The sequence below is a fragment of the Mytilus trossulus genome, chromosome 14, assembly GCF_036588685.1.
Source record: "Mytilus trossulus isolate FHL-02 chromosome 14, PNRI_Mtr1.1.1.hap1, whole genome shotgun sequence".
NCBI lineage: Eukaryota > Metazoa > Mollusca > Bivalvia > Mytilida > Mytilidae > Mytilus > Mytilus trossulus.
The window spans coordinates 20,261,007-20,321,954 of NC_086386.1; the positions used below are offsets into that span (position 1 = coordinate 20,261,007).

General features: G+C 32.6%; 1 protein-coding gene across 1 annotated transcript; it reads left to right on the forward strand.

Annotated features, from left to right (window-relative positions):
- Positions 1-23,176: 23,176 nt before the first annotated feature.
- LOC134697559 (uncharacterized) lies at positions 23,177-60,478 on the forward strand. The gene is made up of 30 exons (XM_063559840.1): positions 23,177-23,275; positions 25,276-25,515; positions 25,881-26,098; positions 26,581-26,686; positions 27,603-27,719; positions 28,151-28,286; positions 34,878-35,058; positions 35,817-36,093; positions 36,621-36,807; positions 37,673-37,893; positions 38,825-39,054; positions 39,319-39,472; positions 40,009-40,193; positions 40,316-40,453; positions 40,842-41,016; positions 42,788-42,932; positions 43,368-43,478; positions 43,732-43,842; positions 44,153-44,206; positions 49,594-49,715; positions 50,322-50,464; positions 51,538-51,685; positions 52,588-52,791; positions 53,656-53,877; positions 54,716-55,498; positions 55,974-56,186; positions 57,119-57,214; positions 58,210-58,535; positions 59,250-59,448; positions 59,968-60,478. Exons 2-30 carry the CDS (start codon positions 25,332-25,334, stop codon positions 60,246-60,248), a joined length of 5,667 nt encoding a protein of 1,888 aa, XP_063415910.1. The 5' UTR covers positions 23,177-23,275; positions 25,276-25,331; the 3' UTR covers positions 60,249-60,478.
- The last annotated feature ends 470 nt before the right edge of the window (positions 60,479-60,948 follow it).

Below are 60,948 nucleotides of genomic sequence, written 5' to 3' on the forward strand. Positions count from 1 at the left end.
CTTTTAATCTTTCCGATCTTGTTCCTTCTAATCTATTTTTAATTTCTTTTCTTTCATCAACCATTTTCCATGTATTGTTGGTTATCCATGGTTTACTGATCTTTTTACTGCTCCCCAATACCTGTTTAGCTGCCTCAGTGTATATCTCTACTGCACCTTCATATTTCAACACTGGATCTTCGATGTTACCTTCTTCTAGTACTTGGAATCTGTTTCTCACTTCAATATTGTACTTTTTCCTTACATCCATACTTTTTAGCTTGTTTAGGTCATATCTCTCTCTTTTGCATTTGTTCTTGTCACCTTTATTTCTTGCCAGTTTGAGTCTGATCTTAGACCTTACTAAGTAGTGGTCAGTATACACATCTGCTCCTCTCATTACTCTTGTATCCAATATTGATGTCCTCATGTCCCCTCGTACCATTATATGATCTATTTGGTTTGTTGTTTTGCCATCAGGGGATTTCCATGTTACTTTATGTATTTCCTTATGTGGAAAAATGGAGCCTGTTATGATGAGGCCGTTGATTTGGCAGAAATTACATAGTAATTCACCATTTTCATTAATTGTCCCACATCCATGTTTTCCTAACACCTCTTGCATATGGCTATTGTCTTTGCCTACTTTTGCGTTCAGGTCACCCATAACTATAAGCATATCATTCTTATTGCAGGATGAAACATTGTCTTGTAGTTGTTGGTAAAATTCTTCTTTCTCTTCCTCTTTTGCATCATTTGTTGGAGCATATGCTTGAATTACTGTCAGTTTCTTATACTTTGAATAGAATCTTGCCTTTATCATTCTCTTGTTGATTGGTGTCCATTCCATCAATGATTTCTTAGCTCTTTCATTCATCATTATGGCTACTCCCTTGACTTGATGTTCATCATCACCAACATAGATCACCGTGTCTCCACTTTGAAGCTTGGTTTCACCTGATCCTTTCCATCTACTCTCACTGATACCTAGTATGTCCATACCATAATTTTTCATTTCCTTCGCTACTTGTGCTGCTTTTGATATGTCTGCCATTGTTCTAACATTCCAACATCCTATATACATATTTTGTTTTGGCGCTACTATGGAACCGATCGGCTTTTGGGCTTCCTTTCGGCTTTCCCCCAAATGTGTCATGTTTGGTTCCTCAGCAGTACACCAATCTTGGGTTTCTTCAGCGTTTCTGGTTTCTGTAACAAGTTCTTTTTTACAGAGTTGGGTAGTTAGCCCAACGTCCAACCTCCACTCTGGTGGGCCGGGTTTTCTCTCTGGGTAGTCCTTCCCGTAGATGATTGCATTACCATGCTAACGAATTGCATCTGTCCGGATTTCTTTCTGGGTTGTCTCCCATAGCCTTTGACTTTCCACAGTCACCCACAAGGCAGTGGGGCTATTTTCCCATAGCTGGGAGTTTGGTTTGCAGGCACCAGGGCGTGTCCACTCACCGGTGGGCCTAGCATGCCGTGCATCTAGGGGCCAAACCTCCTCCGAGACCTTGTGGTTTTGCCTGGGGCCGTGAGGTGCCCAGTTTCCATCTATCACCTCGTGGAGGATCCCATATCTGGGCCACATAGGTCTTACTGCATGAGAGGCTGTAACTGGCAGGAAAGACTTACGCACTCGGCTCTCCTTTTCACAGCAAGCTGCTAGCCAGTGATGAATGCTGAAAGCGAGAGTGACAAGCACAGACACAACAACACACATACAGGTGCGCATCACACAGTCATTTGACAGACTGATTAACCACCTAGTATAATATTTTTTGAACCAAACATAAAACATTTTGACCGCTGATCATAAAGTTGTTTGAACTGAACATATTTATTTTACTGAACATAATGATCAGTCTACAGAACATATTTATTTCACTCAACATGATGATAACAGTACTGATAATAAAGTGCTGCGCTTTAGCGCATGATACACCCGTTGCTCTTTAAACATGTTTTTGAAAATGTTAGTTATTGTCCCAAAATTGGAAAATCCCCCCTTTTTTAAGCATAAAAATTCATAACACGGAAATGTAAAATCTTAAATTTATAAAAATTGAAATGGAGCTTTCATCAATAGATATTATAAAAATTGAAAGGGAGCTTACATCAATGGATATAAACAATTCACCAAAGTTTCATGGACATTGGTGAAAGCGTTTTTGAGTTATTGTCCGAAGTGTGGACGACGGACCCCCTTTTTTTATGAATAAAGCCCCATAAATCCAAAACTTAAAATCTGAAATTAAAAAAAAAACGAAAGGGAGCTTACGTCAATAGATATAAACAATTCACTTAAGTTTCATGGAAATTGGTGAAAGCGTTTTTGAGTTATTGTCAGAAGTATGGACGACGGACGGACAGACGGACGGACAACGGTATACCATAATACGTCCCGTCTTAAGACGACGGGCGTATAATAAGTGTGTTTGACCACTGAATATTTTGGTTTCTGTAATCAACATAATGAGAAATCTACATAATATAATAATATGTTGACAGAAGATATTTTCAAAAGTACTGAATATAAAGACAAAAGTACATTGATTAAAGTGCTGAATATAATACCAGATCTGCACAATATAATGATTATTCTACTGATCATTATGATGTTATTGCTCAACATAATTGTTATACTACTGAACAATGTCAACATTATAAAAAGGGAACTCATAATCGATTAAAAAAACGCAGAAAATAATTAAATGTTCACAGCATATACTATATATGAACAACGGAAGACAGCTATCACAAATAGATTCCGGGTGTATCTGTGACTGGAAAATGTGTTGGTCTGGAACCACACACACACAATAAATAGTACGGACTCTGACTCTGTGACTAGCTCTTGTAACAAAAGACGACTCTAGTTAGCGCGAAGTATAATTTAATAAGTTCGGCATGGAATACAATTGTACAGAGTTGGGACTGCTCAGTGTAAAACTAAATCCTATCTGCCACATCAAAATAACAACATAGTTTATTTAACAAACCAAAACTTCTTGTACTTGACAGAGACAAAAACAAAATGTATACAATAGATATAAAAAAAGAAGATGTGGTATGATTGCCAAACAGACAACTCTCCACAAGAGACCAAAATGACAGAAATTACCAACAATAGGTCATCGAACGGCCGTCAACAATGAGCAAAGTCCATACCGCATAGTCAGCTATAAAACTTAAAAGGCCCCGAAATAACAATGTAAAACGAGAAAACTAACGGCTTATTCATGTACAAAAAATGAACAAAAAACAAATTGAACACATAAACAAACAACCACTGAATAAGTATACAAGACAAAAAGAAAAGGACAGTACAAAATATGTTAAGAATCTAATCTTAAATAAAAATGAAAATAATCCTCGTACAAAATAAATATTTAAATATACTGACCGACTTTAAAAACACAACACTAGGTTATTTTTGTGTTATTTTTGAATGAATGTGTCACCGTCAAAAGCGATGACTGCCTGTTAAAAACGCAAAAATGATTGTCAGAAAGGTCAACAAATTCTGTCTGACATGTTTGGGTTCTGTTTTACACCTTCTGATTTTTGCATTTGTTCAACCCATTAATTGGTTTTGGCAATTTTGCGGTTGAAACTTGAGGGCTTTAAAGGTTTTCCTTCAGTCGATTTTTTGGCAATTCAGTTGATGGGAAACATTAATAGCATGAATCTGTACTCAATGGCACTCGGCAATTCGATTAGCAGTTGACGTTGCGGCCGTAAACATGTCTGGCAAATGACGTTGCATAATCAAATTCTGTTGACGTTTCATTGTCACTACACGTTAATCTGTTCGTTGATGGCCGGCAACAAATCGTGTCTACTTGTATCGTTATCGGAAGGACAGTAAGAGGAGTTTCTGAAGTAATACAGTATGGTTGCAGCACGTTTATGTTTTCATGTTTGCAGAATTCTTAATGGCTAATTCAGTTTTTTATTTCTCAGTCTTGGCAAAATGGAAATGCAACATTTTTAAACTGATTTAAGTGAAGCAAAGGATTGAAAGAACTATTTCACAAAGCAAGCAAAACTGAAACAAACTTTCATGGGTCCACAATTTCGCGTTAAGAAATTCGTGCGACTTCAAAAATTCGGTATGTTCAATAACCACAGGTAAGTCAGATTTTGATTTTTTGTAAGTAGAAAGAAGCATGATAAGCATGAAAAGTAGTTTTAAGATATTCAAACAAGATTTGGTGAAAAAAATCAACTAAATGGGTGTTGCGTTTCTAAAGTCGTTCAGCATATAAAAAAGGTGACTAGATGCTCTGCAAGGGTAATTAGCATATTTCGAATTTTACATAATAATATGTTTTTGACCAGCGATTTAAGAAAAATAATAAATACATATTTGAACAATAGAACAAAGAATTTTTCATCATAGGATCGGGATATTGTAACTTGATAAAGGAATTCGAATGTGAAATGGTGGTAGCTAACCACGGATCCAAGAAAAGACGCGTATTATATGTCAATAAACACGATATTAAAATAAGAAGATGTGGTATAATTTCCATTCTAACATGACGTCCTTCAAACGCTTTGAGTACACACCCGTGGTCAAATATGAATATATTGCATTGGCTGTTCCGATCGTACTCCCACGTCATATGTTTTTTTATGAATGAAGTACCCGACGTCATAGAATGATGACGTTATAATTTAAACATTTTACGGGAAAATACACGCTTTTGATACCGAAAATCATCACAACAAGGAAACGTAAACAAATGATGCTAAAATGTGGTATAAGCCAATTTTTTTATATACATAGAAGACATATAAGAAAATTATCATTAAAATTCATCCAAATCTATCTAAATAAGTTTTTTTCAAAAGTTCTTGCTTGTCACTTATTCTGTTTGTTCCGTTCTTTTACGCCAATCTAAAAGTGTGTTAATTTATGGGAACGGCAAATAATGGACTCCACATAGAGCGCTTCGATCAAAAACAATTGCCGTATTTGTCCTATTAGAATCGAAATAATTCATGGGGGCTTGAATATATCTAGATTTTACCACGGGTTGTCCCTTTATGCCGATATTTTACCCCTCGCTATCGCTCAGGGGTAAAATATTTTGCATAAAGGGCCAACCCGTGGTAAAATCACGATATATTCAAGCCCCCATGAATTATTTCTTAAATGAGATTTCTGTTTACTACAAGCTATAACTACTGGAAGAAAAAGCTCCAGTAAAATTAAATTTTATCAAGGATTGGAGATGCCTTGTTATCTGAAAGACAGAGAAAACAACATGATTTTTTTTTATATCGGGAACTTTTCAATATTCCAAACTATAGAATCCGACAAATTAACGAAAAAGTTTTTTTTTAGTTAGAAAATTTTATCAAACCATATTTATATCTTCAATATAAAAATAAGGAGATGTGATAGGATTTTCAAAGTTAAAAAAATAAATGGATTTAAGCAATTATAGTCGGTGACCCGCCAAACTAACCAAACTAACCAATATGGCCTTCATGGCTAAACATAGAACATAGGGCTTAAATGTATATTTTGGCTTATCACTCTGAAACCAAAGCATTAAGAGCAAATCTGACATGGGGTAAAATTGTTAACTAGGTCAAGATCTATCTGCCCTGAAATTTTCAGATGAATCGGACAATGGGTTGTTGGGTTACTGTCCCTGAATTGGTAATTTTAAGGAAATTTTGTCCGTTTTCTGTTATTATCTTGAAAATTATTATAGACATTATATATAATGTTCACCAAAGTAAGATCTACAAAAAAATCAACATGATAGAAATAGTAAGTTGATCCCTTAAGGAGATATTGCACTTAATAGTCATTTTTTTTTTACCAATTTTTCGTAAATTTTTTACAAAAATCTTCTCCTCTGAAACTACTGGACCAAGTTCAACCAAACTGAGCCAAAATCATTATTTAAGTATATTTTTATATATCTGCTCTAAAATTTTCATATGAATTGTACAACTGGTTGGTTGGTTGCTGTCCCCCAAATGGTAATTTTTAAAGAAATTTAGCCGTTTTTGGTTATTATCTTGAATGCTATCATATATAGAGATAAACTGCAAATAGCATTAATGTTCAGCAAATTAAGATCTACATATAAGTCAAAACAATTTTGTCATGAATCCATCGTTTTCCTTTGTTTAATACACACATAAACCAAGGTGCGCAACACAGGCTCTTAAGAGCCTCTAGTTATCCTTCATTGAACTGTTGATGTCGTCCCTTAGGCCGTTAGTTTATTTCGTCTTAATTGTTTCACATTTTTTTTTGTCGTGGCCTTTTATAACTGATATACAGTATGGGTATTTGTCATTTTTTGTCAAAGGCCGCAAGGTTGGTTATAATTGATAATACTACTTCATTGATCTCCAGTTGATAGTTGCCAAATTGGCAGTCATGCCACATCTCCTTAGTACTTGTTATGATATTGTATACATTTTTCGTACATGACTTTAAATTTCGCGTCCTGTCTAAACTATATATGAAATATTAGTCGCTTGACGTTAAAAGCAAACAACTAACAATCAATCAATTTAAACTGGTGTTAAATAAGTAGAAAATCAATTATTGTTTTGGGGTTAAAAGGGGGAGGTGGCAGAAGGTCTTTGAATATAAATATGGTGGCCTGGTAAGAGCTGGAATCAATAGGCATGCTTAGCGACAAGTTAAGACTTTAAAAATAATAAAAAAAAATCCGCAAAAAATCGTGCTGCCCCATTCCCATCCTTAGAATAACAAAAGGTCGTACCCTTACTGTTATTGTCCTTGTGTTTTATTATTTATCCAGCTATTTGTCCATATATAGTGTCCTTCTAAGGAGGCAACTGTTTAATATTCTGGGGGGGGGGGGCTTGATAATCACAAAAATAAATGGTTTGTTCTGTGGTAGTTTCAAAATACATGACCTGACTTACACTGCATTGAAAACAAACTCTGCAGGTCTATTCGAAAGTATAAGATGGCAACAGATTCTCCATAAAATTCATTTTTTCCCAAAAAAAGTCGTGAAACACTTCCGAAAAGTTCATATAATAAAATTATTAATATTATTTAAAATACACTTGAAATGTCTGAAAAAGGGTTTCATTTAACTTGAGCTATATTGATGTATGTGAAGTTAGCAGCCGGTTCGTTATTCGATATTCGATATTCAATATCCAACCGGCTGCTAGCAGTCGGTTGGATATTCAAAAATTTGTTGAAAATCTTGAAAAAAAAGAAGTACTTGATAACATTGAAAACATGATTTTCATAGTTATAATGACTGATAAGATACGCAGGAAATCGTAAAATGACCTCTCCAAGCTGTTGTACGTTCTCGTTGTCCTCGAATATAAACCCTTTTCTATGTTGCATATTTGTCTTTATATAATATAGATTGTTGTCAATAAAACAACTTCAAAGATTTACTTTTATACATGATATTTCTTTAAACAAAAAGAAAAACCACTAACTCTAGAAAACATTATGAATTATAAATAGAAATATTTATGGAATGCCCAAAAAAGAAATATATAGACAAGTGAAAACCTATCTGAGACCGCTTAAATGAGTGTGAGACCCCCCCCCCCTGGTCATTCAATGTCCATAAAATTTAATCAAATTGTTGACTCTGTATATATAAAGGTTGTATTAGTTGTATTAGAAGGATTTCCCAGAATATTGTTATATTCGATATCTATGGAGGGCTTATATTGTCACTTTTCAGTTAAAAGTTATCAAAATTTTAGGACAAAGGGCACAGGGCAATGGTGATAGCCCCCGGATCTTTCAATCTGCCTAATATAAAGCAGACATCTAGTCAATAGGTGGATACAAACGTGACTAAAAAGAATTTGGGTACACTTCCTGTCTTTCATGTTTACGGAGCGCCCAAAGTGCCAGTTGGATATTCAAAATATACAGTGAAAACCTACCTGAGACTGCTTAAATGAGTGTGAGACCCCCCCTGGTCATTCAATGTCCATAAAATTTAATCAAATTGTTGACTCTGTATATATAAAGGTTGTATTAGAAGGATTTCCCAGAATATTGTTATATTCGATATCTATGGAGGGCTTTTATTGTCACTTTTCAGTTAAAAATTATCAAAATTTTAGGACAAAGGGCACCTCATTTAAGCGGTCTCGGGTAGGTTTTCGCTATATATTTTGAATATCCAACTGGCACTTTGGGCGCTCCGTAAACATAGAAGACAGGAAGTGTACCCAAATTCCTTTTAGTCACGTTTGTATCTACCTATTGACTAAATGTCTGTCAAATGTTAGAAAGATTGAGAGATCAGGGGGCTCTCACCATTACCCTGTGCCCTTTGTCCTAAAATTTTGACATTTTTCGACTGAAAAGTGACAATCTTAGCCCTCTGTAGATATGGAAGATGACGTTATTCTGGTAAATCCATCTGATACAACCTTTATATATACAGAGTCAATGATTTGGTTGAATTTTATGGACATTGAAAGACCCGGGGGGTCACAACCTCATTTAAGCGGTCTCGGGTAGGTTTTCGCTATATATTTTGAATATCCAACTGGCACTTTGGGCGCTCTGTAAACATAGAAGACAGGAAGTGTACCCAAATTCCTTTTAGTCACGTTTGTATCTACCTATTGACTAAATGTTTGTCAAATATTAGAAAGATTGAGAGATCAGGGGGCTCTCACCATTACCCTGTGCCCTTTGTCCTAAAATTTTGACATTTTTCGACTGAAAAGTGACAATCTTAGCCCTCCGTAGATATGGAAGATGACGTTATTCTGGTAAATCCATCTGATACAACCTTTATATATACAGAGTCAATGATTTGGTTGAATTTTATGGACATTGAAAGACCCGGGGGGTCACAACCTCATTTAAGCGGTCTCGGGTAGGTTTTCGCTATATATTTTGAATATCCAACTGGCACTTTGGGCGCTCTGTAAACATAGAAGACAGGAAGTGTACCCAAATTCCTTTTAGTCACGTTTGTATCTACCTATTGACTAAATGTTTGTCAAATATTAGAAAGATTGAGAGATCAGGGGGCTCTCACCATTACCCTGTGCCCTTTGTCCTAAAATTTTGACATTTTTCGACTGAAAAGTGACAATCTTAGCCCTCCGTAGATATGGAAGATGACGTTATTCTGGTAAATCCATCTGATACAACCTTTATATATACAGAGTCAATGATTTGGTTGAATTTTATGGACATTGAAAGACCCGGGGGGTCACAACCTCATTTAAGCGGTCTCGGGTAGGTTTTCGCTATATATTTTGAATATCCAACTGGCACTTTGGGCGCTCTGTAAACATAGAAGACAGGAAGTGTACCCAAATTCCTTTTAGTCACGTTTGTATCTACCTATTGACTAAATGTTTGTCAAATATTAGAAAGATTGAGAGATCAGGGGGCTCTCACCATTACCCTGTGCCCTTTGTCCTAAAATTTTGACATTTTTCGACTGAAAAGTGACAATCTTAGCCCTCCGTAGATATGGAAGATGACGTTATTCTGGTAAATCCATCTGATACAACCTTTATATATACAGAGTCAATGATTTGGTTGAATTTTATGGACATTGAAAGACCCGGGGGGTCACAACCTCATTTAAGCGGTCTCGGGTAGGTTTTCGCTATATATTTTGAATATCCAACTGGCACTTTGGGCGCTCTGTAAACATAGAAGACAGGAAGTGTACCCAAATTCCTTTTAGTCACGTTTGTATCTACCTATTGACTAAATGTTTGTCAAATATTAGAAAGATTGAGAGATCAGGGGGCTCTCACCATTACCCTGTGCCCTTTGTCCTAAAATTTTGACATTTTTCGACTGAAAAGTGACAATCTTAGCCCTCCGTAGATATGGAAGATGACGTTATTCTGGTAAATCCATCTGATACAACCTTTATATATACAGAGTCAATGATTTGGTTGAATTTTATGGACATTGAAAGACCCGGGGGGTCACAACCTCATTTAAGCGGTCTCGGGTAGGTTTTCGCTATATATTTTGAATATCCAACTGGCACTTTGGGCGCTCTGAAAACATAGAAGACAGGAAGTGTACCCAAATTCCTTTTAGTCACGTTTGTATCTACCTATTGACTAAATGTTTGTCAAATATTAGAAAGATTGAGAGATCAGGGGGCTCTCACCATTACCCTGTGCCCTTTGTCCTAAAATTTTGACATTTTTCGACTGAAAAGTGACAATCTTAGCCCTCCGTAGATATGGAAGATGACGTTATTCTGGTAAATCCATCTGATACAACCTTTATATATACAGAGTCAATGATTTGGTTGAATTTTATGGACATTGAAAGACCCGGGGGGTCACAACCTCATTTAAGCGGTCTCGGGTAGGTTTTCGCTATATATTTTGAATATCCAACTGGCACTTTGGGCGCTCTGTAAACATAGAAGACAGGAAGTGTACCCAAATTCCTTTTAGTCACGTTTGTATCTACCTATTGACTAAATGTTTGTCAAATATTAGAAAGATTGAGAGATCAGGGGGCTCTCACCATTACCCTGTGCCCTTTGTCCTAAAATTTTGACATTTTTCGAATGATTTGTTTTTGTTTTTTTGGCTTTCCATATATATTTCTATTTATAGTTATAAATATTTCTAGAGTTATGGGGTTTTCTTTTTCTCTTAAGAAATATTATACACAAAAGTACATCTTTGAAGTCGTTTTATTGACAAAACTCTATATTACATATAGACAAATATGTAACATGAAAAAGGGTTTATATTCGACAACGAGAAATTACGACGAGAAATTACGACAGCTTGAAAAGGTCATTTAACGATTTCCTACGTATTTTATCAGTCTTTTTAAATATGAAAATCATGCTTTTTATGTTATCAAGTATTTAATTTTCTTACAATTTTTTTCACTAAATTTTGAATATCAAACCGGCTGCTAGCAGCCGATTGGATATTGAATATCGAATAACGAATAACGAACCGGCTGCTAACTTCACATACATGCGATATTGGGTCAGATACACATACCTCACTTTTATTACAGTGCAGTAACTACATTGAGGAAAATTTAATGCTTACGTTATAATTTTATATATACTCAAAGTTGGAATAAAAAAAAGAAGTATCAATTTAGATATTTCTCATCAGACTCGTTATTTTTCCTTAAATCTTTTATTTATAAAAATAATTTATTTATTTCAAAGTCTAATTTTCTGTCAACCAATGTATTCGCTGATACTGTTTTTCTCTTTATAGTCTATTTTGCTGCAATATACTTGATACATAATTTTCTAAAGTTGTTATTTTACAATTTTTTATGCCTCAATTATGGGCATTATGTTTTCTGGTCTGTGTGTGCACTCCTCCATCTGTCTGTCCCACTTCAGGTAAACGTTTGTGGTCGAGGTAGTTTTTAATGAAGTTGAAGTCCAATCAACTTGAAACTTAGTAAACATGTTCCTTTTGTCTTTGTCTGAGTTGTCATTATAGATGGTCCTAGCTGTCTTTTTTAGACGGTCCGAGTTTTCCCAGGACGGACATGTTCTGCAACCAACTAAAATGCCCCAAGTTTGAACACGTTATTTGATTTCGTGATCACCATATTAACCAAATGAAATGTGAACTACTTTGATATATTTCGTAACTTTTTACCTTAAAAAATCCTGGTCCTTAGTAGATTTGGAAGTTGTCGTCAGCAAAAGATTAAAACACCGTTCATTGCAGTCTTCCGTTGTCGTTGATTTCTATATTTTATGAATGTCAATTTCATCATGCAATATTTTCTCCGCAATCAGGGGTTTCATTAAGGGATACAAACAATATATAACAGTTACGATTTAAAAATCAATTTTAATTTAGGTTACAGTAAGAAAAAAACAATATTAGGTCAATGTCATAAAGATATAAACTTTAGTATTCTGAATAAAACTGGGGAAAGGAAGGTCGCAGTAAAATCTTGCCCTATCCCAGTTTCGCAGTCTCATACATATTTTTTGTATGAGGCTAAGAAACTGGGGAAGGACGAGGTTCTACCGAGCCCTTCCCCAGTTTTGCGCCAAGCACACAAAAAGTTTATATTTTTCTGACATTGACCTAATATTGCTTTTATACTGCAACATACATTAATAAATTGATAGCTATTCAAATCGTAACACAAACGAAAGACTTATTTTCATCCCTTCATGGACCCCTGATTGTGGAGAAAGTGTGCCATGATGAAATTGACATCGTACACAATAGAGCTTTGTTACAATATTTTATATAAAATAAACACAACTAGTTGCAGTATAAAAACATTTTATATTTTCTGACATTGACCTTATATTGTATGTGTAGAAGTACTTAAAGTGACAAAAAGTTTAAGTACTGAAAATTATTTAAATTTTCAGTACTGAAAAATGACTGAAATTTTCAGTACTGAAAAATGGCTGAAATTTTCAGTACTGAAAAATGGCTGAAATTTTCAGTACTGATAAATGACTGAAATTTTCAGTACTGTAAACAACTTTTTCTCAACATTACTGAAAATGATATAAAAATTTATGTACTGAATAGTGATGTTTCCTGAAAGTACTGTTTATATAGCGGCATTTAATGTACTGTTTAGTGATGTTTCCTAAACGTACTGTTTATATAGCGGCATTTAATGTACTGTTTAGTGATGTTTCCTAAAAGTACTGTTTATATAGCGGCATTTAATGTACTGTTTAGTGATGTTTCCTAAAAGTACTGTTTATATAGCGGCATTTAATGTACTGTTTAGTAATGTTTCCTAAAAGTACTGTTTATATAGCAGCATTTAATGTACTGATTAGTAATGTTTCCTAAAAGTACTGTTTTTATAGCGGCATTTATTGTACATGTAAACGCTAGTCAAATTGTTGGTAGTGTATACGCCAGAGGTGCGTTTCGTCTACAAAAGACTCATCAGTGACGCTCGAATTTAAAAAAGTTTAAAAGGCCAAATAAAGTTCAATATCTTATCGGAAATATGACATAGTCACAATTTTGAAAAAAAAGAACAGCGACAAAAAATCCAATAAGATTTGATAAGTTGTAAAACAAATAGCAGCAATATGTGAACAATAAAATATATTAAATACTTAGAAATATTAAGGCTATAAAATCATTTAAGTTTGAGTCTAGTATCATTGTGTTTCAACATCCCTGATTGTCATGGTTATTGAAATATTATATGAATTATAAATAAATAATGCTTGTCTGGACACCATTATTCATATTTAATAATTATTTATGTTCTACATGCTTTGAAGTTTCCGCTGTGACTCAATTTAAAATAAGTAAATTTTATAGACTTTAGGTCCTTGTTTTATGGATACAACACCGCCAGAGTTTGTTGGTGGCAGCAGTGTATTCACAGTAGAATTGTCTGGGGATTACCTTATAACTTCATGGCCTCACGACGCTGTCTCTGACAGTGAAGAATTCTTTGACCTTGACTACAAGTTTGCTGTTGGTGAGTCTTAACAAACCATACAACATATCAAAAATTGAAAATATATAAAACTGCCTTTACCTATGAAGTTTTTGACTAATGAATGTATAATTTGTAATTCTATTTGTTTTATTGCGTTATTTTTTATGGTTATTTATTTTGAAAAACAGTTATAGATGCGCTGTAGATTTTTGACAAAAAAGCAGACAAGGCTAGAATTAATTTTAGTGTCACACCACGCATATTTCAGCAACATATTGTCACAACCCAATAACAACATATCTACTTTTTTCTTCGTTTAAAGTTTATCGATATAAAAATGAATATTTACTTTATGACATTTAGTACATATTTTAGAGATGTTGAGTCAAAACTTAACGGCAAGTTTCTGCAAATAAAGGCAACAATAGTATACCGCTGTTCGGAATTCATCAATCGATTGAAAAAAAAACAGATCCGGGTTACAAACTAAAACTGAAAAACACATCAAGTATAAGAGGAGATCGACGACACACAGAAACACAACACTATAATGCAATACACATCGAAACAAACTATAATATGACAATGGCCATTTTCCTGACTTGGTATATGACTTGAAAGGAAAATGGTGGGTTGAACCTAATTGTGTGGCTATCCAAACCTCTCACTTTTATGGCAAAGTTTAATACAACACTAAAACGACAGCATTACATGACATGAATACACTAAAATAAATCCAGGACAGAGAATTATGCAAATAATAGCTCAAAGGTACCACGTTTATACGATACTACGCCAGACACGCGTTTCGTCTTCATAAGACTCATCATTGACGGTCAAATAAAAAAGTTCGGAATCCAAAACAAATGGAAAGTTTAAGAGCATTGATGAGCACAAGTTCCAAAAATGTGTGCCTAATACGGCTTATGTTATTTGCCTGGAATAAGAAAATCTTATTTTAGAATAATTCTTACTTTTGCAAACAATAAATTTATAAAAAGGACTATATAATAGATAAACATGTTAACACTGACTAACTACAGAATAAAATAAAAACAAATACATAAAACAACCTTTATCAGCACATCAAAAGGCACAGCCGAACAAAGGAGGGACGAAATATACCAAAGGGACAGTCAAACTAATAAATCTTAAATAAACTGAATACTGGGCGACGTTCGAGCCAGTTTCCTGTTTGATCTTTGTAAATTCATGCAACTGCAGTTTTGCTACTGGTCTGATGATGTCCTCGAGGACATAATGCCCACCAGCAGAGACATCGACTCAGTGGTTATAAAAGAGGGACGAAAGATACCAACCAAACAGACAGTCAAACTCATAAATCTAAAATAAACCGAATACTGGATCACGTCCGAGCCAGTGTCTTGTTTGATATTCGTAAATTCATGCAATTGTTGTTTTGCTACTAGTCGAATGATGTCCTCGGGGACAAAATGCCCACCAGCAGAGACACCGACCCAGTGGTTATAAAAGAGGGACAAAAGATATCGAAGGGACAGTCAAACTCATAAATCTAAAATAATCTGAATACTAATAATTCCTGTTTGATCTTCGTAAATTTATGCAATTGTAGTTTTGCTACTGGCCGGATGATGTCCTATATGTTAGACGAAGAGATCAACGCAGAAAAGTGACGTCCCATTTAAATTCTAAAAATTTCCAAAAATAGGATAATAGAAGTTTAAGATTATTTTTGTAATAAAGATTTACATATAACATGTATTGATAACAATGAAAATTACAATACGTATCAATATACAATTGTAATGGTAATTGGATAATTAATTGTATTATCGTGCTTTGTCGGAATATTTTCTAAATCATACTGTAAACTAAATACATCGTATAAATTAAGTTGATCCAAACTAAAATCTTATAAATGAACTGATTGGTTAATAGAATAGAAACAAATAAGAATAAAAATACAACTAAAAACTATAAGATATTTGACAAAATCCGATAAGAATAACAAATATAACATCAAAACCAAATACCTGAACTTTTGATAAAAATACCATTACACGTTATAAAGCAATGCGAATTCACATTCAGCGAAACAGTCACCATCGGGAATAAGTCACGTTCGGTACTAAAAAGATCAGACGACGTAATGGCAAACCACAATCTAAAACAGCTATTATAAATTTCACAATGAGAGGATAAATTTTTATGTAGGTGTAATTTTGTATGTCTAGCTTGCAGTTACTGATATGATTGTCAATAAGAAAGTTATTACTTGTACATCTAGTGACGTAGATGAACTCATTTTTATAAACCTTAGCTTTATGAAAAATTGCTTGAGAACTGTATACTAGTATACTGCCTAGCTCCCATAAATTCTAGAACATGTCATTGGTTGAAGCGATAGCGTGTAGATCGTGTATCTTTAATTTTGGTTAGAAGGTCAATAAGTGACGAAAATGCTGATTAACGATTAAAATTCACATTTGAAACTAACGAGTTGTTTTTGTTGGTATTTTGTTTTTATAAAACAATGAAAGAGGGGTCTTTGTATTAGAGGTCCCTAAATGCCAGATGTTAAGATAGTTGTTAAGATAACTTTGTTACACTGTGTATCAGTAACCTAATACAATGTATAGTTGCATAGAAAATTCAATATCAGGTTCCATCGTCATTGTCACAGGATTTAAGAATACATCCAGTTAATACCAGGATAAAGACAATACAACTCATGTTCCTTTGTTTTTGAAATTGCATAGAGACCCTTACATGTCTGTTGAAGGATTCGTGTGTTAATATTTGATTGACCTTAACCAGTCATTTCCTAGAATGCACAACTACTGAAGATGTAACAATGCAGCACATTTAACATAAATGAATATAAGTATTTTCAATAGAAAAGAATTCTACAATAATAACAGGTACAATAACTTTTAGGTCACAGCTCATTCGGTACAGACGTTCAAGGTTTCCAACAATTACAATCAGGAGATAGCTGTACTGTGACTTACCCACCTCATTGTACAGCAGTTAATATATCAGATATGGAATGGTTCCTGCATGGCCACCACACATACTATGTGTCAATCAAAATAACCAACAGTGCAGGACTGGTAACCATTCAGACATCTGATTCATATATTCATGATGTTCAATTACCAGCTAATGGAGTTATTATAGACATTGACCCAAAGGTTTGCTAGTCTTCATTTGATTTGTATTTATATCATAGATACAGTATATATCATGTCTAATAGAACAGAAAAAAGCATGTTTTATTTTTGTCTGTTCTTTTGAAAAATCTATAGTTTGTGAAAAAAAGAAAATCAGAAATTATTTAAGTTATAATTTCAAGTTAGATTAAAATGCAAGCTGTAAGGAAAAGTAAAATAACAAAAATAACGAACTCCGAATTAATTTCGAAAGGAAAAACCATAAAAAGAGTCAAATCAAAAGCTCAAAACACATCAAACGAATAAATAACAGCTTTCATATTTCTGACTTCGAAACAGGCGTTTTCTTGCTTGTAAGAAAGTCGCATACAATTCCATTATATTGACAAAGCAGTTTTCATTCCACTTGTTATGTCCCGCCTACGATATTAGAGGTGCTTTATGTTTTCTGGTCTGTGGCTACGTTCGTTTGTCCGTCTGTGCGTCCGTTCCGGTTAAAGTTTTTGGTCAAGTTAGTTTTTGATGAAGCTGAAGTCCAATCAAATTGAAACTTAGTACATATGTTCCCTATAGTATGATCTATCTAATTTTAATGCCAAATTAGATTATTACCCAATGTCATGGTTCATGGAACATGGAAAAGGATAGTGCAAGTGGGGCATCCGTGTACTTTGGACACATTCTTGTTTTTTCTTAGTTTTTAATCTATTAACAAGGTGAATGTAAATAAAACAATTCATATTGAAACCAGTATTAGAACACCTTGTTTAGTAATAGAAAACTTTCTCTTATTCTTACTGTCAATGACTCTGTTTAAATTATATGTTATTTTTGTTATATTGCAAGACAAAACGTCATTGTTTGCTTTCCTGATATTATTGTTTTGTTTCTTTCAGGATTATATTACTGATATTCCACTCACAGTAAGATTAAATTTTAGCATTAAGCATATCAAGTTATTATTTCACATGATAAGAAAAAAAGTCAACGAGTACCTTTATCAATAATTGCTTCAATTCTGGTTTATAAATGGTTAGTTTCGTAAAATAATTGATAGTAACATTTAGTGTTTTAGAAATAATACATTATAAGGTCTGTAAGATTATGAAATAGTCTAGTTTTAAATGTAATTCCCATCTGATTTTTTTAGGACATAGAAGATGTAGATTTTCATACATCTACCTCCAGTATAGCAGCACGATGGTCTGGGTTTGCACATCCACATCTAAATGTAACCTACAAGATAAGTATCGGTACAACAGCAGGAGGAAGTGATGTTTTGTCAATGAAAGATGTCGGTAAAAATTTGTCTCACCACGAACCAGGATTGTCATTGACACCATTTGAGGTAAGATATGTAATATACTTGGTAAAATTCATTTCTCTTTTAAATTGAAATATAGGTAATTTCAGATAGATTGCTGGTTTATAGATTTAAGATGTAAGAGCAGTTTAATAAGAACCATGATCTCTAAGAAAAAAACACCCAAACTATTAAATTTAGTAAAACTATATAGTAATATAATTAATGTTTAATTCTTTTTTATTTTATCATTTATTTCTGAAATTAACATTTTAAGGAATATTCGATCATAACCATTATAACTGCTGAAAACTACAAATATCACAGACATGTAAGATTAAGATTTAATTAAAGTTTGAAATGTATAATTTCTGTTTAAAAACAATAGTTTATAAAATTGAGAATGGAAATGGGGAATGTGTCAAAGAGACAACAACCCGACCAAAATAAAAAAACACACAACAGCAGAAGGTCACCAACAGGTCTTCAATGTAGCGAGAAATTCCTGCACCCGGAGGCGTCCTTCAGCTGGCCCCTAAACAAATATATACTAGTTCAGTGATAATGAACGCCATACTAATTTCCAAATTGTACACAAGAAACTAAAATTTAAATAATACAAGACTAACAAAGGCCAGAGGCTCCTGACTTGGGACAGGCGCAAAAATGCGGCGGGGTTAAACATGTTTGTGAGATCTCAACCCTCTCCCTATACCTCTAACCAGTGTAGAAAAGTAAAAGCATAACAATACGCACATTAAAATTCAGTTCAAGAGAAGTCCGAGTCTGATGTCAGAAGATGTAACCAAAGAAAATAAACAAAATGACAATAATACATAAATAACAACAGACTACTAGCAGTTAACTGACATGCCAGCTCCAGACTTCAATTAAACTGACTGAAAGATTATGATTTCATCATATGAACATCAGGCACAATCCTTCCCGTAAGGGGTTTAGTATCATACCATCATAACATATATGAGAAGAACATAACCCGTGTCATGCCAACAACTGTTTTTAGATTATTTAACTGTTATGTAGATTTTAATAAAAGGTTGGAGGCCGTACGGTGACCTATAGTTTTTAATGTTTGTGTCATTTTGGTCTTTTTTGGATAGTTGTCTAATTGGCAATCATACCACATCTTCTTTTAATGTTGGGTAACTTCTTTCACACGTTAAAATAGGTTATTTTTGATTGTTTATAAGCTTTTGTATTAACATATTTGTAGTATTTTATATTAATTAGTACATGCAATTTCTTTTTTTTCAGACATACTATTTTACTGTGACTGCTATAAGTTCAGCAGGTAACACAGCAGTGTCGTCTGATGGTGTTACCATAGTAACAGAAAATGATGCCTTGTCAGGAATTACAATTAATGATGGAAAACCCTGTAACATGACTGGTAAGTTTCAGTTTTGTTACAGTAAAAGGTCTGAAAAATAAACTTGAGTCAAAAAAATGTATACAGATTTTGGAATATGTGAGACAACTAATTCCAAAATTTTGTTCGCTCAATGGTTATATTCAATTATGGTATTTTTACATCATTTTAACATGTTAACGTCTTGAGTACTAGATTATTACTATTTGACTTAAGGACGTCATACAGTTTGAAAATGTAGTTGTGACTTTTTTTAACCAGCATATTGAAAAACAAATTATGCATATTCTATGGTGTTCTAATTGTTTACACTATTTCATTTTCTTTATAATATGTCAGAGTTGTTACTACTAGTATCAGTTTAACAATGAAACAGCCCTCGATTCTGTCTTTTCTTTATGAAAAGGGTTGTAATATGGTAATTGTCAGTCCTGTGATGTGGTATATTTGTTTGATAAAACAAACTCTAATAGAAATGATTGAGTGAGCATACTGATTAAAATGCTGGCAAACAATTTCATTTGCATTGAACTGTTACTATTGTAACCATGTGTTATTTCTGTTTCAGATTTAACGTTGGCCCATCATGAGGATGTAAGTTTAAATAAAACATAGCAACCATATATATATATATCCATCAATTTTTTTTTTATCTAATTACGTACATTTAGTCATAAAGAAATGCTGTAAATGTTGTGATTAATGGCAGACTTTTATTTGCACTATGCTAGATAGTTGTTCATTGTCATTCATTCACATCACCATATTTATATTATAAACAGTTAACTCAGCCCTATAAGGATAACTTAAGAAAATAAGTAGGTTATCAGAATCTTCATCAAATTCTGAACTGTTGATTTTAAATCTCAATTAAGGACAATATCTCATCCAAATTAGTTATGTTTCATTAGCGTTTAGAAATGAAACAGACAGAACATGCATTTTTCCTGTTCGAGAATGGATAAAAAACAAATGTCCTTTGTTTTAATTTCAATACATATTAATGTATTCTATTGAACAATGCAAGGATCACAACTTGAATAGCTAAATGTCTTGAAATCAGTATAAATAAATGTCAATATAATTCTGATGTAGGACAACAGAATATATTGTGCAGATGATGTTGATGTTCAGATGTCCACTAGCTCTCTTAAAGCTTACTGGTCTGTACCAGTAGGTATACAACCATACACCACAGATGCTTACATTGCTATAGAAAAACGAACTGGGGTAGGAAGTAAGTTGGAATTTACAAGGAGAATTAATTATCTCTTCAAAAGAGTTGCATATTCATAAAAAAAATCTAGAACTTAAGTTGCAAATATCTTTTTTTTTTAAAACTATTACATTTTAATGTTTGGTTTTAAATTAAAATGATCCATAAAAAAGTTACAATTAAAGGCTTCATCAGACCTTTGCTGTATTCCAAACACTAATTAAAATCTGAATTAACCAGACATTTTTTAAACACCACACAGAAATATATTTATTCCGTGGTTAGTGTGACACATATGAAATAAATCATGCTACGGTTTACTTCAGAAGTATAAAAAAGAACAGTTTTAGAAAACAGTGTCTGTTATTTTCTGATCAGTCAATGGTATTATTATTTTTCCCATGTCCCAAAACATCACTGAGCCTAAAATGTTTTTGATGTGTTTTCAGATATGTGGACCATTTTTCGAGATTTTGTCCATTATGCCACTGTTTTTGATGTTAGTATAGATGATCTAATATTAAATCCAGGAATTAAATACCGAATAGTACTGAAACTGTGTGCGAGAACCATTTGTTTCCAAACTGTTCACACTGATGGTGTAATGGTTATGGCAAATCCTCCAATAGCAGGAGACATTACCATAAAACATCTAAATACCACAGTAGGAAACGGAGTTGAGAAGGTCAGTACGTTACAGTTAAGATCAACGTTTACATTTGATGAGTTTAGTTTAAACATATTTATTTATAGTGGATTGGGACTTACAACTTATATCAATCCCTTTCCACTTTACGGGTGCGAGTGCTGCTTTGTAGTGGCATTAGCCTGCTCTTTTTGATGAGATTAGAAAAGAGTCACCTTTCAATAAGAGCTGTTTGAGATGAATGGTTAATAAAATGGAGTAAAACATAAGTCAAAACACCAAAAAATATTTTGACATAGATATAAGACAAACAAAATAGCTAACAGGTACATTAACAACGGAAATATGAAAAAAATATCGAAATATATAAAAAATAGTTTCATATACTTGTAAATTAGCAACAAAATTGACGCTGAACGTTCATAAGCAAGCATCGATTAATGAATTGAACTACGATATGGTTTTCCAATTCATGTCTAATGTTATGTGTTAAAGAGTGTGCACTTTTTGTATGTTTTACTGATTTCATACCAACAGTTCATTCATGTATTCAGTGTATTACTTAAACCAGTCTTGATGATTGTGTATAAGTTACCATTGTTTTTAGTTTCTGGATTTTTTTAAACTTGAGATTAACATATCTTAAATTGATTCCAGGAGAAGCTTTACTAGAAATATTCATACAATATCGAATATGAATAGGAATCAACCCTCTCAAAAAAGATTTTTGAAAACGTGATGTGTAGAAATTTCAGTTGTTATGATTTCATGAATTTTGGCAAATATGAATTCATTGAGTCTGTTGATGAAAGCAAGGTATTCGGCCAATATTATATTGATTTATTTTGGGCTTCTGAAGAATAAGATTGTAAGCAACTGTTTTAAAGAATACAAATGTATCTGAAAATTGTCATATTTGGTTTCTATATACAGCTGTTTTATACAACTGTTGAAATGTGTAAATAGTTTTTAAAATATTATTTTCAGTTATCGGTGTCTTTTACTCAATTTTATGACCCTGATATTGAGGATGAAACAGAAAAATATGCTGCTGTTGACAAGTATGAGTTTGCCATCACAGATAACTCTGTACTCGGTAAACCTTATATGACATGGACTAATCTGGTCACCTATACAACTACTGCAAATCAGGTAAAATTAATAGCAATGTCGTATTGTGACCTTTCACCTAATACATTTACATAATTAGGACTCTGTTGAAAAGTTACCTTATAGGCTAATATGCCTCATCTCTTTCATTTTATTTAGTATATGGCAAAAATGATGTAGATTTTGTGGTTTTCAGCTTTTTTTAAAGTTTATATTTATTCATAGATAAGGTATTAAGTCTTTTAAATACAGATGGAAAGGAGTAGATGTAGATATATATCAATGAGAATATACCTAAATGACGCCAATGACACAAACATAGATTTGTACTAAATTAGACATGATAAAATTAGGTATCAGGATTATGAGAACATGCCAAACAGTCTGATCCATTTTCACATCTAGCGTTCAACAACCTAAAAACTGTAGATTTGTACCTATAAGAACATGTATTAGACCGTTGGTTTTCCCGTTTGAATGGTTTTACACTAGTAATTTTGGGGCCCTTTATAGCTTGTTGTTCGGTGTGAGCCAAGGCTCCGTGTTGAAGGCCGTTCTTTAACCTATAATGGTTTACTTTTTAAATTGTTATTTGGATGGAGAGTTGTCTCATTGGCACTCACACCACATCTTCCTATATCTATGTGTGCATTTTTCTAAGGATTTCCCTTAAATTGGTATCAAGTCTCAGCAGTCATGTGAGCATGTAATCTTGTGTTATACATTTCAACTTCCATTGCTCAACAGGTTTTTGTTTATTGAAAGCTTTAAGCAAGGGTGTCATGGGTTGAGGTTAGTTGAAATCAGGTCAGTAATTATTTATAAATATTATAAAAATTCATGCAGAATTGTTATTTTTTCAGATTTCCTTTGAATATGAGTTGAATGGTGAAATGGATTTTTCAAGATGTAAAAGATTTTCTATAAGAGGGTACAACAATGTTAAGTTATACACAACCATATCTACCGAGGTTAAAGACTGTGATGCATATAATCCGATACTGATAATACCTAATATTGTTATCGATGCTGTAGGAGAACCTGATGCTTTAGGTAATACTTATTACGTCCCTTGTCTTAACACGGCTAATTTAGCACAGTATGTGATACATCATTTATAGCGTCAGCTTGTGTAAAAAAAACCTAAACAAATGAATAATATGACGTCCTACTAAGTCATATGCATATGTAAATAATTATCAAAGGTACCAGGATTATAATTCAATACGTCAGAGGCGCGTTTTGTCAACATAAGACTCATCAGTAACGCTCATATCAAAATAGATAACAAGCCAAACAAGTACAAAATTGAAGAGCAATGAGGACCCAAAACGCTAAATAGATGTGCCAAATATGGCTACGGTAATCTATTCCTGGGATGATAAAGTCCTTAGTTTTTGGAAAAATTTAAAGTTTGGTCAACAGGCAATTTATCAAAATGACCATAAAATTGATATTCATGTCTGATGATGATACCCTCGGGGACAAAACGTCTACCAGCAGTGGCATCGACCCATTGGTGTAAATAGTTATAAAAGGTATCAGAATCATAATTTGAAACGCCAGACGCGAGTTTGTACTACATAATAAAATTGAGAATGGAAATGGGGAATGTATCAAAGAGACAACAATCCAACTATAGAAAAAACAACAGCAGAAGGGCACCAACAGGTCTTAAATGTAACTAGAAATTTCCGCACACGGAAGCGTCCTTCAGCTGGCCCCTCAACACATATATACTAGTTCAGTGATAATGGACGCCATACTAATTTCCAAATTGTACACAAGACACTAAAATTAAAATAATACAAGACCAACAAACACCAGAGGCTCCTGACTTAGGATGTAACCAAAGAAAATAAACAAAATGACAATTATACATAAATAACAATAGACTACTAGCAGTTAACTGACATGCCAGCTCCAGACTTCAATCAAACTGATTTAAAGATTATGATTTTATCATATGAATATCAGGCACAATCCTTCCCGTTAGGGGTTTAGTATCATACCATCATACCATATATGAGAAGAACATAACCCGTGCCGTGTCAACAACTGGTTTTTGAATAAATGTGTTTAGTTCCGATGCAAAGACCCTATAAGTGAATCAATATTAACGCCAAAATATGCAATCTTTTATGACCTGACAACAGTATCGTAACTATATCCCTTCTTAATAAGTCTATTTAAAGGTTTTGTTAGTTTCTGTGGTGAATACTGACATTTTTGTGCTTTTAAAGAATATTTCCATAAAAAAATGGATCTGAAATACCTAAAAGTATAAGATGTCTGCATGTTGAGCTATATTTACGAATGATGTCCTTATACCGATAATAAATTTAGTAAATGTTTTAACTAGTTTGTGATATCGAAAACCCTGGTGTAATAATTTTTCAGTAAAACATAAATTTCTCTCGTTAAAATCTTAAACATTGTTACTTACATGAGCGAATCGCACAAGTTGAGATATTTAAACACCGTATCGTTAATTATCCATTTTTAGATAGTGACGTCTATCTAAAAATGGATAATTAACGATAGGAAATGAAAAATCATCCCTTTTATCATCAATTTCCGTTAGTGATATAGATATCAAGATCGAGGAAAGGGCAATGGTCATTGTTAGTATTAGCTTTATTTAAAGTAAGTTCAACAGGATGAATTTCTTTAGTTTACATACTGACGTCGTCATTATTTAGAGCCAAAATGTCATACAAATATCTAAAAGTATTATTAAATTTGTTTATCAGATGTTGTTTCGATGGGTCTTTGCTGATTTTTATCATAAATTGTAACTCGTAGCAATACAAAAACAGGTCCGCAATAAGTGGTGCACAGTTAGACCCCATTGGAATTCCGATAACCTGACGATACATGGAAGCTCCAAAGCGAACAAAAATAAGACTATATGCATAATGTTATTGTCACTATAAGTTCAGCAAGCATTAATCATAAATCAAATGTTTGCTTGAAGTTCATTTGAATGCACATAAAAATCACGAGATTCTGAAGTACACTAAGTTAAAAGTACAAAATTGAATTATTTTCAGAGAGTCATGGTAAGCAGATTTATCTGGAAGAAAATGAATATTGGCCAGAACCAGACATGGATTATACCCCATACAAGAATGTAATATCAGCTACCTGGCCTACTTTACGTCATAAGGATTATGAATATGCTATATTAGATGCAAAGACTATAGATGTAACAACATATTATCGCCAGATCAGTCAGCTGAGTTTGACAATACCATGTGACCATCCTGATAGCATTAGATGTGGACATACAAGTAAGAATGCGATGCACAGAATGTTTTAAATTGTTGAATTATACATATATCAGTTCTAGATCCAAGCTAAATATACAAACACAAATTTGAACACTACATTGTTGGCATTCGGCTGTTGTCTGCTCTATGGTCGGGTTGTTGTCGCTTTGACACATTCCTCATTTCCTTTCTTAATTTTATTTTGTACCAAGTCAGAAATATGACAGTTGTTGTCCATCCGTTTGATGTGAATGAGCTTTTAATTTTGCCATTTGATAAGGGACGTTCGTTTTAAATTTTCCTCTTAGTTCAGTATTTGTGATTTTACTTTTTTTCATTTTGCGATAAAAGGTTAAACATTTCGGACATTAACATTTCTGTTGTAGTAAATGGATTTATGAATGAACTATTCAGTAACAATGAGCTTGTCCATGGAACCCGCTACACTGTGTGTGTACATGCTAATCCTATACAAATACCGAGAGAGACGTGGATTGAGGATCTAGAAGAAATAAATTCCTGTAGTGATGGAATTGTTGTTGATCTGACTCCACCTGTGGCAGGAAGATTGTGGATTGGTTTAAATCCGGGTATAGTCTATCAGGTGATTAAAGACTGATTCATGAAAAAAACCCACTCAATTAATGTCCTTCTTATTTCAATTATATAACTTTCCATTACTCAATTCTAGTCAGAGTGCTGTCATTTACAGGCTGATATTTGATATAGGTTTGTCTTAATTATAAAATTATCTGTTCTAAATTTCAGAAAGAAGTGGTATTGTAACGTATTCTAAACTAGATTTTTTATAACAGTTCATCAGTCCAGTTGGAAGTTTCAGTTCTCTATGATGTTTCATGTTAGCAGATTAGCAGTTTTTTATGACCATCTCAAATACAAACGTGTGCTTGAGCACAAATACACCTGCAGAATGAAAAAGTACCTGTAAAAACAATAATTAGGAATCGCAGTTATACGAAAAATAGAGAAATTTGAAATTCGCGTTATTTCAACATAACAAAACTGACTTTAGCGTTGCATACATTTGATAAGATATAAACAATATTATGATTTATACTTCATAAGACTTCTAATACAGACCTCTATATAAACTGGGATGGTTTTCGTGACGTAGAAGAATATGACACTGGACCACATGCCACTGGTATAAAAGAATATATACTGGGTATAGGTAAGCACTGGTACATGTTTTAGAGAGTAATTAATATTATTTTTATAAAAGAGTACACACTTTGTATATGAACGTTATATATATACCAGCTGTAGATAGATAAACTCATCATAGATATCTGGACTTAATTGTAGCTTAATGCACGTTCTGATACTTGTGTAAATCAGGACAAACGTTAACCAAAAACATGAAAAGATTGAAAAAGACATTATCCTTTTTAAATACAAGTGTCAGTACTGAGTATTTGTAATTATTGTGCCCTGCAAACTGTAAAGGTAAACATATTGTATATTTCATGATTTTAGTGTTTACACCAGTCAAAATGGTGCTCAACTAGTTTTTATATGAGTATATATTTGGTATTTGTAATATTTAGTACAAATCAAAAGAAGCTGTCAACTCTTCGGTTATAAGTTGGTACGTCTCAATATCTGACGAAACTTCGATTTATTTAAACGTCAAAAAACACCTTTGACGCCTCATTAATTTGTCATAGAACAGTTTTTAAAATTAAGGAAAAAATCCATATATTTAAGTTTACTTACTGAAAACAATTAGGTTATTACGTTTGTTTATAACTATATATTTGACTAAGGTAATACATAAAATGTAACCGTTATGGTTGGTTCTTTGTAAGGCATCAACAGTGGCGGATCCACTAACGGACATAAGAGGGGGCCCGCTCCAGTCACGCTTTAGTGATTCCCTATATAAGCAACATTTTTTTTCCTAAAAAGGGGGGCCGGGCCACCTGCCCCCCCTAAATCCGCCTCTGATCAGTAATTAGAAACCGGTTGCTACTCTCAAAGATGAATAAAAAGAAGATATATGCATATCACTACAGCTACTGTACATAATGAAACAATCTAACATTAATGTATTTCAGACTTATCAACAAATGTTTAATATTTGACAGGCACAACACCAGGCGGAAATGATGTGTATGCTTTTGAAAATGTAGGGGTGGTACAACACAAAGCTTTACATAGACTTCCTTTGCAGAATGGATATATATATTATGCCACACTGAAAGGTTAGTTCGTATATTTATTGTGCTCCATTGCTCTTTTTATTATAAAAGTCGATCTAACTGAGATTTTAAAACCACAAAAAAAACCACGAAAGTATCTGACTTTACAAAGAAAAAGATCTGAATAAATGTGTTCCTGTTGTTAAGAATACCCATTAGACCTTATCTGCAACTGCTGACTCGAGATTTGCAACAATTGTTCCTAGTACCTAACGGCATAATTAAGCAATTATTTTGCTCAATGATGTTATGGAATGTTGGTTAAATAATCCAGTAATGTTGGGAATTTGTGATACATTTGTATAAGGTGTATAAGGAAATAACCATTATAACAGTAATACACTTATTTGTATTGTCGTGATTTGAGAATTACGGAAGACCTTCCTTAAATGCCTTCAGTTGAATTGAGTAATGAAAATGTTGCTTATTTTTAGCTGTTGATTTTGCTAATAGAGAGACAGTTAAAATTTCCGATCCACTTACCATTGATGTTACTCCACCAGACAGAACAGATAAACCAATCACTTTGATTAACCGTCACATTACATCGACAACAGAAATAAGTCCTTGGTAAGTATATAAAGGTCATAAGATTGTCACATTACATTAACAACAGAAATAAGTCCTTGGTAAGTATATAAAGGTCATAAGATCGTCACATTACATCAACAACAGAAATAAGTCCTTGGTAAGTATATTAAGTTCATAAGATTGTCACATTACATCAACAACAGGAATAAGTCCTTGGTTAGTATATAAAGGTCATAAGATTGTCACATTACATTAACAACAGAAATAAGTCCTTGGTAAGTATATAAAGGTCATAAGATCGTCACATTACATCAACAACAGAAATAAGTCCTTGGTAAGTATATAAAGGTCATAAGATTGTCACATTACATCGACAACAGAAATAAGTCCTTGGTAAGTATCTAAAGGTCATAAGATTGTCACATTACATCAACAACAGAAATAAGTCCTTGGTAAGTATATAAAGGTCATAAGATCGTCACATTACATCAACAACAGAAATAAGTCCTTGGTAAGTATATAAAGGTCATAAGATTGTCACATTACATCAACAACAGAAATAAGTCCTTGGTAAGTATATAAAGGTCATAAGATTGTCACATTACATCAACAACAGGAATAAGTCCTTGGTTAGTATATAAAGGTCATAAGATTGTCACATTACATCAACAACAGAAATAAGTCCTTGGTAAGTATATAAAGGTCATAAGATTGTCACATTACATCAACAACAGAAATAAGTTCTTGGTAAGTATATAAAAGGTCATAAGATTGTCACATTACATCAACAACAGAAATAAGTCCTTGGTAAGTATATAAAGGTCATAAGATCATAACATTACATCAACAACAGAAATAATTCCTTGGTAAGTATATAAAGGTCATAAGATTGTCACATTACATTAACAACAGGAATAATGCCTTGGTAAGTATATAAATGGTCATAAGATCGTCACATTACATCAACAGAAATAAGTCCTTGGTAAGTATATAAAGGTCATAAGATCATAACATTACATCAACACCAGAAATAAGTCCTTGGTAAGTATATAAAGGTCATAAGATCATAACATTACATCAACAACAGAAATAAGTTCTTGGTAAGTATATAAAGGTCATAAGATTGTCACATTACATCAACAACAGAAATAAGTCCTTGGTAAGTATATAAAGGTCATAAGATCGTCACATTACATCAACAACAGAAATAAGTCCTTGGTAAGTATATAAAGGTCATAAGATTGTCACATTACATCAACAACAGTATAAGTCCTTGGTTAGTATATAAAGGTCACAAGATTGTCACATTACATCAACAACAGAAATAAGTCCTTGGTAAGTATATAAAGGTCATAAAATTGTCACATTACATCAACAACAGAAATAAGTCCTTGGTAAGTATATAAAGGTCATAAGATTGTCACATTACATCAACAACAGTATAAGTCCTTGGTTAGTATATAAAGGTCACAAGATTGTCACATGACATCAACAACAGAAATAAGTCCTTGGTTAGTATATAAAGGTCATAAAATTGTCACATTACATCAACAACAGAAATAAGTCCTTGGTAAGTATATAAAGGTCATAAGATCGTCACATTACATCAACAACAGAAATAATTCCTTGGTAAGTATATAAAGGTCATAAGATTGTCACATTACATTAACAACAGGAATAATGCCTTGGTAAGTATATAAATGGTCATAAGATCGTCACATTACATCAACAGAAATAAGTCCTTGGTAAGTATATAAAGGTTATAAGATCATAACATTACATCAACACCAGAAATAAGTCCTTGGTAAGTATATAAAGGTCATAAGATCATAACATTACATCAACAACAGAAATAAGTTCTTGGTAAGTATATAAAGGTCATAAGATTGTCACATTACATCAACAACAGAAATAAGTCCTTGGTAAGTATATAAAGGTCATAAGATCGTCACATTACATCAACAACAGAAATAAGTCCTTGGTAAGTATATAAAGGTCATAAGATAGTCTAATGACATCAACAACAGAAATAAGTCCTTGGTAAGTATATAAAGGTCATAAGATCGTCACATTACATCTACAACAGAAATAAGTCCTTGGTAAGTATATAAAGGTCATAAGATTGTCACTTTACATCAACAACAGAAATAAGTCCTTGGTAAGTATATAAAGGTCATAAGATCGTCACATTACATCAACAACAGAAATAAGTCCTTGGTAAGTATATAAAGGTCATAAGATTGTCACATTACATCAACAACAGAAATAAGTCCTTGGTAAGTATATAAAGGTCATAAGATTGTCACATTACATCAACAACAGGAATAAGTCCTTGGTTAGTATATAAAGGTCATAAGATTGTCACATTACACCAACAACAGAAATAAGTCCTTGGTAAGTATATAAAGGTCATAAGATCGTCACATTACATCAACAACAGAAATAAGTCCTTGGTAGGATAAAGGTCATAAGATTGTCACATTACATCAACAACAGAAATAAGTCCTTTGTAAGTATATAAAGGTCATAAGATTGTCACATTACATCAACAACAGGAATAAGTCCTTGGTTAGTATATAAAGGTCATAAGATTGTCACATTACACCAACAACAGAAATAAGTCCTTGGTAAGTATATAAAGGTCATAAGATTGTCACATTACATCAACAACAGAAATAAGTCCTTGGTAAGTATATAAAAGGTCATAAGATTGTAACATTACATCTACAACAGAAATAAGTCCTTGGTAAGTATATAAAGGTCATAAGATCGTCACATTACATCAACAACAGAAATAAGTCCTTGGTAAGTATATAAAGGTCATAAGATTGTCACATTACATCAACAACAGAAATAAGTCCTTGGTAAGTATATAAAGGTCATAAGATCGTCACATTACATCAACAACAGAAATAAGTCCTTGGTAAGTATATAAAGGTCATAAGATTGTCACATTACATCAACAACAGAAATAAGTCCTTGGTAAGTATATAAAGGTCATAAAATTGTCACATTACATCAACAACAGGAATAAGTCATTGGTTAGTATATAAAGGTCATAAGATTGTCACATTACACCAACAACAGAAATAAGTCCTTGGTAGGTATATAAAGGTCATAAGATTGTCACATTACATCAACAACAGAAATAAGTCCTTGGTAAGTATATAAAAGGTCATAAGATTGTCACATTACATTAACAACAGGAATAATTCCTTGGTAAGTATATAAATGGTCATAAGATCGTCACATTACATCAACAGAAATAAGTCCTTGGTAAGTATATAAAGGTCATAAGATCATAACATTACATCAACACCAGAAATAAGTCCTTGGTAAGTATATAAAGGTCATAAGATCATAACATTACATCAACAACAGAAATAAGTCCTTGGTAAGTAAATAAAGGTCATAAGATTGTCACATTACATTAACAACAGGAATAATTCCTTGGTAAGTATATAAATGGTCATAAGATCGTCACATTACATCAACAACAGGAATAATTCCTTGGTAAGTATATAAATGGTCATAAGATCGTCACATTACATCAACAACAGATATAAGTCCTTGGTAAGTATATAAAGGTCATAAGATTGTCACATTACATCAACAACAGTATAAGTCCTTGGTTAGTATATAAAGGTCACAAGATTGTCACATTACATCAACAACAGAAATAAGTCCTTGGTAAGTATATAAAGGTCATAAGATCGTCACATTACATCAACAACAGAAATAAGTCCTTGGTAAGTATATAAAGGTCATAAAATAGTCACATGACATCAACAACAGAAATAAGTCCTTGGTAAGTATATAAAGGTCATAAGATCGTCACATTACATCTACAACAGAAATAAGTCCTTGGTAAGTATATAAAGGTCATAAGATTGTCACATTACATCAACAACAGAAATAAGTCCTTGGTAAGTATATAAAGGTCATAAGATCGTCACATTATATCAACAACAGAAATAAGTCCTTGGTAAGTATATAAAGGTCATAAGATTGTCACATTACATCAACAACAGAAATAAGTCCTTGGTAAGTATATAAAGGTCATAAGATTGTCACATTACATCAACAACAGGAATAAGTCCTTGGTTAGTATATAAAGGTCATAAGATTGTCACATTACACCAACAACAGAAATAAGTCCTTGGTAAGTATATAAAGGTCATAAGATCGTCACATTACATCAACAACAGAAATAAGTCCTTGGTAAGTATATAAAGGTCATAAGATCGTCACATTACATCAACAACAGAAATAAGTCCTTGGTAAGTATATAAAGGTCATAAGATTGTCACATTACATCAACAACAGGAATAAGTCCTTGGTTAGTATATAAAGGTCATAAGATTGTCACATTACACCAGCAACAGAAATAAGTCCTTGGTAAGTATATAAAGGTCATAAGATTGTCACATTACATCAACAACAGAAATAAGTCCTTGGTAAGTATATAAAAGGTCATAAGATTGTCACATTACATCAACAACAGAAATAAGCCCTTGGTAAGTATATAAAGGTCATAAGATTGTCACATGACATCAACAACAGAAATAAGTCCTTGGTAAGTATATAAAGGTCATAAGATTGTCACATTACATCAACAACAGAAATAAGTCCTTGGTAAGTATATAAAGGTCATAAGATCACAACATTACATCAACAACAGAAATAATTCCTTGGTAAGTATATAAAGGTCATAAGATTGTCACATTACATTAACAACAGGAATAATTCCTTGGTAAGTATATAAATGGTCATAAGATCGTCACATTACATCAACAGAAATAAGTCCTTGGTAAGTATATAAAGGTCATAAGATCATAACATTACATCAACACCAGAAATAAGTCCTTGGTAAGTATATAAAGGTCATAAGATCATAACATTACATCAACAACAGAAATAAGTCCTTGGTAAGTATATAAAGGTCATAAGATTGTCACATTACATCAACAACAGAAATAAGTCCTTGGTTAGTATATAAAGGTCATAAGATTGTCACATTACATCAACAACAGAAATAAGTCCTTGGTAAGTATATAAAGGTCATAAGATCATAACATTACATCAACAACAGAAATAAGTCCTTGGTTAGTATATAAAGGTCATAAGATTGTCACATTACATCAACAACAGAAATAAGTCCTTGGTTAGTATATAAAGGTCATAAGATTGTCACATTACATCAACAACAGAAATAAGTCCTTGGTAAGTATATAAAGGTCATAAGATTGTCACATTACATTAACAACAGGAATAATTCCTTGGTAAGTATATAAATGGTCATAAGATCGTCACAATTCATCAACAACAGAAATAAGTCCTTGGTAAGTATATAAAGATCATAAGATCGTCAAATTACATCATCAACAGAAATAAGTCCTTGGTAAGTATATAAAAATCAGATGAAACAAAAAGTGGTTCCTTTTCTGATATTTGAGTCATTCAGATGGGTCTGATTCTACAGATAGTAGGTACCTGGTGCATTTTTCTGTTTTTGTGGATTAAGGAAAACTTGCATATTCGTTGATATCTAATTTCGTGGTTTGCTGAAGACTGCATACAAATCTTTAGAAAATTCAGCATTTGTTGAACATTTAATATCGTGATTAAGCTGTACAAAATCAACAAAAATTTGTATCTAACGAATAATAATGATTCCGCAGTATTCAAAAATTGGTTGAGTTCATTTCTTTTTTAATTAGTTAAGAGTTGATACGAAACATCTAGGTGTATTTAAACGTTTCTTTACAGTTGCAATAATGCTTTCTCTGTGATTGATCCATTTTGCAATTAAAAACCCGGTTGTTATGTGTTATACTAAAAGGAATATGTTTACCATTTGTGAAAAAGTTGAGGTCTGGCTTTGAACATTGAAAAGATCTTAATATCGGTTTTATCAGGTCAAATTGACACAAGGCATTTAGGTCACCACACAATCAGTTCATTCGTGTCGCAATCGGCAAGAAACGCGAGTTTGAAGTTCAATTGATAAGCGTGGTATTTTCGTTGAGTTTTTTTCCCATTAAACACGTTAAATCTGTATTCTAATGCAATTTGGATGTAACAATTTTTTTCATTGGCTAAAAGTTGCCGTCAAATCCATAGTTGACCAGGCGTAACTAAGGAGGGACCCGCCATTTTGAATTGATGAATCAACAAATGTTCGATTACTACTATATAAATGAAAATAAAACAACACCTACCTCGAATTCCATGTTTTAATGTAATGTATCCGAATTTCAAGCGTACAGGTAACGTAATAACCTCCAGTTTGTAAGTTTTCGTTGTATGACGTCACGTTTAGCCATGACGTCTTTGTGCCAAAATCATTCATGAAGTTTCGCGGATTTTTTTTTATTTGACAAATTTAGACATTTTTTCAAGTTTTATCGTATTTTTTCTTGTTGTAATGCATTAGAATCGGAATAACAGTACTGTAGTTGAAGAGTTGCCACCGTCAATTTTGATTTGACGGTCGCAAATCTCCGTTTTACTGTCTCCGCTACGCGTCGCCAGTAAAACTGCATTTGCGACCGTCAAATCTGCAATTGACGGTGGCAACTCTTCAACTACAGTACTGTTATTCCTTAATTATTCATTTTAATATTTCAGTTGGAAAGGAGTGTTCATAGATTTACAAAGTGGTTTGGATTATTATCTATGGTCCATTGGTTCACAGCCAGGATACACGGATATGATGTCGTACATAAGAACGACAGATGAATGTGGAATAACAGACAAAAATAGTCCTCTTTCACTTAAAGATGGCCATTCTTATTACATTAATGTCAGAGTAAGAAAATGAAATTTACATTTATCTATTTTTCATTTTATTTTTGACATATTCCCCATGTCCATTCTCAATTATTTTATTGATAAAGTAGTTTTAAACAGTTTTCATAATATAAATACGCTATCAAAATACGTTTACAAAATGTTGTGCAAACCTGATACATTTTCCCTGAGAGACTCTATGTTTACTGTATAAATCCAAAGTAAAAAAAAATCTTACTTGTCATTTCAGTCAGGTATTTTGTTCCTCTATGAATGTCCAGCAGTATATTAACAGTTGTAAAAGTCTGTAAAGCAAAAATTAAATACAATTGTTAGGCTGAAAAGAATAAAGTTGATATAAACAAGAATTCAGATTCACGTTGAATTTTCTGTTATAAATATCCTTATTTTTCTTAACTGTTATTTATTTAAAAAAAACTAAAAGAGGCCGACAGATATGTAACAGTTGTCGTTACTACTATCCCTCCTTTTCGTTTAACGATGTGACATCACTGATTGAGACTTATCAATGTAGTATATCACTATAGACAAAACAAATGGTGCCATACGTGGAGAAGAATCTGTAAGTGAGTCATGCCAAAAGTAGTAGAGCTCGTGTCGCTTAGACGTTATATTGTTCTATTTTAATTTTTGCACTAATTTTGTTCGTCAATATTTTGTTTGTTTTTCTTGAACCTATGCATTTGAATATATCTCGAGCTTTTGACATCATAAGCATCTCTTTTGTAAAAGAAAGACTGATTCCTTTGTTTTTAGGCATTCAACAAAGCAGGATTGTCTTCATTGGCCACGTCCTGGGCTTTTGAACTTGACACAACGCCACCTACACCTGGTCACGTGTATGATGGAGATATGGACCAAGTTACAGGAATTGTAAAAGATATTGACTATCAAACCGAAACCAAAGTTTTACATGCTCACTGGGAAGGATTTCATGAATCTCATTCAACTATCAAAGATTATTATGTCTCGATTGGAACCTGTCCACAATGTGAGGATATTTTAGGACATCAAGCCATTGGAATAGCATATGGTGAGCAAAGTGTACTAAACAGGCCTATTTGTGGCATTTGATTGTTTTTTAAATCTTTGGTTGTGTTGTTGTCTCTTTAACACATTCCTTATTTCCATTCTCTTTTTTGTTTTATCTGTAAATTGTATACACGTTGTTCTCAAAGGAATTCAATAAACCTTTGAAAATTACAAATATTGTGTTCAAAGATAATACTGGTACGATGAATAAAAGGAGTTCATAAGAAAGGTTTATTTAAATTTGTATGGTTTGAACTTGAATTCCCCCCTAGACATACATCTATGATATTGATTATGTTAGATCTTATGATAGAGCAGAGAAGACAAAAGTGTTTTTCTTGTGAGTCAATTCTAATACTGAATATTCATAATTTACTTCTTCTTCTGTTTCTTCTTCACATATTCAACATGTTCATTTTAAAAATTATTATTATTATTGAAATATCCACATATATTTGTAATATTTTAGGTTTTTTCTAAGGATTTTGACACTACATTGTCATACCGAAATTATGATTTCCATTTTAGAATTTACCCTAGAAAATACTCACCTTGGTACAGGACTAAGATATTACACGACTGTAACTGCATGTAACACTGCAGAAATGTGTACGACTGTGACATCAGATGGTGTAATTATAGACAACAGTCCACCAACACCAGGCACTGTACAAGACGGTACAGGGTATTACGATACAGAATACCAATCAATGAAGTAAGTTTGTTTTGCATTCATTTAGAACAGATGACACGTTGACGAATGTGTTGGTTCAGTTGAAAATGGTATAAAAATGATGATGCAATAATAAACAAGAGTTTTAATTAATTATATTAAGATGAATGCGGGTAAACAATAGTCTCATGCCATGCGATCTGTCAAATGAGAGAAAGACAAATCAAAATCAATTGATGATAAAAACAGTTCTAAATTACAACATGTATATGCATTCCAAACTTAAATAATGTCTCTGTCATTCAAATTGACCCTTTAGAATATCAACTTATAATTTTCGGTTTTTCAACTAAGGCATATTTATCGAAAATAAAATGCATCTTAGAATTACGTATGAACCTCATAATTCAAAAAGTAATTATTATTATTAAAATAATAAAACAATAATAGCTTTTATAAATCTGTCTCTCGATGATATACTATTCCTGGAAATTGATAGCTCATTAAACCTACCGTTTTTCTATCCAAATTACGTTTAGCGTTATAGCCAGGTTTAATTACCATTTTCTACATTAGAAAATGCATATACCAAGTCAGGAATATGTTTATTCGTTTGTTGTGTTAAAGCTTTTGATTTTGTTATTTGATACGGGACTTTCCTTTTTGAATTTTCTCGGAGCTCGCTATTTTTGTGATTTTATTTTTTACACTTAATAAATATTTTTAAAGATTTTGTTCCACTTTATGTAAAAACAGAAATTCAAAAGAAAAAAAAAGAAAACTAGATTTCATAATTTTGTCAACCACACATTGATTATCAACTAAACTAAAATCAATCGGAAGAAGAAAAGCAAATTCATCTTATAATAAGAGAAACAGTTATTTATTCCTATCTGCATCGTTACAGAAACTACATATCAGCTAAATGGTATGGATTTGATGATTCCCAGTCAGGTCTGGAGAAGTATGAGTGGAGAGTAGGAACGAAGCCAGGGTATGATGATATTGTACCAACTATAGAGCTTCATTTGACAGAAACAACAGCATTACTGGACTCATCTAGTTATAATCTTAGTCTTCCTATAAACACACGGATGTATATAACAGTCAGAGCTTATAATAAAGCAGGTTTGTACTTATTTTGACACAAATGTGTCAGGCAAATTGTATGTGGTCCGCTAGCATTTAGTAGACTTATTTTTTTAAACAGTGGTGTTGATATATATTTTGAAAGTAGGTTTCAAAGACTTGAAAGAAAATCTGAACAAAAGTGTGATCAACCGGCTGATGTTGTTATGGGTAAGAGTAAAAATACTTTTACATACTATGACATGGATGCAGAGTTGTTTCACAAGCACCCATGCCACATCTTCTTGTATCTATGATACGAATGGGTAAATGTGGTACCAGTAGTCATTTGCAATTAGACATCATATATTAAAAGACAAACGCAGTCCATAAATAATACTCAGACCACTAAAAAACTTTAGTTCTAACAAAAACCGGGTTGAATCCGTGTAGGCCTGATGGCTTAACATGTTCTGTATCTGTTGTTGTTGTTATTGTTGTTGTTGTTGTTGTTTTTGTTTGAATTGTTTTACATCTTGTCATGTCTCGACAATCAAACTGACATTATGGACGTTTTCAATAATTATAAAGGACATAGAGTGACCTATATCTGCCAAATAAAGGCAACAAGAGTAAACTGCTGTTCAAAACTCATAAATCCATGGACAAAAAAAAATCGGGGTAACAAACAAAAACCGAGGGAAACGCATTAAATATAAGAGGAGAACAACGACACAACACCGAAACGGACCAAGCATCACGAAAATACCACGAGAATAACAAACCTACTTCATTCGAACTCTGTTGGAGAGTTGTTTTGTTTTTTAAATCTCTTAATATGTTTCGTTTCTTATAAACTTGAACACAAATTGATTATAAAGATTGTAATTGTCAGAGAGTTTTTGATACTATTGCGAATGTCCCATGTAGATGATATACATTTTTTACTTGATATGCAGATTTGAAACAGTATTACCTGTTTAATTTGCAGGGTTGTGGGCAGAATCATCATCAAGTGGTTTTAGTGTAGATGACACGCCACCTGTCTTATCAAAAGTAACGACATTCTCTAACGACTTTGGAATCACTGATTTGACTCAGATATATAGGACAACGATGAAGGTCGAATGGGAAGTTGATGATGCAGAATCGTTTATAAAGAGACAATACCTGTCAATCAAATCTCACATTGGAGGAGAATTTTTACTTTCTTCACTGCCAGTAAGTAGGCTAAAAGAGCTATACTGTAAAGGTGTGACAATAACACTATTGTATGGTTGTCGTCTTTGTGTTTGAAACTAATAAATAAAAAAAACATGGCAGGCTTTAGTTTTCATAATCTGAATGCAGCAACATTATGTATTTATATTGAAAGAGGGCCGCAAGGTGACAAAAGGACACAGTCAAACTCATAGATTGAAAATAAACTGACAATGCCATGTACATTTACTATATAAACATTTATCATTATATCATCTCTCCTAGGTCAATGGTATTGCCAGGTCCTATGTATTTACTGGTTTAGATCTACATGATGGAGTGACATACTATGTGACATTGATTACTTGTAACAGTGCAGATATTTGTATCTCAGATACATCGCAGGGAATATTTATAGATAGCACTCCACCATCAAGAGGTATGTATCTATTGACTATAGAAAGGGTAGGAACAGTCACTTTTAAGTAATCCAGATACCTGTATATTTGTAGAAAGCACACCATGTTCTAGAGGTTTGTATATATGGACTGAGGGATCTCAGATACGCCAGAGGGATTTTTTTTATTTTCCATCTACATATGATATGTAGAGGGCATAGAGGGCAGTCCCTCTCTAATAAAGTAGATATTTGTATTTCAGATACATCACATAGCATATATGCAGATATTTCCATATGATGGTTTCTAAAAAGGGAGGAGGGAACGTAGATATGCAATTCTTTAACAGTTAAGATGTTATGTTTCATTCTCAACTACATCGGATGGAAAGTTTAAAGTCACACAGAGATTTGTATACCTACCAACGTGTTTTGCAAGCCATCCAATTTACTAAAAAAAAATCCAAGCATTTCTTTATATGAATATTCTGTTTATTTCTGTATTTTAGGAATATTTGCTAAAAACCATTAATTGTACCCCAATCTTTCCGATCCAGTGAATCTTCTGTTTATTTCAGGAATGTTTGCTGTTAGTACTGACCATGCTTCTGATCTAGATCTCTCCAGAAATGAACATGGGTGGATGACCTATGGAAGTAATGCTGTGTATCTGGCCTGGCTAGGGTTCAGTGATATACATTCACAGATTGATCATTATATGGTCACTGTGGGATCCTCTTACATGGCGAAGAATCTGAATAAGGTATATTTTAATCTAAAATAAAATAAAAGCTCAAATACATCAAACGAATGGATAACAATTGCCATATTCTTGACTTGTATATTATCAAACTTATGAATTATTAATAGTGTTTTGATTTATAGGATCTTGAAACCAAGTATGTCCACGTAGATAGCAACACTGACCATGGTAATGAGGGCAAAGTTCAACTGCATAAAATTGACACTGTTGTATTGACTCAATATGATGAAGTATACATCACCCTGTGGGCTGTTAATAAGGTAAGCTTCAGTATTAGGATGACGTAAAGTATATATTTTGTCTGTGAATGTTCAGTTGGTGAATTATTTAAATGTAATAAAACTAAGGTTACAACAAGTCATGTGCATATTGATTAAAACCTTTTAAAATACTAAACTATCAAGAAGTGTTGAACAAAATACACACTTATCATTGGTTGGCAAGTTAGAATAAGAAATGTTCCTGTTTGAAGACATTGTGAAAAATTACGAAATTGCATTTATGTATTTTATGTTGGGTTTGATTTTTAATATCGAAAAAAAATCAATTATGAAGATCAGATGTTTTTTCATATTGTTTTTGTTTGATTTGTGCTTATATCTCAAGAGGTAAACAACAAAAAGCAAACTTTTAATTTTCTCTTTACAGGTTGGTTTAAGAAGTCACATGATTCATTCGGCTTTTAAAAGAACTCCACCGAGCTACCTGGACTTGGTCAGAAGATGTGATGCAATTTCATGTGAAGGCCATTGTGTTTGTTCTCCACAAGACCAGAAATGTCCATTTAATCCAAGTCTTGGTAATTGTACTGATGTATCAGATGGTAAGAATGATAAGGCACTTATATCAAATTCGTCAAGAATCAGAATTTTGTAAAAGGTTATTAATGTGTGAGTTCTTTGAAAATTGTAAATGCATTCCATGAAAACTAAAGATTAAAGTCATTTTTTTGTGCGTTGTCATTTGAAACTATAGCGCACATGAATGTTGAAATAAACATATTTTTTTTTATATAGATTAGACCGTTGGTTTTCCCGTTTGAATGGTTTTAAACTAGTAATTTTGGGGCCCTTTATAGCTTGTTGTTCGGTGTGAGCCAAGGCTTCGTGTTGAAGGCAATACATTGACCTATAATGGTTTACTTTAAAAAAAATGTTATTTGGATGGAGAGTTGTCTCATTGGCACTCACACCACATCGTCCTATATCTATGTTTGTCCAAATGAACTCATCATAACTACTAGGCTAAAAGAGGGACGAAAGACACCAAAGGGACAGTCAAACTCGTAAATCTAAAACAAACTGACATCGCCATGGCTAAAAATGAAAAAGACAAACAGAAAAACAATAGTACACATGACACAACATAGAAAACTAAAGAATAAACAACACGAACCCCACCAAAAACTGGATTTATTTTGTATTAGATGTTTATCAAAATTTAGAAATACTGGCTGCGAAAAGAGGTAAATACAAGCTGGGAGGCTTAGCGCTACAAAACCAGGTTCAATCCACCATTTTCTGTATTTGAAAATGCCTGTACCAAGTCAGGAATATGACAGTTGTTGTTCATTCATTTGATGTTTTGATTTGAATTTTCCGCGGAGTTCAATATTTTTTTGTGATTGGACTTTTTACGTACCTTTTATAAACATTTTAAACATTCATTTAAAAGTAAATTGTTTAAGGTTGAATATATTTGTGTTTTGTTTGAAAACTTACATCTCCCCTCCTCTTGCTTTTGGTAAATATTTCATCTAGATGGTTTATATACAATAAACTCTTTACCTATCATTCCAAATATCACTGAAATAAGACATAATAAGAATGCATTTATGCTCTCAACCTTTCACATTTTTTCCATATATGGGTAAGGAAAAAGTGCTGCACCATTTACTAATACCATTATCTGTAACAGTTTTTGTTCACACTTTCTTGAATTTTGCATGCTGGTATTGATTCAAGTATTTACAAAAAATGTATAACATTTACCGAGACCTTGTGGCTGGAATGGTTCTTACTCTAAATAGATTGTTATTATATACATTTACGTTTACACTTTAATTTGTGACTATGGCATTAATAATTTGGAAGCCGTTTGAAACCGTTAACCTATCTAAGATATTAAAGACAATCTACAGAATGAGTAGATATAGAGAAATAAAATTGAAATTGTAAAAGTTGAAACTAGTGATAATGATGAATAGTCGGGAAGTTGGCAAAAAGAGATAACAAAAATTGTTCACCACTTCCTTAAATAATGGTGCATGGAATTGTGTTATAGCTCATAATGATAATTTTATGTTTTCATTTTAGGGCAAAAACAACTAAATATTTACCGTTCTCGAAAACTCTTCTATCATAAGCGAAGTGAAGTATAAATCATCTTTTGTTGAGTATCTGTAAAACTTGCTAAACTATGGCGAGGTTAATAATTTGGATTTCAAATTGTATTCCACATGTTCCATAGGTCATGAAGGTATGACTTCACTTTATATTTTAATAAACAATATTGTAATACGCATACTATAGTGTATATTTATACTATTCGAGTAAAACGAGCACATTGTATTTTTTACAATATATTTTTTGCAGATGTATTTTCTGGTACACAATACACATTATTGTTAGTAAAGGACACAAATGGTTATACCACTGATGACCAAGCTGTAACAGCTTCTGATAGTGTACTGAGAGCTTCATGGATTATATCTCAACAGTTCCCTTCTAAACCATTATGGTAAGTTTGTACAACTCAATGTAACAACATTTGATAGTGTACTGAGATCTTCATGGATTATATCTCAACAGTTCCCTTCTAAACCCTTATGGTAAGTTTGTACAACTCAATGTAACAACATTTGATAGTGTACTGAGATCTTCATGGATTATATCTCAACAGTTCCCCTCTAAACCCTTATGGTAAGTTTGTACAACTCAATGTTACAATATTCGACAGTGTACTGAGAGCTTCATGGATTATATCTCAACAGTTCCCCTCTAAACCCTTATGGTAAGTTTGTACAACTCAATGTAACAACATTTGATAGTGTACTGAGAGCTTCATGGATTATATCTCAACAGTTCCCCTCTAAACCCTTATGGTAAGTTTGTACAACTCAATGTAACAACACCTGATAGTGTACTGAGAGCTTCATGGATTATATCCCAACAGTTCCCCTCTAAACCCTTATGGTAAGTTTGTACAACTCAATGTAACAACACCTGATAGTGTACTGAGAGCTTCATGGATTATATCTCAACAGTTCCCCTCTAAACCTTTATGGTAAGTTTGTACAACTCAATGTTACAATATTCGACAGTGTACTGAGAGCTTCATGGATTATATCTCAACAGTTCCCCTCTAAACCCTTATGGTAAGTTTGTACAACTCAATGTTACAATATTCGACAGTGTACTGAGAGCTTCATGGATTATATCTCAACAGTTCCCCTCTAAACCCTTATGGTAAGTTTGTACAACTCAATGTAACAACACCTGATAGTGTACTGAGAGCTTCATGGATTATATCCCAACAGTTCCCCTCTAAATCCTTATGGTAAGTTTGTACAACTCAATGTAACAACACCTGATAGTGTACTGAGAGCTTCATGGATTATATCCCAACAGTTCCCCTCTAAACCCTTATGGTAAGTTTGTACAACTCAATGTTACAATATTCGACAGTGTACTGAGAGCTTCATGGATTATATCTCAACAGTTCCCCTCTAAACCCTTATGGTAAGTTTGTACAACTCAATGTAACAACACCTGATAGTGTACTGAGAGCTTCATGGATAATATCCCAACAGTTCCCCTCTAAACCCTTATGGTAAGTTTGTACAACTCAATGTAACAACACCTGATAGTGTACTGAGAGCTTCATGGATTATATCCCAACAGTTCCCCTCTAAACCCTTATGGTAAGTTTGTACAACTCAATGTTACAATATTCGACAGTGTACTGAGAGCTTCATGGATTATATCTCAACAGTTCCCCTCTAAACCCTTATGGTAAGTTTGTACAACTCAATGTTACAATATTCGACAGTGTACTGAGAGCTTCATGGATTATATCTCAACAGTTCCCTTCTAAACCATTATGGTAAGTTTGTACAACTCAATGTAACAACATTCGACAGTGTACTGAGAGCTTCATTGTCCGACTTAATGTTTATACAGCCATTTATCACTGTTTTAAGACCCACTTATACATATAATCTTTCATTCTTAATGTTGCTGCAAGTTCTATTCAGTTGTCAGTTGGTTGTACAGAAAGGAGTAGGTCCGGTAAGAGCCCGTTTTGCCCCCAAAATATAGCAGTTTTACAAAATTGTTAAAATGTAAACTTTAAGTTATTTATTGAATAGTAGAATGGTTCTGCTACTTAAATATTGGCTGTTTTTGACAATACAATGCACATATATTGAGTACTGGCACCATTAGGTTATGCTAAATTACTGAAATCTTCACAATTCCAGCATTTTAGTTAAATTTTAGACGGTTTCCGTGTAAAACGAAATTGGCCGCATTCGTGTTCATCCAAAATATTGAAATGGAAGTTGTATTTGATGATAATACATAACATATATAAAGATTGAGGATGAACACAGATGCGGCCACTTTCATTTTTAACAAAAACCATCTGAAAAGTGACATTTTTTCGCATATTTGGTAGATTTTTCATATTTAAGCTTGAATCGGATCGTTTTTAATGACTAAATGAGTTCAAATCTTTCACAAAAAATAATTGAATCAAATGAAATAGACACTTAAGTGTTTAAAAAGTGGTCAAAATCTTTCGTCAGATTAAACTGAAATTTGAGGCAAAAATCGGTCCTTACCGGACCTACTCCTTTGCTATAAACTTTCACCAACATTTGTAGTTGCTTTTATAAATCTATGTTATGTTCTATCTTGCTTTGCTCGTCCGAATATACATTATTTCTTATTCTGTATAAAAAATCAACAAAGACTAATATGACAGGAGTAATATGACATACAAAACAGACAAATCCCTCTATTGTTTATGCGCATACACCAGCGCAATAGTACTATGCCGTCAGCGTTTTATGACGTCAGGTTTCCGCGAACTCGAAACGTTAATGAGAGTTATTCCTCTTTGAGCCGATGGAGAGAGTGACAAACGTTTTAATAAGTAGATTTTCCCGAGATATTTTCCGAGAAGAAAATGAAAATTGTTTTTATATAATAAATAGACATGTTCCAAAATTGGATATATAAATTAATTATGTGAATTAAGTGTATCTGCAACAAACAACAAAACAGCAAATGATAAAATATATGAATAAAAAGAGATTCAACATGAACTATACAGCAAACTAACAACTGTCAAGAAACGAAACACAAATCTGGATACTCGACAACAAGATGGGATTTTTTTAAGTCCGGGATTTCGGGACTGGCCAATCATATTATAATATAAAACTAAGTTCCATAATTTGCTACGTGTATGGATTTATCTGTTCTATAGAGACAATCTCTTTGGTAGCCTAGGTTTTAAATTGTATTTATATTTCCACAAATCATGAAGAAAGTACGAAAATCATCAATCATGTCATCAAAATTCAATGTATATATAGAATTAGAAACCTTACGCACCTATATGGATATGGCAAATTGCACATATGTATTTTGAATGTGTAAGGCGATTACATTTTTACACGAATATAATATTCAGATTTCTGATAAGCACCAACAAATCAGTAACCCAACGACGCATACGTGTAAAATAAAGTCCATGTAGAGAAATTAACATTTACGCTTCTAACATTGTATGTTTTTGCATTTGACCACTCCCGAGTATGATCCGATTTGCCAAATTTTATATTTATGTACTAGGTGCGCAATTTTTATATAAAAAAAACAACATAATTCTGCCTGTGTTTTAAAGTTGTCGGAATGAAGAATTAAAGAGGAATGCATATGAAACAAGAATGTGTCCAAAGTACACGGATGCCCAACTCACACTATCCTTTTCCATGTTCAATGGACAGTGATATTGGGTAAAATACTCTAATTTGTCATTAACATTAGAAAGATCATGTCATAAGCAACATAAAATTGAGAATGGAAATGGGGAATGTGTCAAAGAGACAACAACCCGACCAAAATAAAAAAACACAACAGCAGAAGGTCACCAACAGGTCTTCAATGTAGCGAGAAATTCCCGCACCCGGAGGCGTCCTTCAGCTGGCCCCTAAACAAATATATACTAGTTCAGTGATAATGAACGCCATACTAATTTCCAAATTGTACACAAGAAACTAAAATTTAAATAATACAAGACTAACAAAGGCCAGAGGCTCCTGACTTGGGACAGGCGCAAAAATGCGGCGGGGTTAAACATGTTTGTGAGATCTCAACCCTCCCCCTATACCTCTAACCAGTGTAGAAAAGTAAAAGCATAACAATACGCACATTAAAATTCAGTTCAAGACATGTTTACTTAGTTTCAAGTTGATTGGACTTCAGCTTCATAAACAACTACCTTGACCAAAAACTTTAACCCGAAACTTGCAATTTCATTTTCTATGTTCAGTGGACCTTGAAATTGGGGTCGAAAGTCAAATTTGGTTTTAAAATGAGAAAGATCATATCATAAGCAGCAAGAACTTCAAAAGCTACCTTGACCAAAAACTTTAACATGAAACGGGACAGACGGACGGACGGACGCACAGACCAGAAAACATAATGCCCCTCAACAATGCTATCGTAGGTGGGGCATAAAAAATCAATAGTTGATTTGAGAAAAAAAAGTCGGACTAGGTTCCATTCATAATCACGATATGACAACTGTATGAGAATACTTAGACTGAGTTTCTAGCAACATGACGGAATATTTTGATATGATAGACCCCGTTAACACTTGCACGAAATTGAATCGATCTTTTAAGAGCATCTCTCATTTACGATCTTTTTAGAACTTATGATTTTAAATAGTATACATTGCAATCCTAAAATAATCGGTCATATCGTTAAAAAAAAACTCGTAGTAAATAGAACAAGGAAATATTTGGTTCATTAGATGTGCTTCTGCATTTATTAATTATCTTTTTGATTAATATGTCATAAGTCCTTTTAAAAACAAAGAAATGTCAGAATAATTTTACTTATAACGGTCATTTTGTTTGAAGATGAGGAATTTACAGAAAATAATAATAAAAAAAAATAATAATGAATAAATACAATTGAAAAGATAGTTCTTAAAATGTGCACCAATTAACACACGTATATTAAGCGAATACGGAAAGAATAAGTAACGGTATCAGTCGAGCACTGAAACAGGTCCTGTCCAAGGTCAGGAGCTTGTAATTAAATAGTTGTCTTTAAAGTGTTACATATTTGTTTTTCATTTATTTATTTTTTGTTCATAAATTAAGCCGTTTTTTCTCGTTTGAATTGTTTTTCACTTGTCATTTCTGGACCTTTTATAGCTTTATATGCATTATGAGATTTGCTCATTGTTGAAGGCCGTAAGGTGACCTATTATAAATAGTTCCTGTGTCAATTGGTCTCTTGTGGAATTTTTTATTATTTGCTATCATATCTTTATCTTTTAGAAAAATGACGCAAAAAAACGACGTATACATTTTTTTTTATTTTCATGTTCTGTCAAATCATTTGAGCATACGGACGAAACTTTGAAATCAGTTACTTATAAGAATATATTAAACTGACCATGCGAAGATTTATTTTCATATCTACATAAAACATTTTGAATGTAGATCGATTTATCTAAGCGTTTAAACTTAAACAAAGATCAGGGTTGCGTTCAATATCGTAGAGGCTACATAGGGCTACGTAGATTTATGACTATTGAACATGTAGCTAGCCTAGCTGCTACAAAGATATTGATTGCAGCTAGCCTAGCTACTCGTTCATAAGATCAAAATATATGTAGAACTACGTAGCCGCTACGATTTTGAACGGAACCCGGTTCATAAAATCAATCTTTTTAAAACTACATTTGGAAGTGGTATTTAAGTCTTTAAGTATTTAAGTCCGATCTTTCCGAGTCATATTTTACAATATCGGCTCCTCGATCTTTATTGTTAGGGGTCTTAGATTTCTATTGATTTTAAGTTATTATCAACAAAATAAAAAGAAACAACATTCTTCACCGCGAAATTATAATTCATGATATCGTAAGCAAAGGTTTGTTGGTGACCTTCTGCTGTTGTTTTTTATTTGGTCGGGTTGTTGTCTCTTTGACACATTCCCCATTTACATTCTCAATTTTATCTGTCTTGTCTTTCAGATATACTTTGACTGAACTATGAAATGATATAACAAATATATTCACTATTTTAAGAAGAATTTCTGTTCAACACATAAGCACTATACACAACTTGAATAGAAATGTTGTTCATAGAAGCATAATCCATTCGCGTGTACATTTGTTCAACGCATTGTTTTCCAACCACCGCATTTATATTACGTGTCTGTGAAACTGACGGAAAACTAAGTACTATCAAGTGTAAATTAATATGAATTAATAGTAGTTGAAAACAAGCAAACAACATAACAGCAAATAACGAGAACTGTGTTGTCCGTAATTTGTATAGGAATAACGCCCAAAACCGGCGGAACGGCTTTCGACGTTATTTCAAAATTGGCGCAATGTATTCCCGCCATTTTAAATTGTTAACCCTTTTGTAGAAATATCTCTTTTTTCATTCCGGTGACCCCATCGTTTTATTTCATGATTTTATCTAGAAATAAACAACGCATATTCTGTTGAATACTCATCGAGAAATTATTGGTCATTTTTTTTTAAACTTCATTCTTTTATAGTTATTTCACAATAAATAAAGGCGGGAAAATTATTAAAGCAACTTATCGCTAATTTTTCCCCTCAGAAATTGGTAATATTATTAAAATAGTTTGTATTAACTACTTGGTTAACAGAACAAACAAGTTTTATGGGAAACCAACTTTTAAAAAAATATTACACTGTTATTGACTAGAGGTCCCGATTTCCAAATTCCATGAAAAAGACGGCGTTCTAAATCGAAAACGAGGTCGGTGACCCCATTTTTTTATTAGCTTATTTTGAAGCTTTTACCTAACCTAAAGTAAATATAAAATATAAAGAAGATATTATTGGTAGTTCTGATTAGAAGGATTTGTCTTTACATCTAATAATATTTTACATTGTTTTCAAAAGTGATTTATTTCATTTGACAATAAAATTGTACTTCATCAGTTTTGAAGCTTTTTGACACGTCATACTTTTTAATTTGATGTAAATACTTAGTGAACTATTGTATATGTGGTTAATCTATGATGAATGTATTGCTACCTTATTGTTCCTAATCGAATGCATGTATCTTGATACAACAAGTAATATGTAAATGCTGGCTTAATTTATACTGAAGGTATGAATGGAGTGTGGGTGACGCAGATGATTCAACACCGATTGGTATTTATAACCCACTCGAGGAGAAGGTTTGGCAGGATGCTGGTCAGTTAATGGAATCTGTCTTCACTATTGGACCAGGTAGACAATATATGGTTCTTTTTTCAAATGATAATTTGATTTTATGTTTACATATTCTGTTCGTGTGTTTTTACATTTTCTTGCTATTTCAATACTCGCAGAATATAACACACTTTACCGTTCAATTCCAAAAGACTGCTGATTTATGCAGAAAATAAAGGTGTTCATTTCGTAATCTTACACTACTCTAACGGGAATGTGTCTTTCTCAACCTTGATATCTTTAACATTTTATGGGTGACATATATCTAGAGGTTGCTGAAGACATTTTGACAAACTACGTTGTGCATTGTTTCTATAATTTAATAATAAAAACAAGTATGAGTTTTTTGTGTGTCAGCAAATATGTATGAGAATGTCTCTGATGCGTATGGATAATTCCGAATACATGGAAATAATCATTCCAAAAAATTCAGGTAGATATTTGAAATCTTTCTAAGGGATTGAGTATTTTGTAAATAAAAAAAAATAAATTGTAAGAAACAAAAAGAAAGTAGTCTCTAAATCACATTTTGAAAAACAATGATTTCACTAAACGTTTGTCAACATTACCAGTTACTCACATGCTTAACCAGACTAATAATCGTTTAAATGTTAATATTTTTAGATCAACAATTGTTAGAAAACACCATCAAATATTCTGTGTTTGTACGGATATGGTACACATCTGACACGTATGCTGTATTTAAGACGGATGGTATTGTTGTGATGACACAGACACCTGCTGTAGCTACAGTCAGAGGAACGGCTGTGAGTACTTCAAATGTTACGGCTGTTGTGTCAGATCTGATGTCTACATTATATTCAAGACATACGTATTATTGTGATGATTTAGACAACAATGATAAGACAAACTGCTGTTTCTGCATTTTCAAGAACTTTTTTGGGTTTCTACTGAGTTCCATTGAAGCATGGTTGGGTTTAGGAGGAAATGATTATCGAAGTTTTACAGTCAATTGCTCCTATGAGTTGTTTCATAGAATAATCAACTTTTTCTAAATGTTTGTATCAATATACCAAGCAAATTTGTATTTTCTTTGCGAAAACATTTGGATTTTTTTTTGCATTTTTTCAAATGATGAAACAGTTAGTTTTCAGTAGTACCTGTATTTAATCTATGCATTTGCAGTCACAATCAAGGATCTTTAAAACTTTTGTTTTATTATATATATATATATATCAATTGAGTTATGCAAGATACGTTTTCACGTACTCAATTGAAATATTTTTTTCACGATTTTTCTGATTTATCAACCTTTTATGCAATATTTTTAGAGGACGCCTATTATGTGTCTAACAGGTTTCTACCAAAAAGGCTTTAAACTTTGTATTTTGTTTGTAAGAAAATTAGTTATGTGCATCTCACTTTTAGTAATGATATTAAGATTTGCACGTAGAGACTGTCATATATTTCTTTAAGGCAGTCAACACATTTGTAATATTAAATACATGTTTTAGGGTCAGTATCATAAATGACCTTTGATACTAAACAAATAACAATCACAACAATGTATTGGTTGCAACCTTTTAGTCTTTGTCATATTAAGACATGTGGTAAGTTTAAAAACCATACCTGGCGTTTCGCCTGAATCATGTACATTAAATATAGCAACATATATCTACAGTTTGTTTTACATTTTTGATTGAAAGCAATTGGTTTCCCAAAAAAACCAAAGAGAACATTAATTGTAACACTCTTAAAGTTTCCTTAATTTTAAGGCAAAGCTGATTATGGAAGAATGACCTTTGTTGAATGCTAGGGATGGAGTCAGTTGACTTTATTATGTCATTGAATCAATGAAAAAAATCTTTTTAATTTAAAGGTGATAGAAAAAGTTTTGAATACCTATGTAAAAGATGATGACTATATGAGAATAGGGAGACCTATAACATTTATGTGGAGGGACAAATTCATCAATGCTGCAGCCACAATAGAGGAATACAAACTTTATATAAGTTCATTTCCTGGAGGTAAGTTCATAATACATTCGGTTAGCAGATTTTGAATCAAGTAGTTGCAAGTAGTCAGTAACTGACTTATTTTCAAGATTTAAAAACTAAGATATGGTATGCTTGGCAATGACATACTGTTCAACGGAAACCTTTTGATGTTGAAATTAGCAGTTATCAGCAATAATATATAGATTCTTACATTGATACCAGTGGATTATCGGATTTATCGAATCGAGATAGTTAAATTATCAATTTTAAAGTTCGAGCCGCCTCGGCGAGTACTTTAAAATTTATAATTTAACTATCGAGATTGGATAAATCCGATAATCCACGAGTAACTATGTAAGAATCTGTTTCTCTAATGATTAAAAAGACATTTTCTTTTTTTGTTTACCGAAAATCCCCTTCGAGTTCCTTTCACATTGCACGAAGTTGTCAATTTCATTAACACCTGTTATCATATTTTGGTTCATCCAGTCAGCCAAAAAGGTCATGACCCTTAAAATCATCCAATGATCTTCTGAGATCACCAGCAACCACACGTTGGTTAAATTTTTTTATACAATGGGTTCGAAAAGGGATAAATTTCCATAGAATTAAAGAAACGTGCATATAAATAAATCTGATCTTATCTTTTTTTTCCGAACTAGATTAATGGATTAATAGATTTGATAAAAAAAAAAACACTAAATGAATAATTTTTAGACATTTCTTTGCAGTATTTAACTGCGAATTCATAACCATATTACAAACCAATAGAGTGTATTCTTATTAAGAAAGGATCAAATGTAGGTTTGTTTTACTTTAGTAGTCATTGAGTTATGTTTATTGAAATTATCATGATATACAAATATCAAAATATTGTTTTCTGAAAACAAATAAGCTAGTTTTCTCTGAATTAATGTTCTCTTTTCTTAAAGGATATGACATATTGACAATACCCACAGATTTAGATGGAACAGCGGAAGGATTTAACATGTCTAGAGTCAACTTATCACCAGGAATTAAATATTATTCTAATGTGATAGCTTATAACTATGCTGGTGTTCACACTACGTCTACGTCAGATGGGTTCATTGTAGATCATGTAGACCCATCAGCTGGGATTGTATATGATGGATTAGGTATGTCAATGGTTCTACCATTTATATCCATGAATTTATAATACAGTTTTTACCTAATTCATTACAAAAAACATGCATAAATGTGTGTTTTATTTAAACACAATCGCTATGACTTTAAATAAATCTGATTATAAAAGTTGGTTATATTAATATTGTGTAATGTTGAAGACAAACATGAGGTAATGAAATAAAAAAGGGGTTATTCGTTATTTTGACTCTTATTTTGCTCTGCTTGAAAAAAGGGCGTGTATTTTGTTGTACATTTCAAATTATCTGCATATCTGTCAATTACACTTTTGGTTTCCAAATGAAACATATAGTAACGTTTGATCAAATGTTGTAGTGTTTGTACAAATGTTTTGATATTGTTATCTATTATGTCTATAAGTTTTGTTCACACATCGTTGTCGATACAAATACATTGTATGCGACTTTCATACAAGTCAGAGGTTTAGCTACCTATAGACCAGGTTTAATGCACCATTTTCCGCATATGAAAATGTCTGTATACAGTCAGGAATTTGACAGTTTTTATTCATTTTCTTCATGTGTTTTAACTTTCAATTTTGCCATTTACTGAGGGACTTTTCGTTAAGATTTTTCATTGAAGATCATATGTGTCGCATGTTTTGCATCGATAAAACATTGAAAAATCAAATTTTTTTTTTTTTTCATATGTGCCTGTAATTCTAATAAAATGTACTTGAATATTGAATAGCCTATATATATTATAATGCATATTTTCCTGAGGAAAGTAACATAATAATTTTTTTTTGTTATAACGACTTGAACCTATCCATCATCGTTATAAATAGAATTGCCTTTATAAAGTTAATTTGTTAATTTTGCTTACTTTGAATACAGGAGTAATGGATGTCGAATATAAGAACTCTTCGGACATAGTGGAAGCCCATTGGCATGGATTTTTAGACACAGAGTCTGGTATTCGGTCATACCAATGGTGTGTGGGGTTGACAACCGTTGTTGATTCAAATTATGAACAATCGGAATGTGATATTTTACCTTGGACTAATGTTGGACTTCATGTTTCTGTATCTCGTAATCTGTCAACAGATATTCCCCAGGGTAGGTCTTTAAGAAATTAACTAATGCACAACTTGTATTGAACATGAGTGAGATATTTACACAGTCGTCATTTGAAGGATAACAGACACAAAAAACATGTCTAACCAAATCATTTTTTAATGTTTCCATACTAGGCCAAGAGCCGTTAATCATTAATGCAGTGTTTGCTGGCTGGCTGTATGTCTTATTTTTCTTGTCTATTGTTATAGTAAAAATCACATTTTACTTAAATCTCATGTCTTTACTGAATGATACAAATCTGTAGTAGAAAACACTGTTTGTCGTATTCAAAAAAAGCAGGTGCATATTTGAAATAGTATTTTAAACTAATAAAAATAATAAGGCTTTTCAATGTGACTGTAATCGTTTAATGACTATATTTGTGAAAACTTGAACCACTTCGAAATCATCAACTTGAATGTAAATGTTCTATCATGTAAATTATAATAGTTGTGTCACATTGAGTTTCTTTATTTACCGTTTAAATACTATACTTTATAAGATAAGTAAGAAACTAGGCCATACACATCCACAAATTTGAACATAAACTTTATGTCAAACTACAAAACAAAATTATTTTCATTCAATTTTATAAATAGAAGTTCATATGAGAGGTCAAATATACATAAGGGCTTTGAGCTCAAAAGTCGAAAACTAAAAAGGCTAATAAGACTTAAAGCGAAAATGACATTAAAAAGCACACAAAAAAAACAACATAGAAAAACTATAATACTGACTGAGATCTCAGGTGCTCTGATAGGGAAGTAGATCTTTGTACACATGTGGCAACCATTGTATTATTTTTGGCAATTGTTTGATTTCAATAATTGTATAACAGGTACTAAAATATACAATAAGGTCTATGCTGTGGACAATGTAGGGAGAACATCACCTATTGTTACATCAGATGGTGCCATAGTAGATGAAACACCTCCTGTTTCAGAAAAATTTATTCATATTGATGACAATATTGTTGACAATCCTTCATTTGAAGACACGAGTGGCGATCTATTATCTTGGTTGAATGTTAGTTCTACAGATATATGCACAATATCTAGTAGTTACCACCCATTGTTATGGATACCCGATTTATCAACATGCATGGCTGTTATATCATCACAAGTAAATTTAGCTAAAGACGGACAGTCTTTTCTTTTCATCAGAGGGAATGTTCAGCAAAAACTTGTCGACGTCAAAACTGGACATTTTTACAAGATTTTATTTTACTCAAGTCATTTACCGATAACAGATTCTGTAGGAGCAAACAAGGAAGGTTTCGTACAACTTGGGGATGACAAACAAGTATTCCTGATATATACAAAACCATATCGTCATGATGGACATGGGGAAGGCAATAGTAGAGCAGAAATTTCCTGGCATGCACACACCTTTTATTTCAAAGCTACAAATGATCAGGTTAATATCACTATTGGAAGTATAGACATGACAACGGGGATATTTATAGATAATCTATCTGTTCGGAAGGTAAATTTGACAACAGTATCACCAGGGGGTCACGTGATTGGCCATGTGGTATATTTACATGAATGGAGTTCCATACATGGGTCATGGAGTTTTGCAGATCCAGAATCTCCAGTCATAGATTACAGCTGGGCAATAGGTTAGTTATTGATTCAATTTGACTTAAACTATCTAATTTAGAGGTTTTTGAATGGTCTTTGTCTAACAAGTGTCCTAGTAAGATCTTGCTAGTTTTTTAATAGATGGTGATTTTACTTAAATACATGTATATTTCTTGATTGGGTTAACCATTATCCAATATAATCAGTATACATTGATACATTCGGAATGTGCATGTCACACTTGATTTAATAATTTGATAAGATTCGTGAGTTTACGAAAATGTGACGGTTATACACTAAATGTACTTATTTTTTTTTGTATTTAAGTTTGTCTATATGTTATATCTGTACTTTAAAATCAATATAAATTACTTTTTCAATACCGTTTATTTTGTCCTATATATGTTTGTTTATCATTATGGAATATCATTTTAACTATTATTCTGTATTGTTCACATGTTGTAGAATGTTTCGATATTGACCACTTTTGTTTATATCATTCCCATTGTTAAGGTTATGCAACTGGAGGAACACAAATACAACCATTCAGAAGTGTTGGATTGATGCACTTTGGGATTAACAACAATGTGACCTTGGTACACAACACATATATTTATATCACAGCCATAGCTACGAACGGGGCAGACTTGAGAGGAATTTCTTACTCTGATCCAATACTAGTAGATCTGACACCCCCTGACATCAAATTCGTCAATGATGGATTAGGTAAACAAAGATATAAAGACTATGTATAAGTTTTGTTTATTCAATACTTATATTATATGAATAATATTTCTTTATGGATAGGTATCTTATGGCAATAATACCTTAACTATTTTTGTAAAAACGATCAACTGCTGATTTATTTGAATGACATCTGTGTGATGTGACGAGAATATTAGATTCAAATGAGATTTCCCCAACAAAAATGTTTTACATGTATACAACATACTTATTGTTGAATGTTTAGACAATTAAAGACAGTTGTATCACGTATTTACTGTCATATAGTATTGCTAGAAATATTCGAGAAAAATGACTTTCTTTATGTTATTGTATGTTTTATACATACTAACGGAACTAGTGTACGATAATGAATTATGAGGGTAACATATATATATAAACGAGTCTAAATTAAAAACTACGTTCAAACCTATGATTGCGTTGGATAAAAACCGAATTTTTATTCGTGTGCATGTAAAACAAATTTCGTTGTAGAAGGGTATAAAAACAGCACCAACAACATTTTCCAAAGCCCAAAAAAGTGAAAAAGTATATTTAAACAAAACGCATTTGACTAACAAGTCGAACAACTGATGTTCTTTAACCCTGCTGACTGCCATTGGCGATTGCCAAATAAAATTCATCACAAGATGTAACAAAATGGATCTTAATATAAATTTAATACTACACAGATTTTTTTTTTTAACTTATATATATATCTATAAAGGAAATGAAAACAAGTTTAAATGAAACAATGAGGTACCAAAAATATTGCACAGTAATATAACCATCAAAAACAACAATTTTATTAAAAAAAACCCAACCTCATTAAAAAAAAATGTAATATCAAAGATAAGCAACAATATACAACACAGGAATCTAAAAGCTAAATTTAAGAAAATGATATTCTAAATAGTGACCAATTAAAATTGCAGGTGAAGATGAAGATGCTTGGGAATTTAATGAAGTAGTAGCAAACTGGGACTACGAAGATCCAGAATCTGGTATCCTGTTCTGTAAATGGGCTGTAGGTAAGACTTTACTTGGTAATTAACTGGGTCTACGAAGATCCAGAATCTGGTATCCTTTTCTGTAAATGGGCAGTAGGTCAGACTTAACTTAAATACAAGCTATGAAGATCCAGACTCTGGTATCCTGATCTATAAATGGGTAGTAGGTAAGACTTTACTTAGTTGCAAACTGGGACTACGAAGATCCAGAATCTGGTATCCTGTTCTGTAAATGGCCTGAATCTAGGACTTTACTTGGTAGAAAACTAGATATAAGATGACTTTAAATCTGGTATTCTATTGTGTAATTGGGCTGTATGTAAGACTTTATTAAGTAGCAAACTGGGACTTCAAAGACTCAGGATCTGGTATCCCGTTCTGTATTGTGTTGCACTTTGATGTTTCTATCTGTTGTTTTGTTGATTTCCTCTTCTAGGTGTTACCAGGATGCATTTGCTCTCAAAACATTTATGCTCTTTGAACACCGGTATAGTACTGTTTTCCTTATTCATTTTTTATAATTTAGATATTGGTACAAAATAAGAAAAAAGAAGATATCTGGAAAATGTAAAATAATACATATCTTATATCTGAATGATAAGTGTTACGATTGAACTAGTAATCAGAAGATATCTGCAATACTATGAATATAATTTTTAATATCTTAGAAATGTTTTATATCTCAGACACAATTAAAGCAGCATTTTTTCTGGAAAATGGTGGATCCAAAATACAGTTTCTAAGAATAGGTCATAGGTTAAACACACAGGGTGCAGTAGATATATAGATTAATTTAGTTAATCTGATATCGAATCCCTTACAAATAACTTATATATATTTTCATATTTCCTTAATCAATGTTATGTTTTGTGGAAGGCACGTGTCTCATTATTTACTCACAAAACTATACAAACCTTGTTTATGAAATGATTGTAAGGTAAAACTGTTTTTTTTTCGGAAAGAGTGCAGTTTTTCAAAAATTTTGAAAACTAACTTACATATCTTGTTTTATGTAGGTTACCAGCCTGGTGGAAATGAGCTATTACCATACACACTGATCACAACTTTGTCTGCATACAAAGAATTTCCTTACAATCTACTGACGGGGAGAACAATTTATACCACTCTGACTTGTGAAAATAGGGCTGGTCTTATCTCAACTCTGACTGCGGATGGTGTAAAGATATCTAACCAGCCTCCATCTACAGCCTCAGCAGTAGTAGAAACAATGCCTCTATCTATGACAGAGTACACACCTCAAATTAACAATCAAGGTGTCACAGACAATATAAGAATCAAGTGGACAGGATTTGCTGATGATATAGGTGTTGAAAGATTTAAGGTACAGTTGACATGTCAAACCTTTCTCGCTATAACTTTTTTTTGTTATTATTATTTTACCTTACAGAAGAATGGTACAGTTTTTTTTATCGAGTAATAGTACAGAGAACACATAATACTAATAACAAATCACATCAGCATATATATACTAGAGGTGTCGAAAATAAACTGCTTAACATTGTAACAACGCTAAGCAAAAACACAAGAATCTAAGCACTGAGCAACACGACCCCCCTTAAAAAAAAAAAAAAAAACACCACAAAACGGAGGTGATCACAGGTGCTCTTAATTGCTTATCAGATCCTGTCCCAAATGAGGAAAGTGGTACTATAATAAAAAACATTCAATCATTTCAAGCAAAACAGGTGAGTCATATCAGTATGTGCGCTGTAGTATATAAGTTGACTTCAATTTTACTTGAAAACATTAGTGGATGCTGAAGCTTTCTATATGTATCTTGCCTACAACTTTTCAATTTAAATATGTGTTTTGCGAAAGATAGTTCAGGTTATGTATGTGTTCGTGTTAGGTAAAATAGAACTTCAGCTTTGACTGATTGGTTTGACATATATTTAAGTATTTTGTGTTATGAAGTGTCATGAAAATAAGTTTACCACATTTTGAACCTGTGATTTTGTAATAAAAATTATAAGCTTAAACCTGCATAAGATCTATTTAAAAGTTATTGTGATACATATATAGATTTTTATTTTAGGTATTTTACAACAAGGATGGCTTGTCAGAGTTGATGTTCTTTTCTGATGTACAGGATGTTCTGTATGCACATTTTACGGATACAACATTAACAGAAGGGTCATATGACTTTTCTGTCCAAGCTGTCAATAAACTGTTTAAAATTAGCAACAAAGTGAAGGCTAATTCAACAGTAGATACATCAGTACCAACAGTAGATAGTAAGTGAAACTGTTAACATATTGTACTTATATTAGCTGCATAGCTGGGTAATATTTATCATCAATACTTCTATGCTGATTTTATATCATTAATACAAATCTATCTGACAAAATTCGTGTTTTTAAAGGCATCCCAGAGAACTTGTTTAATGTTTATTTAGGAACTATCAAAAGTCAGTTACAAAGGAAGCACTCTATTGATTGCTACTTGTCTCTATTCTACAGACACAATGTAAGACTGAAAAATAAAAATAACTCTTCATTTATTTGTGTCCTAAGCATTTTTATGAATCGATCTTCCATACAAATACTACCATATGAAGAGAAATGAACGCAGGGGAATACAATTATTTATTGTAAAAATTGTTTAATGGTGTTAACTATTTTCATATAGCAAACACTATTATACCATACAAAGATCACTATTCTCTCATCTATTTTCAATATAATTTATTAAGTTTAATTTGTACTACTAGTATTTGGATCTCTATCAGTAAACTTCTGCAAAAATTATTTCAGGCTCAAAGAACCTGGCGCTTAGTTGGATTGATAACAAAGTGGTTGTATCGTGGGACACCATATTTAGTAGTGAAGATGCCCTGTTCTTTGAAGTGTCTTCTGGCTCTGCTCAAGCAGGTGTTGACATAATACAGTGGCAAGAAACCATTAATTCCAGTATAACATTTGGCATACCGGCGTCTGTTTCAGCTACCACAGGATTAACAGTCCACGTTACAGTTACAGCTGTGTCCATCGGTGGACATTCAGCAGTAAAAATTGGACAATTTGTTCTTCCATAATTAATTGTTTCTGTCTTCTGATTACTGACAAAGGGTATTTGCAATGGTCGTATTTGAACATTGACAAAAAGTGTCTATTCGTCCGTCCAGTTATTTGTGTATTGTTTAAAATCTATTGTATGTATCTGCATTACTTAGTGCTGTAATCTGATTTTTAAATAGCTTTGAAGTAATCCAAAGTCGAGAAAATATAATTTATATAGTTTAAATAATATATAAAACGATTTTTAACCTGATTAAACCTTGAAAGACAAAATAACTTTAATATAAATCATCGCTAAAATATATATTTTTGTCTTCGATTGCATAAATTTATCATAAAAATTAGAAGAGATGAATTATGCATCACCAAACATAAGTTGGTTAACAATAATTATTCATTTTATTCATGTACAATACGTTCAAAAAGAGTTTTTAACTTGTGATAAAAAAACATTTCCGTCCATAGCTATCATATATTTATATCTATTTTTTATATTTAATACAGTTGTTGATATCTTTTTGCATATACATTTTTAGTTTTTTGTTATAAAATATGCCATTGTCCTTGATAACGTTCAGTTTTGTTTTGTTCTTTGTTTTAATGAGATCAAGTTAGTTGTTAGCTTAAAGACACACATATTGAATGTTTATAGACGGTTTGGTAAAACTTAAAGAAACATGCACTTTATATTTTAATGAAAACCTTTTTAACATGTTT

What these genes read in the sequence shown, in the direction of transcription:
- LOC134697559 (XM_063559840.1), top strand. Translation starts at nt 25,332, where the DNA reads ATGGATTATACCCCATACAAGAATGTAATATCAGCTACCTGGCCTACT. An exon ending in TGTCTTCACTATTGGACCAG is followed by an intron (nt 49,716 to 50,321) that starts GTAGACAATATA and finishes TAATATTTTTAG; the next exon opens with ATCAACAATTGTTAGAAAAC. An exon ending in ATCAGTACCAACAGTAGATA is followed by an intron (nt 59,449 to 59,967) that starts GTAAGTGAAACT and finishes AAATTATTTCAG; the next exon opens with GCTCAAAGAACCTGGCGCTT.